Raw genomic sequence first — 72,089 nt, forward strand, 5'->3', positions numbered from 1 at the left:
ACCCAGAATAGCAAAAAATATTCTATACAACCATAAATCTTATGGTGGAGCTGGTTCCCCAAATATTACAGCCTATTACATTGCAAATTTAGTCAAACAAAGCTCATACTGGTGGCCTCGTGATACGACACCAGCTTGGCATGAACTAGAATTGTTCTTTAATAATTATAAACCTCTTCACCTAATAATTCTGAAACAACTCCTTCATAAAAAATGAATTACAAATTCTCATCCGATTTTTCAAGCTATTTCTAAAGCTTGGAAAAAATTTTCTGCTCCAAAAAGAGGCTCTAACAAAGAAGTCACAATAAAAAATCTGGCTCTATCAGTCATCTTTCAAGCGTCTAATCAGACCATTGACCCCATTTGGTCTGAACTTGGACTTAAAAAAATTAAAGATTTATACAATGGCGTTACTTGTACACCTTACAATAAACTCAAGGAAAGATTTCAATCTACTACCCCTGCTTTCTTACAATATGTTATCCTCAAAGACATAATCCATGAGTTCCTTACTAACTACCCGAGAATCTCTGAACCAGCAGTTAACCTTATTTGTAATATAGATCATAATATTTTTTGGAGTTTTGAATACATGTACAAATGGTGTAGCAATAGCTTTGAAGCGGTAAAGAATCAAAATATTGTCAAATGGGAAACCGAATTGCACACGACAATTGACCCTTCTGACCTTGAACAGGCATGTACCCTCTCGTATGCCTCTTCCATTTCCTTATCACTACAAGAGACCCACTTCAAGCTTTTAACGAGATGGTATTATACCCCCATTAGACTTCATAGAAACAACCCTGACAATTCTCCACTCTGTTGGTGGGGTTGTGGAAGGCCAGGCATTTTTTCAAGCCTTGGGGTTGTTGTATGATGATGAACCTAATGCTGTTGATCAAGCTGAGAGAACCCTGTTGGCATTAAACCAGGGTCAGGATTCTGCAGCGTTATACTGTCAAAAATTCCAAAAGTGGGCGGTCCTTACTACATGGAATGATGGTGCCTTGACAGATCTCTTTCGCAAGGGTTTATCAGAAACCGTAAAAGATATTACGGTGGGATTTCCTGTTCCCTCTGGTCTTGACGATTCTATGTCATTAGCCATTCAAGTTGATCGGCGTTTACGTGAACGTAAAACTACACGAGAGGTGTTGCCACCTTTTCAACAAATGTCTGAACCTATGCAATGTGATGGAGTTTTGTCTAGGGTGCAACGTCAGGAGTATAGAAGGCGTAATAAGCTGTGTTTTTTCTGTGGAGATGCCTCTCATATTATTTCTGTCTGCCCTAAATGAGAGAAACGTTTTGCACACACATTTGCTGTGGGTGGCGTACAACCTAAGTTTCTTTTGGCAATTACACTGATCTGCTCCTTATCCACATTTTCCGCCAAGGCTTTTGTGGATTCAGGCGTGGCTTTGAATCTGATGGATTTGGATTTTGCTAAACTCTGTGGTTTTCCCATGATACCTCTGCGGACACCTATTCCTTTGAGGGGTATTGATGCTACTCCTTTGGCGGAGAATAAACCTGTTTTGGACCCAGGTGATAATGCGGGTCGCCCCAGACCTCCAAGAAAATTGTAGATTTTTGGTACTGCATAATTTGCATGATACTATTGTTCTGGGTTTTCCATGGTTGCAAATCCATAATCCAGTTTTGGATTGGAAATCTGTGTCTGTGGTGAGTTGGGGCTGTTGGTGTGCTCTTGGTGACACTCCTGTTTTCTCCACCTCTCCCCAGTCTCATGATGTTCCTGACTATTTGGCTGATTTTTATGATGTATTTAGTGAGAGTAAGTCTGTGTTCCTGCCTCCTCATAGGAGTTATGACTGTGCAATTGAGCTGAGGTCTGGGTGTAAATTTCTCAAGGGCCGGCTTTTCAACTTATTTGTACCTGAACACGAGGCTATGCGATCTTATATTAAGGAGTCGTTGGAGAAGGGTCATATTAGACCATCCTCTTCACCCTTAGGTGCTGTTTTTTTTTTCGTGGCTAAGAAAGATAGTTCATTAAGGCCTTGTATCGACTATCGTTCCCTTAACAAGATAATGGTTAAATATCAGTATCCGTTACCCCTGATTTCTGATTTATTCTCCAGAGTTAAAGGTGCCTGCTGGTTTACTAAGCTTGACCTCAGGGGGGCGTATAATCTTATTCGCATCAAGCATGGAGATGAGTGGAAGACGGTGTTTAATACTCCGGAGGGACATTTTGAGTACCTGGTGATGCCTTTTGGGCTCACTAATGCCCCTTCTGTCTTCCAATCCTTCATGAATGATATTTTCCGGGACTTTGTGGATAAGTTTTTGATCATCTATTTGGATGATATTCTGATCTTTTCCAGTGATTGGGATTCTTATGTGGAACATGTTCGGACTGTGTTCCGGATTTTGAGGGAGAATTCCCTGTATGTTAAGGGATCGAAATGCCTTTTTGGTGTACAGAGGATTTCTTTTTTGGGATTTATTTTGTCTCAGTCAACTATTGAAATGGACCCGGCCAAGGTACAGGCCATTTATGATTGGGTTCAGCCCACTTCTTTGAAGGCTCTCCAGAAGTTTTTGGGTTTTGCTAATTTTTATCGTAAATTTATAGCTAATTTTTCTGGTATTGCCAAACCACTGACTGATCTGACCAAGAAGGGCTCTGACGTGCTGAATTGGTCTCCAGAGGCTGTTTTGGCATTTCAGGAGCTGAAGCGGAGGTTCACTTCTGCTCCGGTTTTACGGCAACCTGATGTCTCACTTCCATTTCAGGTAGAGGTAGATGCTTCAGAGATTGGTGCAGGAGCTGTTTTGTCCCAAAAAGATCCAGTGACTTCTAAAATGAATCCCTGTGCCTTCTTTTCCTGAAAGTTCTCCCCATCTGAACGCAACTATGATGTGGGGAATCGGGAATTGTTGGCCATGAAGTGAGCATTTGAGGAGTGGAGACATTGGTTGGAGGGAGCTAGACATCAAGTTGTGGTCCTCAATGACCACAAGAATTTGATTTACCTGGAGTCGGCCAAATGCTTGAATCCTAGACAGGCTAGGTGGGCCTTGTTTTTCACGCGTTTTGATTTTGTGGTCTCCTTTCTTCCGGGCACTAAGAATGTTAAGGCAGACGCCCTTTCTAGGAGTTTCTTTGCTGATTCTCCTATTGTGACCAAACCTACTACCATCCTAGGTGAGGGGGTAGTTCTATCTGCCATCTCGCCCGATTTGAGACGTGCCCTGGAAGAATTTCAGGAGGACAAACTTGAGCCTTTTCCTATGGGAAAATTGTATGTTCCTGACCAGTGGAGGAAGAGAGTGATGTCTGAAGTTCATTGCTCCGCATTGGCTGGTCATCCAGGTATTTTTGGTACCAGAGATTTGGTGAGTCGGTCTTTTTGGTGGCCCGCCTTATCTCGTGATGTCAGGAATTTTGTGCAGTCTTGTGGGACTTGTTCCCGGTCTAAACCCTGTTCTCGTTCTAGTGGGTTGTTGATGCCCTTGCCGGTGCCCAAGAGGACCCATATCTCAATGGATTTTATTTCTGATCTTCCTGTCTCTCAGAGAATGACTGTTATCTGGGTGATTTGTGATAGATTTTCTAAGATGGTCCATCTTGTACCACTCCCAAAGCTGCCATCTTCCTCAGAGTTGGTGCCCTTGCTTTTACAACAGGTGGTTCGGTTGCATGGGATTCCGGAGAACATTGTGTCGGACAGAGGAGTCCAGTTTGCCTCCAGATTTTGGAAAGCCTTTTGTTCCAAGCTGGGAATTCAGTTATCCTTCTCCTCTGCGTTTCACCCACAGACTAATGGGCAGTGTTATGAATGAGTCACCGAAGGAGGAAAAAACAAAAATACAAGCTAAGTCCAGAAAACCGGAGAGGTTGGTAGCTATCGGATTGCAGACCCCTGATCCTATTCATACAACTATCAGTAGCCGTGGGGGGTTCCTACGATGCCCTAGACCCCTCGTTCACAGCCAGAGAACTAAATAAGCCTAAAGAAAGAAAGGGGAAATCTAAACTGCCCCAGAGCAGACACCAAAGCAATAGACAGCCCCCAACATGTATTGTCGGTGAAAAGCAGATGAAAACACAAACACAGACAGAAAGACAGGTTGAGCAAACGATGGGGCCCAACTAACTAAATAGGAAAGGACAGAAAAGATGCTGGCTGCAATCCGCAAAAATTCTGCCAAAATAATGTCCAACATGTCTGATAGAAAAAAGGCCCTGAAGTCACTAGACTTCAAAATAACTATATCAGCACTCAGGTATATTCTGAAGACTGAGCAAAAGATTAACTTGACCAGAGACAAAAAATGGAGCTCAGCCTGTACCAACAAGGGCAGGCAGAACACAAACACTAAGTAAACAGACAATATCTCATGGAAAAATAAGAGAGCAAATACTTAGCTTTCAGAAGACAGGTACTGAACTGGTTTGCAAGAGCTCAGAGCAGAAAGGATCACTAGCACCCCTGTAGGGCGTCGGCTGCCTTATATCCACTCAGTGATTCCGGGTGTCCAATCAGTCTCCACCTGTTCAGATGACAGGTTCTTCCCAACCCAATCAATTTCACTACCTCTCTTCACCAGCAGAGGGAGTTCATCAGACATCAACGGTGAAGGGGAAAATGAACTCACAACAGGGCAGACTGAGAGGACAGACCAGACTTTGGAGTCCTATTTGAGATGTTTTATATGTGCTGATCAGGATGATTGAGTCTCATTTTTGCCCTTGACCGAATGAGGGCAGGTTTTTAGTAGAGTAGGAGGAAACGACCAGTTCTCATTTCAATGCCAGAACACACCACACCTGGACGTTTTTCATAGAAGGGATCATATCTTGGAAATGCTGCAAACTGGCCACAGAAGGTAAATTACTTATTGTCAGCATTCTGCAGCCCAGATATGTACTGAGATTATGTGAAAAGCCCGGACAACCCCTTTAATGAACGTTCATTCCAGTAGGGTAACCAATATTCCTCTTACATTTGCTGAATTGGGCGTTTTCAAAAAATAGCTGACAAGAAATGTTTCTGTCGCCGATGCGGAGGCCGAATGTGTCAACTGTCCATCAACTAAACATGTAAGTATTCTTCAGAATATTTAGTCTCTAATTTTGTTTCTTTATAATTTAAAGTTCAGATACTTATGTATTTTTCACCAGTAATTAGCAGCAAATATTCAGAATCCGTCCTCATAGGTTACCAGATAAACCCTGGTTACATTTTCCATAACTTGCTGGATATGGAATGATTGACAATTCCCAGCAATTATCTACAAGGTTTTGGAAAACCTATGATTTTAAGCTTTGTTGGATGTAATTATTTTTCTTTATATTTTCAGGTTCATTATTTGAACATTAAGATTTATCTAAATATCGTCATCTCATCTACCTGTGATGGAGGTAAGAACGAATCCTCCACTATCGTCAGCAATCTATAATAAGTGATTTTTAAAATATTGAGAACCTTGAGTCTCTAATTCAGTGTCTTATTGAGTTTTATCATTTAAAGTTTAAATGTTTTTAGACATTTTTCCTTTTTTATCACCACATAGGGAGACAATCAGTTTACGTCTTCATCACAAACAGAAAATGTCCAGACTCCACCTATTCTGATGGACACAAAGCTTCCACCATGTATTTTCCAGGTAAACATTTCTCTGTTTTTCCTCCATTTATTATGTTCTTCATGTCAATACTAAATCATTGTAAGTAACAATCATTCTTGTTTTGAAGAAGTGCAACAGCGAGGCCGTGATAATGTAACAAGGTGTGATAATAGAAATAATGCAATATGGTTTTTATTACTGTATTTATTTCTAATAATTATTATTTTTTCTTGCTGTACAATTTTTTAATTCTGATTGAGAAAAGCAGGAACCGATGAAAGTTATCAGCCTACAGCTGCGGAAGAATCGCCAACACACAATCTGACGGGTGAGATGAGTCCCCCAGACATTACATGCCATACAGATCTATTGTGAGTGCTCTCACCACAGTCGTATGGCTCGTGTTGCATTTTTCTATCATTACAGTAATATTGGCAACTTCCTATTTTCAATTTCCAGATTGGCCTTTTTTGTAGACAATTTATAACGCAATATTTCATGTCTATTTCTACTTCTGCTGATGACCAAAAATATAACGGTGAAGTTGCCTTTGCTGAGTTTGCTTCTTGTGATAACCAGTGCATATTGCCAAGTTTTTTAAAATCATGTCTTTTAATTGTTTTCAGGTTAATGAGAGAAGTGGCTTATCGCGTCTATACAGGCATGACACATCATGGAAGAAAAAGGTGAATACCTGCACCGACCTGCGCTGAGAACATGAGCAGATGCAGTTTCCAAGACCTGGAGAATCTCTACATGGGTTTTTTTCAGAGCTGCCCAGCAATGTATATGGCATTGGACAATTGAATATTAATAGCCATAAATTGTTTGCTTCTAATGTTTCTGAGTTAGATATAAAAACCATAAAAAATAAATATATTAATTCTTTCTAGTTTTGGATTTTTGTTCTGAAGATCGATGGCTGCTGATAAACATATTACAATCAATGTCGTCTTGTGTTCAGCCATCATCTGCCTCGAACAGCAGAGAGGAGCGGAGCTCTGTCTGCGGCTGTTAAACTGTTAAATGCTGCTGTCAGCATTTAATGTGCACCGGCAGGGGGGCTCACCGTTCTATGTGTCCATTGGTGTCCCAGTGAAGAGGTCGTGGTCTGCTGATGACCGCCGTGCCTGTCATGATGATACTCCTGTGAAAACAATCCCGTGCCTGGTGTTCATAGGAGACCATGATTTTTGCTATAAGTAGCAATGCTCTGACATTCCTGTGCATAGCACAAGTGAGCAGATGATCGCAAGTTTGGTGATACACACATAATATGGTGGTCTGACCCCAAGGCTGGAATATTAATCACAGACTGCACACTGATGGCATCCATATGACCTCAGTGATTTTTACAGATCCATAATATTGTAGGGGTAATTTCATCTGAGACTTCGACCCAGAAAATGGACATGTCTGATTTTTGCAAGGAATCACAGACGTGTGACCTTAGATGATAATGGGCACGTGCTGTCTGTGAAATCCACCGATAACTCCTGTGCATGACTCCCGGTGGTGTGAATGAGGCCGGTGTGAAATCATGTAATCTTGGCACATACCCACAGGCTCTGCTGGATCCTCTGCAGTAATGAGTGATCCCACCACAGCCACCATCAGCGCACAGCAGGCACAGTAGCGTAGATAGCGGGGGGGGGGGGCAGAGGGGCCATCGCCCTGGACCGCGTGCTCTGAGGGGGCCCACCCGGAGCTACGCTGCTGTAACTGTATTGGCGTGCCCAGCACGCCGATACAGTTACATTCTTTGGAAGAGCAGAGAAAATTGATCTCCCTGCTCTGCCGCCGAGCCACTATGGGGCCCCTGAGCAGGCGGTGGGGGGTCCGGTGCCAGCAGTGGGCCCTCGCCCATCATCGCAGGGTCAAGTGTATCGGCTGCATGCCAATACAGCTGACCGTATTGATGAGAGAAAGAGCATTACACTCCCTCTTCCATCATCCCCCTCTCACCGTCTAACTCAGACAATGACAGCAGGCGCGATGACGTCACTACCTGGTGCCCACTGTCAGGAGATGAGCGGGATCTCAGAGCAGCGGAAGAACCAGGAGGAAGAGAAGTGAGTATTGGATTTTTTTTAAGGAGGTGCATCATACTATACAGGCTGCCTATGGGGGTGCACTATATTATACAGGTGGCCTATGGGGGTGCCCTATATTGTACAGGCTGCCTATGGGAATGCACTATATTATACAGGCTGCCTATGGGGAGTGCATTATACTCTCTGGAGGCCTATGGGATGGGCATTATACTATATGGAGGTCTATGGGATGTGCATTATACTATATGGAGGCCTATGGGGATTGCATTATACTATACAGGCTGCCTATGGGGAGTGCATTGTACTATATTTGGGGCCTATGGGGAGTGCATTATACTATATGGAGGCCTATGGGATGAGCATTATACTATATGGAGGCCTATGGGATGTGCATTATACTATATGGAAGCCTATGGGAAGTGCATTATACTATATTTGGGGCCTATGGGGAGTGCATTATACTATATTGAGGATTGTCTGGTGCATTATGCTATATGGAGGCTATTTAGGGAGCCATCATACAGTGTGGAGATTAGTGTTGGAGCTATAAGTTTGGGGAATACTGTCCAGTAAGGGAGCATTAGACTGTATAAGAGAGCATCATATTGTGTAGAGGAGAGCTTTAAAGGGGGGAGACTCGTGACATTATTAAATGTAAAATGGCAACTTATTGTTATAGGGGAACTCAGGTTACTGTGATTGTCAAAGGGACACACATAGGGCAATATTACATTCTAGGGGACAAAATGTGGGCACTGTTTTTAGGGCACTTGCACCAGGCATGACTGTATTCTAGAGGGTTGCTTTAAAATTTAGAGGGCACACAGAACCACACAGCAGGTGCAGTCATGGGGACACATATGGCAGAGGCTCAGTATTGGGGTGTCAGTAGGATGAGGGGTTTTTGCAGGTTGGTGATAAAAGGTGATGGGGCTGGAATATGAGATGTGAAATGTGTCTTTGTTATAATCTCTGTAGCCAAGTCCTGGGTGGAAGAAGTTGTCATGTCGGTCTGGGCCAGATAGAAAAGACGTGGAAAGTGAACAATTCCATCAGAAAGAACGTCAGCTGTAAGTCATTATCTATAACTGTACTGTAATCTATGTTCTGTAGGACTGGTATCCACCACCACTGACCATATGGCGGTAATATCCATGATGGTCTTTATATAGAGATTATTGTCAGTAACAGCGCAGTCATCTCCTGCATCCACTATTAGGGGGCGTCACCGAGTTGTAATCAGGGTTTCCTGGTTAGGGGCCCACTCAGAAGTTTCGTCCCCCCTGAACCAAATCCCTAGCTACACCTCTGAGCAGACACTATTGAGTTTACTAACAATAGATAAAAAAGACAGCGCCTCAGACAATGGTGAAAAAAAGACTTACACTTTATTCTGCCTCCTGTGGCGACGTTTCGGTCCGAATAAAGGAGGCAGAATAAAGTGTAAGCCTTTTTCTCACCATTGTCTGAGGCGCTGTCTTTTTTATCTATTGTTATGGAGCTTGCTCCAGGATGGGCTCCCTGGTTTTGACGTGCGCCTCTACAAATCTGTCTTGAACACTTTGACGCTTATAGGGTGCGGTTTAACGTTTTGTTTTTTACTATTGAGTTTACTGTCAGTTTTCCGCAATTATAATCAGAATATTCAGAGCAGCATTTTGCTTTTTTTTTTTCTAGAGACTCCACTACAGATATGAAAGAAGTGGAAATATGAATAAAACTAAAATTAACATTTGTGCTAAAAAAAAATCATGCACCATAAAATGAAGAAAAAAAAGAAACCTAAACCTTACTATAAAACATAAAGATAAAAGGGTGATGGATCTCAAAAAACACCCAAGAACAATAAGCTGCGGTTAAACGCCTATCCTGCAGAGGTCTGTGCAGACAGGTCACTGGCAAAACGCAAGCACCGCCCGTACACTGGACCGAAACCCAGTCCAGTCCGGCAGCGGCAGGGTTACGTTGCTCCGTGTGACTGTGCTGAGCTCTATGAACGATTCACTCGCCACAGCGCACAGGTCACATGACCGAGCTGTCCAGTCAGATCCGTCTCCAGGCTAACCAATCAGCACTCCTTTCCAGGCAAGATGGCGGCGCCGTTGTAGTAGGCCTCGGTTTTTTCCCCGTAATTATTGCATTAACGGACTGCTCCGAATTACCAGTGTCCCGGGGACATGGCGAGCCGGAGGATGCAGCTCAGGGATAGGTCCCGGCATATATGTGAGGAGGATGGAGACCTCGGAGAACGGAAAGTCGCTAAGGACCGGGGGAGCGACTGCGACAGGGAGACTCCTCAGAAAGCCGGCAAGAAGCTGCCCCGCACCACCAGGGCCGGAGCCGCCCGCCTGTCCACTCAGACCTCCGCGTCTGTGGCTGCTGGGAGCGAGAGAGAAGAGGGTAAACTCCGTGTGAGCAACTGTGGGGGAGAAAGGGGGCGACACCATCACGTGTGAACAAGCCAGTGTACCCAGTATACCGCCAGTATACGACCACTGTACCCAGTATACGACCACTGTACCCAGTATACGACCACTGTACCCAGTATACGACCACTGTACCCAGTATACGACCAGTGTACCCAATATAACACCAGTGTGCCCAATATAAAACCAGTGTACCCAATATAACACCAGTGTGTACCCAGTATACGACCAGTGTACCCAATATAAAACCAGTGTGCCCAATATACCACCAGTGTGTACCCAGTATACCGCCAGAGTGCCAATATAAAACCAGTGTGTACCCAGTATACCGCCAGAGTGCCCAATATAAAACCAGTGTGTACCCAGTATACGGCCAGTGTACCCAGTATACGACCAGTGTACCCAGTATACGACCAGTGTACCCAATATAACACCAGTGTGCCCAATATAAAACCAGTGTACCCAATATACCGCCAGTGTGCCCAATATAAAACCAGTGTACCCAATATAACACCAGTGTGTACCCAGTATACCGCCAGAGTGCCAATATAAAACCAGTGTGTACCCAGTATACTGCCAGTGTGTACCCAGTATACTGCCAGTGTGTACCTAGTATACCGCCAGTGTGTACCCAGTATACCGCCAGAGTGCCCAATATAAAACCAGTGTGTACCCAGTATACCGCCAGTGTACCCAGTATACGACCGGTGTACCCAATATAACACCAGTGTACCCAGTATACCGCCAGTGTGCCCAATATAAAACCAGTGTGTACCCAGTATACCGCCAGTGTGCCCAATATAACACCAGTGTACCCAGTATACCATCAGTGTGCTCAATATAAAACCAGTGTGTACCCAGTATACCGCCAGTGTACCCAGTATACCACCAGTGTGCTCAATATAAAACCAATGTGTACCAGTATACCACCAGTGTGCTCAATATAAAACCAGTGTCTACCCAGTATGCGACCAGTGTACCCAGTATACCACCAGTGTGCACCCAGTATATCGCCAGTGTGCCCAATATAAAACCAGTGTGTACCCAGTATACCGCCAGTGTACCCAGTATACCACTAGTGTACCCAGTATACCACCAGTGTGCTCAATATAAAACCAGTGTGTACCCAGTATACCACCAGTGTACCCAATATACCACCAGTGTGTGCCCAATATAAAACCTGTGTGTACCCAGTATACCACCATTGTACCCAATATAACACCAGTGTACCCAGTATACCATCGGTGTGTACCCAGTATATCGCCAGTGTGCCCAATATAACACCAGTGTAACCCAGTATACCACCAGTGTGCTCAATATAAAACCAGTGTGTACCCAGTATACCGCCAGTGTACCCAATATACCACCAGTGTGTACCCAGTATACCGCCAGAGTGCCCAATATAAAACCAGTGTGTACCCAGTATACCGCCAGTGTGTACCCAGTATACCGCCAGTGTGTACCCAGTATACCGCCAGTGTGTACCCAGTATACCGCCAGTGTGTACCCAGTATACCACCAGTGTGTACCCAGTATAAAACCAGTGTGTACCCAGTATATCGCCAGTGTGTACCCAGTATACCGCCAGTGTGTACCCAGTATACCGCCAGAGTGCCCAATATAAAACCAGTGTGTACCCAGTATACCGCCAGTGTACCCAGTATACGACCAGTGTACCCAATATAACACCAGTGTGCCCAATATAAAACCAGTGTACCCAGTATACCGCCAGTGTGCCCAATATAAAACCAGTGTGTACCCAGTATACCGCCAGTGTGCCCAATATAACACCAGTGTACCCAGTATACCATCAGTGTGCTCAATATAAAACCAGTGTGTACCCAGTATACCGCCAGTGTACCCAGTATACCACCAGTGTGCTCAATATAAAACCAGTGTGTACCAGTATACCACCAGTGTGCTCAATATAAAACCAGTGTCTACCCAGTATGCGACCAGTGTACCCAATACAACACCAGTGTACCCAGTATATCGCCAGTGTGCCCAATATAAAACCAGTGTGTACCCAGTATACCGCCAGTGTACCCAGTATACCACTAGTGTACCCAGCATACCACCAGTGTGCTCAATATAAAACCAGTGTGTACCCAGTATACCACCAGTGTACCCAATATACCACCAGTGTGTGCCCAATATAAAACCTGTGTGTACCCAGTATACCACCATTGTACCCAATATAACACCAGTGTACCCAGTATACCATCAGTGTGTACCCAGTATATCGCCAGTGTGCCCAATATAACACCAGTGTACCCAGTATACCACCAGTGTGCTCAATATAAAACCAGTGTACCCAATATACCACCAGTGTGTACCCAGTATACCGCCAGAGTGCCCAATATAAAACCAGTGTGTACCCAGTATACCGCCAGTGTACCCAGTATACCGCCAGTGTACCCAGTATACCGCCAGTGTACCCAGTATACCGCCAGTGTGTACCCAGTATACCACCAGTGTGTACCCAGTATAAAACCAGTGTGTACCCAGTATATCGCCAGTGTGTACCCAGTATACCGCCAGTGTGTACCCAGTATACCACCAGAGTGCCCAATATAAAACCAGTGTGTACCCAGTATACCGCCAGTGTACCCAGTATACGACCAGTGTACCCAATATAACACCAGTGTGCCCAATATAAAACCAGTGTACCCAGTATACCGCCAGTGTGCCCAATATAACACCAGTGTACCCAGTATACCATCAGTGTGCTCAATATAAAACCAGTGTGTACCCAGTATACCGCCAGTGTACCCAGTATACCACCAGTGTGCTCAATATAAAACCAGTGTGTACCAGTATACCACCAGTGTGCTCAATATAAAACCAGTGTCTACCCAGTATGCGACCAGTGTACCCAATATAACACCAGTGTACCCAGTATACCACCAGTGTGTACCCAGTATATCGCCAGTGTGCCCAATATAAAACCAGTGTGTACCCAGTATACCGCCAGTGTACCCAGTATACCACTAGTGTACCCAGTATACCACCAGTGTGCTCAATATAAAACCAGTGTGTACCCAGTATACCACCAGTGTACCCAATATACCACCAGTGTGTGCCCAATATAAAACCTGTGTGTACCCAGTATACCACCATTGTACCCAATATAACACCAGTGTACCCAGTATACCATCAGTGTGTACCCAGTATATCGCCAGTGTGCCCAATATAACACCAGTGTACCCAGTATACCACCAGTGTGCTCAATATAAAACCAGTGTGTACCCAGTATACCACCAGTGTACCCAGTATACCACCAGTGTACCCAATATACCACCAGTGTGTACCCAGTATACCACCAGTGTGCCCAATATAAAACCAGTGTGTACCCAGTATGCCGCCATTGTGCCCAATATACCACCAGTGTACCCAGTATACCACCAGTGTACCCAATATAACACCAGTGTACCCAGTATACCACCAGTGTGTACCCAATATAACACCAGTGTGTACCCAGTATACCACCAGTGTGTACCCAGTATACCACCAGTGTGTACCCAATATAACACCAGTGTGTACCCAGTATACCACCAGTGTGTACCCAGTATACCGCCAGTGTACCCAGTATACCACCAGTGTACCCAGTATACCACCAGTGTACCCAGTATACCACCAGTGTGCTCAATATAAAACCAGTGGGTACCCAGTATACCACCAGTATACCGCCAGTGTGTACCTCCAGTGTACCCAGTGTAACACCAGTGTGCTCAATATAAAACCAGTGTGTACCCAGTATACCACCAGTGTGCCAATATAAAACCAGTGTGTACCCAGTATAACACCAGTGTGTACCCAGTATAACACCAGTGTGTACCCAGTATAACACCAGTGTGTACCCAGTATACCGCCAGTGTGTACCCAGTATATCGCCAGTGTGAACCCAGTATACCACCAGTGTGCCCAATATAAAACCAGTGTGTACCCAGTATACTGCCAGTGTGCCCAATATAGAACCAGTGTGTACCCAGTATACCACCAGTGTGCCCAATATAAAACCAGTGTGTACCCAGTATACCACCAGTGTGCCCAATATAAAACCAGTGTGTATCCAGTATACCACCAGTGTGTACCACCAGTGTGTACCCAGTATACCACCAGTGTGTACCCAGTGCAACACCAGTGTAACACAAGTGTGTACCCAGTATACCGCCAGTGTACCCAATATATCACCAGTGTGTACCCAATATATCACCAGTGTGTACCCAGTATAACACCAGTGTGTACCCAGTATACCACCAGTGCGTACACAGTGTAACACCAGTGTATACCCAGCATAACACCAGTATACCACCAGTGTGTACCATCAGTGTACCCAGTATACCACCAGTGTGTACCCAGTATAACACCAGTGTATCCAGTATATCATCAGTGTACCCAGCGTACCACCAGTGTACCCAGTATACCTGCAGTGTATACCCAGTATAACGCCAGAGTACTCAGAATACCATCAGTGTATACCCAGTATAACGCCATTGTCCCCAGCATAATACTAGTGTATAACATCAGTGTGTACCCAGTACATGACCATCTACCTAGAAATTGCAATAAACCTGCTGTGTATTCGACCCATGTGCAGATATTTGTGTCCATCAGGAGTCTGGGAAAGCTGGGGAGATAAACCTGACGACAACTGTAAAGGTCTCCGCATTAGCCGGCACCCAGGTTTCTCAGAAAGAAGAACTAGGAGGTAGGCTTACCACAGCCCAGATTTCACTGCCTAATGATGTTTCCGTTCAATGAAAACCTCCATTCTGACGGCTCTGCTCCTGCAGAACGTGTTTACCACAGACTTTCAGTGGACACAATCCGCAAATGCATAAATTGCCATCTTGTGGATCTCAGATCCCAGCTCTGGTTAATTTATGCTGCTTATACTCTTTGCACAATGTGAATGGGAGTTTTCAAAATATCATGCACTGTGCTGACACTTTAAAATGGATGATACACGTGAGAATGCACCCATAGGCTCTGTTCGCACCATGTTTGCGCCCTCCATCACAGCTGTATTTTGACATCTACCTCACACAGAACACTCGTGACGGTTGAAGGGGGTTGCCAGGCAGAAATTCTTTTGAGTAGTAGCTGTTCTACAGTACTCAGCAGCAACCGCTACACATTGAATGGAGCTGCTCCAACCGCTGCCGGAGCTCATAACAACTGATTGGTGGCAGTGCTGGGTATTGGAACTCCACTGATCTCACATTGATGACCCATCCAATGGATAGGTCATCAGTAATTTCTGCTTGGACGACCCCTTTAATAGGACTGTCATGTCTATCAGCTTAATTTAAAAATCTAAATATATGTTGTACCTTATCTATAGACTTCAGTAAAGCATCTACTTGTGCATCCTTTTATCATGTTTGGATACCTAAATTTATACCAGGTTTGTTGTGTTCAGTCATTCAATATACAGGGATTAGGGTCTGTCTGGTTTCCGTCTTTACCTGGTAAATATTGCCAGATGCTGCACTATATTGTCTGGCATTTTGTAAGGAATTAGCTACAGAGGTGCCAAAATGTGATCACGGCCTAAAACTTAAACTAAAGGCAAAATTAATGTAAACCCCAGACCTCACACAAAAAAACCTATTTAGTTGCCATTTCTTTTTACCGTTAGGCTCTTCTGTGTAAGAGTTCATGAGGAGATCGTGTATTGAGCCCCGACACTCATTCTGCTGGACACATTACAGGATATACCCGCCTCCTCCAGTGCATCTGTCAGCACATCTGCGGGATATGGGTAGCTGGAGCCCCCTGCATTAATCCAACACTTAAAGGGGTGGTCCAGGACTTACGTATTTTTCGGACTATAAGACGCACCGGACCATAAGACGCACCCCAAATTTTCAGAAGGAAAACAGGGAAAAAAAAATGTGTCAAATAGGGGTTCGTCTTACAGTCCGAATTCAGCTTTCCCGGGGGGAGGGGATCAGCAGTGCTGGTGGAGTGGGGTCACGGGGTGTTCGGTGGTCTGGCGATATGACTCCCATCCCAACCTGATGCGGTGTCCTCCGGGAAATCCCATCCCAGGCTGGTGCAGCAGGTTCGACGGTGGTGCCTTGTGCGGGGGGTTCCGTCGGCATCTTGTGAAAGCCCGGAGGCCCCGCATATCCATTGCTGCGATGCGGTGGCCTCCGGGAAAATAGCCGCTGGGGCGGCGCATACTCAGATTGAGCGGCGGTGGCTCAACAGCAGTGATAATTTCTGCAACATATGCGGAGAATATACAATGAAAGCACAAAAGACGGAAATGACTCCACTTGTTAAGAAAGCATATGAACTATACTTTGAATGTTCAATTGGAGATAAGGACAAACAGTGGGCACCTCATATATGCTGTGCATCTTGTTCTAGAAGCCTTAGAGCATGTCTGAATGGATCACAACCTTCAATGCCGTTCGCTGTCCCAACAATGATATGGAGAGAGCAGAGAGATCATGTAACAGATTGCTACTTCTGTCTTACTAATGTAACAGGATATTCAGCAAAGAACAAGAAATCAATAGAATATCCTAATCTTCCTTCAGCCATAAGACCAGTGCCACACGATGAAAGTATTCGTGTTCCAAAGCCGCCCAAAGTATGGACAATGGAGGACGACGAAGAGGAACTAACAATGTCAGTGGAAAATGAAACTGCTGCAGACCCAGACTTTAAGCCTTCTACATCTAATCCACATCTGTTCAGTCAAGCTGATCTGAGTGACTTGGTCAGAGATTTGAAATTGTCAAAGAGGCAGGCAGAATTATTGGGATCAAGGCTACAAGAACGGAATCTCTTATTACCAGGAACAAGAGTTTCTGTTTTTCGCAGTCGTCAAGAAGACCTTAATCAATTTTTCAACCATGTCGACAGTTTAACCTTTTGCAATGACGTCTTGGGGTTGTTTGGTGCTCTTGGATGTGAACATGGCGACTGTTCATTGACTTGTCAGTTTTAAGTCTGAAGGCTGTTTTACTACACACCGGAAATATCTATCCTTCTATACCTATTGGACTTGCCGTACACAAGAAACCTATGAGAATATGGAGTTACTGTTGACCCACATTAATTATAGAAATTATAACTGGAACATATGTGGTGATCTAAAAGTTGTTGCACTTCTTGGACTGCAGCTTGGATATAGCAAGTATTGTTGTTTTATTTGTGAGTGGGACAGTCGTGCACGAGAAATGCATTTCAGAAAGGACTGGCCACGCTGCGAAAACCTGGTTGCTGGACAGAAGAATGTTAAACATAATCCTCTCGTTGATCCAGCAAATATATTTCTCCCTCCTTTGCATGTTAAACTTGGGCTTATAATGAATTTTTGTCAAAGCAATGAACAAAGAATCGGAAGCGTTTTCTTACTTGCGACAGAAATTTCCAAGAATAAGTGATGCAAAGATTAAAGAAGGTATTTTTATTGGCCCACAGAATGACAGTAGCTTTGATGGTCTTTTCCAAGGTGATAAACATGTGGAATGGAGAGCCTTTAAAGATGTGACCTTCAACTTCCTTGGCAACAACAGGGAACCGATCTTTGAACAACTCCTGGACAACATGCTCACAGCATACCATTCGTTGCACAGTGTTATAGGGGAACTCCACGTCGTGTTTTTTTTGGGGGGTCCCCCTATTTTAATAGCCAGTAAAGGATAAAGATACAGCTGCGGCCTCATATTCATAGCCTGGGAAGATCCATGGGTATTAACTCCTTCCCAGGCTATAGACATCGGCCCCCAGTCACTGGCTTTCCCTCTCTGGATTGGAAAATAGCGTGGGAGCCCACACCATTTTTTCCAAAAAATAATCTTTTATTAATTAAATACATTAACATTAAGCTGCAAACATACTATACTAATTGTATTTGTCACACACATCTACATATCTAACTATTCTGTATGTAGTTACTGTCTAACCATCTATTCTATTCTTTTCTTCAATCTATGTAATATAAATGTGTGTGTGTGTGTGTATATATATATATATATATATATATATATATATATATATATTGTATACATGTATTCTATCTTTTCCATTATAACATGTCAGTGTGATTTTACTGTAGCCGGATATGAATTGCTGGCTTTTCAAAGGGCACTGGTGCGTAAAAATCGCACAGCACTCGCATGGTATGATTGCTGTGTGATTTTCTTTATCACACCTATTGACTTCTATTGCGGGATGCAATCCGAATTTTGATGACAATCGCAGCATGCTGCGATTTTTTTTTCTTTTTTCCAGTCCAATCGTGATCCGAGCTGGAAAAAAAAATACAAATGAACACACCATCATAGATTAACATTGGTCCAAATTCAATCCGATTTTTTTATCGGATTGAATTCGTCCGATTTCATCACAAGTGGGCATGAGCCCTTAGATGGAAGCTCCAAAGTAAGTGCTCAGCGTAAACCTCTCCATTACTAAGCCGGGCGTGATGTCACCTTACAGTACAAAGGTGACATCAACCCCCCAACTGTTACCCCATATGCCACCACTACAGGGCAGTGGGAAGAGAGAGACTAAGTGCCGGAATTGGTGCATCTTAGAGATGCGCCTTTTCTGGGGCGGCTGAGAGCTGGATTTTATAGCCGGGGGGGGCAATATCCATGGTCCCTTCCTAGTCTATTAATATCAGTCTGCAGCTGTCTGCATAGCCTTTTTTTTGGGGGGGGGGGTCCCCCTATTTTTGACTTTCCCTCTCTGGATTGGAAAATTGCTCTGGAGCCCACACTATTTTTTTTTTTTTCCAAAAATAATCTTTTATTAAATTTATACATTAACATTAAGCTGCACACATACTATACTAATTGTATTTGTCACACACATCTACAGTATATATCTACCTATTCTGTATGTATTTACTGTATGTAAACCATCTATTCAATCCTTTTCTTCGATCTAACTCTGTGTTTTAAAGAATATTTCCTTTGAAAATGATGTGTAAATGACTTGGAGCATTTCTCTATGTAAAACCTCATGTTAAAATCACGTTGCAGTCTGACAGCAATCGCACTGCATTCGTATGTAAATCGGATGCTAGGTGTGAAAAATCGGATTGTGCTCACACAAAAAACGCATGACACTTGCATTACACTCGTCCGACTCTCTCTCCTGCATCAAAATAGGTCCGATTTTAAAATCGCTAGTGTGTCTCCAGCCTAAATCTCTGAATAATGTGATTCAAAAGAAATCCTCGAGGGATCCATTCACTATAGTGAGCAGAGTTACTATGGACTCCATCTGGCCTCTGTTCAGTGGTGTCCTTCTTTTCAGAAGCGCACAGTACTGTGGTGGACTGCGCTTTTATGTATGCCTAAAAACATGGATACCGCCGAATCAGCAATTGTTTTTTTTATTATGCCGAGCCCCCTCCTCCCTGCCTTCTAAATTATGTGATCGATATCGATCGCAGAAATTAGGGGGTTAAATTGTCAAGAGCGATGCGGGTACCGCTCCTGACAGTGAGACCTGGGTGTCAGATGGAATATTAGTTGAGCACCCTGTGGCAATCGTGCGCTCACAACTTCTGTGCACGCAAAAACGCCATGACCTATCCATACGTCATAGATTGGGAACTCCTTCCCTTCCATTACATATGGATATGTCTTAGGTCATGAAGGGGTTAAAGAGTAATCAATCATTTTTTTTTGCATAATCCAATAGTATGTGTGAAAATAAGAAACTGTAATGTATTTTATCAGCGAAGTCTACCATATTTTTCCGACTATAAGACGCACCGGACCATAAGATGCACCTAGGTTTTAGAGGAGGATAATAGAAAAAAAAATTGAAGCAGTAAATGTGGTCCTGACGCACTGTTATGGGGAGGGGGGATCTGCAGCTAACACTGTTATAGGTGTAATGTCCCCCAATTCAGTACTAATATCCCCCATCCTGGTATATATATGCCCCATCCCCATACAGGTATATATGATCCCCACCCTGGTATATATGTCCCCATCTGGGTATGCATGTGTCAACCCCCCCCCCCCCATCCTGGTATACACTGGCCCCCATCCTGGTGTACTTGGCCTCCCCATGCCCATCCTGGTATATTTTGACTCCCATCATGCTGCACAGATGAAAAAAATAAACGATTCTACTCGCCTTCCCTCTGCTATCTTGCATCTCATGGCGTCCTGCTCTGATGCCAGTAGCTGATGTCAGTGTGTAAGCAACGCATAACGTCATTGTCGTGCGCCCCCACACTCCGAGGTCAGCTGCTGGAATATTCACTCCTCCCCATGCCCGGGACTATGGGAGTGGGGAGCAGTGAATATTCATTTTCTTTAATAGCGGACAAACTGTTAGCCGCAGCCGCCGACTCCTGCAGCTGACAGGGTGATCACGTGTGCCTGCTATTAAAGAGAAGGAATATTCACTGCTCTCCACTCCACAGTCTGGCCCACCTCGACGCCGGCTTCAGTACATAGAGGTGTAGAGACCAGTGAATATTCATTCTCTTAACAGCGGGCACACGTGTTGGCTGCAGCCGTCGGCTCCTGCCTCCTGTGACCTTCTCTACTGCTGCCGCTCCCCCCTTCTCACCCATCCACAGCTACAGTCATATGTTAAAGTTTGGGCACCCCTATTAATGTTAACCTTTTTTCTTTATAACAATTTTGTTTTTTGCAACAGCTATATCAGTTTCATATATCTAATAACTGATGGACTCAGTTATATTTCTGGATTCAAATGAGGTTTATTGTACTAACAGAAAATGTGCAATCTGCATTTTAACAAAATTTGACCGGTGCAAAAGTATAGGCACCTCAACATAAGTGACATTAACCCCTTCACTACCAAGGGTGGTTTGCACGTTAACTACCGGGCCAATTTTTACAATTCTGACCACTGTCCCTTTATGAGGTCATAACTCTGGAACGCTTCAACGGATCTAGGCGATTCTGACATTGTTTTCTCGTGACATATTGTACTTCATTTTAGTGATAAAATTTCTTCGCTATAACTTGCGTTTATTTATGAAAAAAACGGAAATATGGCAAAAATTTAGAATATTTTGCGATTTTCAAACTTTGAATTTTTATGACCTTAAACCAGAGAGTTACATGACAGAAAATAGTTAATAAATAACATTTCCCACATGTCTACTTTACATCAGCACAAGTTTGGAAACAAAATTTTTTTTTGTTAGGAAGTTATAAGGGTTAAAAGTTGACCAGCGATTTCTCATTTTTACAACAAAATTTACAAAACCATTTTTTTTTAGGGACCGCCTCACATTTGAAGTCACTTTGAGGGGTCTATATGGCAGAAAATACCCAAAAGTGACACCATTCTAAAAACTTCACCCCTCAAGCTACTCAAAACTACATTCTAGAAGATTATTAACCATTCAAGTGCTTCACAGGAGCAGAAGCAACATGGAAGGAAAAAAATAACATTTAACTTTTTAGTCACAAAAATGATCTGTTAGCAACAATTTTTTAATTTTCCCAAGGGTAACAGGAGAAATTGGACCCCAAAAGTTGTTGTCCAATTTGTCCTGAGTACGCTGATACCCTATATGTGGGGGGGGGACCACTGTTTGGGCGCACGGCAGGGCTCGGAAGAGAAGCAGCGCCGTTTGACTTTTTCAACCTAAAATTGGCTGGAATTGAGATTGGACACCATGTTGCATTTGACGAGCCCCCAATGTGCCCAAACAGTGGAAACCCCCAACAAGTGACCCCATTTTGGAAACTAGACCCCCTAAGGAACTTATCTAGATGTGTGGTGAGCACCTTGAACCCCCTAGGGCTTCACAGGAGTTTATAACGCCCAGGCGTGAAAATAAAAAATCATATTTTTTCCACAAACATGATCGTTTAGTCCCCAATTTTTTATTTTCCCAAAGGTAGCAGAAGAAATTGGACCCCAAAAGTTGTTGTCCAATTTGTCCTGAGTACGCTGATACTGTATATGTGGGGGGGGACCACTGTTTGGGCGCACGGCAGGGCTCGGAAGGGAAGCAGCACCGCTTGACTTTTTCTACCTAAAATTGGCTGGAATTGAGATTGGACGCCATGTTGCGTTTGACGAGCCCCCAATGTGCCCAAACAGTGGAAACCCCCCACAAGTGACCCCATTTTGGAAACTAGACCCCCTAAGGAACTTATCTAGATGTGTGGTGAGCACCTTGAACCCCCTAGGACTTCACAGGAGTTTATAACGCCCGGGCGTGAAAATAAAAAATCATATTTTTTCCACAAACATGATCGTTTAGTCCCCAATTTTTTATTTTCCCAAAGGTAGCAGGAGAAATTGGACCCTAAAAGTTGTTGTCCAATTTGTCCTGAGTACGCTAATACTCTATATGTGGGGGGGACCACTGTTTGGGCGCACGGCAGGGCTCGGAAGGGAATCAGCGCCGCTTGACTTTTTCAACCTAAAATTGGCTGGAATTGAGATTGGACGCCATGTTGCGTTTGACGAGCCCCCAATGTGCCCAAACAGTGGAAACCCCCCACAAGTGACCCCATTTTGGAAACTAGACCCCCTAAGGAACTTATCTAGATGTGTGGTGAGCACCTTGAACCCCCAAAGGTAGCAGGAGAAATTGGACCCCAAAAGTTGTTGTCCAATTTGTCCTGAGTAGGCTGATACTCTATATGTGGGGGGGACCACTGTTTGGGCGCACGGCAGGGCTCGGAAGGGAAGCAGCGCCGCTTGACTTTTTCAACCTAAAAATTGGCTGGAATTGAGATTGGACGCCATGTTGCGTTTGACGAGCCCCCAATGTGCCCAAACAGTGGAAACCCCCCACAAGTGACCCCATTTTGGAAACTAGACCCCCTAAGGAACTTATCTAGATATGTGGTGAGAACTTTGAACCCCCAAGTGTTTCACTAAAGTTTATACTGCCCAGGCGTGAAAATAATAAATCCTATTTTGTGCCCACAAAAATGATCGTTTAGTCCCCAATTTTTAATTTTCCCAAGCGTAACAGGAGAAATTGGATCCCAAAAGTTGTTTTTGTCCTGAGCACGCTGGTGCCCCATATGTGGGGGAAAACTACTGTTTGGGCACACGTCGGGGCTCAGAAGGGAAGAAGTGACGCTTTGGAATGCAGACTTTGGGAGGGTCGGAAGGGAGAGACGTTTTGAAATGCAGACTTAGATGGAATGGTCTGCGAGCATCATTTTCCATTTGCAGAGCCCCTGATGTGCCTAAACAGTAAAAAAACCCACAAGTGACATTGATTTGGAAACTAGACCCCCAAGGAACTTATCTAGATGTGCCCCAACTAATCTAATGTTTCCGGTAACGAAATTTAGTAGTGCATTGAGGTGTGGTACAATTTGAAGCAATCCTTCATACACAGGCCAGGTTTTTCGGGGCAGGTGTCGCATTGATAAATGGTGTCCTTGCATATTCCGTTTTTGTAACACACTCGGCACCTTTTTTGCGATTTACCTCTTTTTCCAGTTTGCGGGACCTCCCCCGGGAAATGCTGACCTGGTACAATACGAGCACCTTCAGTTCCGGATGTTCTGGGGCCCGCTCCTTCCAGAGTGCCAAACATCAGGGCCTTAACCACTACCTCCTGAAACTGAAGGTACGACGTATCGCTGGGGCATGCACATTGTGACAATAGGAATGCATTGAGCATTGCCAATTGGACGATGTGCACGACCAGCTTTTTGTACCACGCCTTGGCCTTTCTCAAAGCATTGTACGGTTGGAGGTATTGATCGGAGCGATCAACGCCCCCCATGTTTTTATTGTACCCCAGCACACATTCAGGTTTGCTGACTTGTGCCGAGGTACCCCGTACACTGCTGAGGGCGCTGCCATCACCGTGTATGGTGGTCAAGAGAAAGACATCCCTCTTGTCCTTGTACTTGACCACCAGAAGGTGGTCGCTACATTGGGCCCTGCTCTCACCTTTTCGGAGCATCTGCCCAAGTAGCGTCTTCGGGAGGCCTCTCTGATTTTTGCGGACAGTACCGCAAGCTGCGGTACCTCGCGCAAAGAGGGCTTTGTAGAGTGGGACACTGGTATAAAAGTTATCAGTGTAGAGGTGATAACCTTTATCCAGCAGTGGGTGCACCAAATCCCACACAATTTTCCCACTCACTCCCAGGTCAGGAGGACACTCAGGGGGTTCAATCCTGGTGTCCTTTCCTTCGTACACTCTAAACCTGTGGGTGTACCCTGAGGTACTCTCACACAGCTTATAGAGTTTGATTCCGTACCTGGCCCTCTTACTGGGAAGGTATTGACGGAATCCGAGCCTGCCCTTAAAATGGACCAAGGACTCGTCCACGCAGATGTTCCTTTGGAGCACGTACACTTCAGCAAACTTTTTGTTGAAGTGTTCGATGACCGGCCGAACTTTGAACAGACGGTCAAAGTTGGGGTCATCTCGTGCGAGACACTGTGCATTATCGTTATAATGCAGAAACTTGAGGATGGCCTGAAAACGCGCCCGGACCATGACCATTCGGAACACTGGAGTGTTGTATAAAATATCAACACTCCAATATTGCGAAATTTCAGGCTTCTTCAGGATACCCATGTGGAGGACCAGGCCCCAAAACTTCGTCATTTCAACTGCGTCCACAGGAGACCAGTTAGTATAGGATGAAAGCGGGTTTTGCTCCAAAAATTGCCGAGCGTACAAATTAGTTTGCTCCACCATGTGGTTAACAAAATCCTCAGAGAAAAAGACTTTGAAAAAGTCAATTTCTGTGAGGCCGGTGGTGTCAAACTTGATTCCTGATTCTGCCACAAAATCAGGAATCAGTGGCTCGTAATTTTCGGGGGGCGAGGTCCACACAGGGTTTGCTGAATCAGCTGCGGGCATGGTTGGCGCTGCCTCATCTTCTGTCCTGGAGCGTCTGCGTGGCGGTTCCGCAGGACCCGAGGAGGAAGATGAGGAGGGGGAAGAGGAAGAAGAAGAGGATGAAGAATCCGAAAAATAAAGAAAAGTCGGATCGTCATCCTCGCTATCAGTGTCGGAGGCAAGGTAAGAATATGCCTCCTCCATTGAATAGCGCTGTTGGGAGGAACGTGATGGGCGGGACATTTTTTTGTGAAATATGGTGCTTGGGTGTACTTTATTTATAACTGTGTATGTGGTGGGGGGCTAGTGATTGGTGCACACTATCCTGTAAGAAAAAGCTAAAAGGAAATGTGGAAAAAAAAGTCTAAAACAGCAGGACCTAGATATGGTAAGTGAACGGCGTCACTTACCAAAATTTAGTGGCTGCTGGATGTGTGCACAGGGGTGGCTCAAAGGGGGGGGAGGTGAAAAAGAAAAATGGAAAACAGCCGGCACGAACTTTGATAAGTGAATTGCGTCACTTATCAAAATTCAGCGGCTGCTAAATGTGCACACGGAAACGGCACAAAGGGGGGTAAAAAGAGGGGGCTGGGGGGATTGGGGTGGATGAATAGAGATCGGACAGGGATCAACAGTTAGGGTTGTAGTTAGGTGGCACAAAAAGGGGAGAAAAAAATTTAAAACGGCAGGCAGGTGGCGCAAAAGTGGGGTGGAGGGGGGTGGGGGATGGGGGGATTGGGGTGGATGAAGAGAGATTGGGCAGGGGTCAGTTAGGGTTGTAGTTAGGTGGAACAAGGGGGGGAGAAAAAAATGAAAAACGGGATGTGTGTGCGGAGGAAAAAAAAGCGAGCACGAGTGTTGATCGGTGAACTGCGTCACCAATCAACGCTCGGCTGCTGCGCACGGAGGTGGCGCAAAAGTGGGGTGGAGGGGGGTAAAAATAGGGGGAAGGGGGATGGGGGTGGATGAAGAAAGATTGGGCAGGGGTCAGTTAGGGTTGTAGTTAGGTGGCACAAGGGGGGGAGAAAAAAATGAAAAACGGGATGTGTGTGCGGAGGAAAAAAAAGCGAGCACGAGTGTTAATCGGTGAACTGCGTCACCAATCAACGCTCGGCGGCTGCGCACGGAGGTGGCGCAAAAGTGGGGTGGAGGGGGGTAAAAATAGGGGGATGGGGGGATTGGGGTGGATGAAGAAAGATTGGGCAGGGGTCAGTTAGGGTTGTAGTTAGGTGGCACAAGGGGGGGAGAAAAAAATGAAAAACGGGATGTGTGTGCGAAGTAAAAAAAAGCGAGCACAAGTGTTGATCGGTGAACTGCGTCACCGATCAACGCTTGGCGGCTGCACACGGAGGCGGCGCAAAAGGGGGGATGGAGGGGGTAAAAGGGGGGTGAGGGGGGTAAAAGGGGGGGTGGACGGGGGGGATGAAGATAGGTGGGGGGGTGAAGATAGATTGGGCAGGGGATCAGGGATCAATTAACACTTACAGCTGTAGTTTTCTTTCTTCTTTCTTCTGCAGGGATTGTGATGCTACAAGCTGTGGCACCACAATACCCAGCACAGGAGCTCTTGCTGCATCCGACCTCTCTGCAGGAATCCTCAGCTAGAGTGAGGACCCCTGCAGACAGGTTAGACAGGTCAGAGGCAGGTCAGGGGCAGGTCACAGAGCGGTCACATCGCTGCTGTGACCTGTCATTGGTGGGATCGAATGATTACATCGATCCCACCAATCCCTGATCTGCCTGGTGACCATGGTAACTGCCTAGGATCGGCGCTCACAGCTCCGATTCCTAGGCAGGTCATGGCCAGGTCATCAGCAGGGCACAGAGCGGTCAATCGATCGCGCCAACCACTTCCTGCAGGCCCTGCTGGGCCTGTCCTAGGCTCCGGCCTAGGATCGGTGCTATTACAGCACCGATCCGGGCCGGTACCGGCAGGGCACAGCGGCGATATTGCGCCGCTGTGCGCTGCGATTGGCGCGATCGATTATATCGGCGATCGCGCCAATCTGGGGGCTTTTCTCCGGTGCCTGGCGTTGCCAGGCACCAGTCCTAGGATCGAGTACATCGGTACTCGATCCTAGCCTAGATTCCTGTTGTTTCAGCCAATCTGATTGGCTGAAACAAAGAGAATTGCTGTGATTGGCTGTTCAATTCAGAACAACCAATCACAGGTCAGAGAGGGGCGGGCCAGGGCGGAGACTGCCCGGGATGCCGAGGCCATCTATCCTGAGGTAAGATGGCGTCGGCATTTTAATGCGATCACCGCGACTTAAGTCGCGATGTCGCATTAAAGGGCATGACGTAATATTCCGTCCATGGTAATTAGGTCCATGGTCACATGGACGGAATATTACGTCAATTGTAGGTAAGGGGTTAATATTTCGTAGATTCTCCTTTTGCAAAAATAACAGACTCTAGTCGCTTCCTGTAGCTATTAATGAGTTCCTGGATCCTGAATGAAGGTATTTGTGACCATTCCTGTTTTCAAAACAATTCCAGTTCAGTTAAGTTTGATGGTCGCTGAGCATGGACAGCCCGCTTCAAATCATCCCACAGATGTTCAATAATATTCAGGTCTGGGGACTGGGATGGCCATTCCAGAACATTGTAATTGTTCCTCTGCATGAATGCCTGAGTAGATTTGGAGCAGTGTTTTGGATCATTGTCTTGCTGAAATATCCATCCCCTGCGTAACTTCAACTTCGTCACTGATTCTTGCACATTATTGTCAAGAATCTACTGATACTGAGTTGAATCCATGCGACCCTCAACTTTAACAAGATTCCCGATGCCGGCATTGGCCACACAGCCCCAAAGCATGATGGAACCTCCACCGATTTTTACTGTGGGTAGCAAGTGTTTTTCTTGGAATGCTGTGTTTTTTAGCCTCCATGCATAACACCTTTTTGTATGACCAGACAACTCAATCTTTGTTTCATCAGTCCACAGGACCTTCTTCCAAAATGTAACTGGCTTGTCCAAATGTGCTTTTGCATACCTCAGGTGACTCTGTTTGTGGCGTGCTTGCAGAAACGGCTTCTTTCGCATCACTCTCCCATACAGCTTCTCCTTGTGCAAAGTGCGCTGTATTGTTGACCGATGCACAGTGACACCATCTGCAGCAAGATGATGCTGCAGGTCTTTGGAGGTGGTCTGTGGATTGTCCTTGACTGTTCTCACCATTCTTCTCTGCCTTTCTGATATTTTTCTTGGCCTGCCACTTCTGGGCTTAACAAGAACTGTACCTGTGTTCTTCCATTTCCTTACTATGTTCCTCACAGTGGAAACTTACAGGTTAAATCTCTGAGACAACTTTTTGTATCCTTCCCCTGAAAAGCTATGTTGAATAATCTTTGCTTTCAGATCATTTGAGAGTTGTTTTGAGGAGCCCATGATGCCACTCTTCATAGGAGAATCAAATAGGAGAACTACTTGCAAGTGGCCACCTTAAATACCTTTTCTCATGATTTGATACACCTGGCTATGAAGTTCAAAGCTCAATGAGGTTACAAAACCAATTTAGTGCTTCAGGAAGTCAGTAAAAAGTAGTTAGGAGTGTTAAAATCAAGAAAATGATAAGGGTGCCCATACTTTTGCACCGGTCAGATTTTGTTTAAATGCAGATTGCACATTTTCTGTTAGTACAATAAGCCTCATTTGAATCCAGAAATATAACTGAGTCCATCAGTTATTAGATATATGAAACTGAAATAGCTGTTGCAAAAACCAAAATTGTTATAAAGAAAAAAGGTTAACATTAATAGGGGTGCCCAAACTTTAACATATGACTGTACATAAGGTACAACCGGACTATAAGATGCAACCCCCCCCCCCCCCACTTTCCTCCAAAAGTTTGTCGAAATAAAGTGCGTCTTATAGTCTGAAATATATGGTACTTCTTTCTCCTGGAAAGATCATTTAGTTTCAAAATTCTCTATTTCTGGGTTAAAATATTGTATAGAGGAATAGCACTCTAAGGCCGGGGTCACACTAACCGACGCAAAATACGGTCAGTATTTTACATGCGTAATACGGATGAATGACCCCTAAATAGTGCTCCGTATGTCATCCGTAATCAAGGTGTGGACGCATATTTTGCGCATGTAAGCATCCGTATGGCGAGATTTTCTCGCAGGCTTGCAAAGTGGACATATAATGGAGCCCTATGACAGGGTTTCTAACAGAAACCAAAGAATAGATATAGACACATAGAATACATGTGTATATATATATATATATATGTATTCTATGTGTCTATATCTATTCTTTTGTTTCTTTATTAAAACTGTCAGTGTGAGTTTGCTGTATAGCGCACTGAATTGCCGGCTTTGGTAAAAGACACCGGGTGCGTATTTCTCGCAAGTCACATGTGTGGTCCGTGTGTAATCTGTATTTTTTGCGCACCCATAGACTTGCATTGGCGTACTACGGGCGTAGTACGCTGACAATCGCAGCATGCTGCGATTGGCACGGACCGTAGAATACGGATGAGAAATATACGCCTGGTGCGAGGGACCCCATAGAAAATCATTGGTCCGTGTGTAATGCGTGCTTTTAGCGCCTATCACTCGGCCGTATTCCTCGCCAGTGTGACCCCGGCCTAAGAATAGGCCCAAAACTGAATGTTTCTGAATGCTTTTCATTTCTGTCCTCATATCTAAAATAAAAAAAATGTTATTACACTGCAGAGTGAAGTATAGCAATGTTTCGGGCAATGTACCCTTTGTCAGGGTCGAAGAGGATATGTGTGATCAACTCACCTTTTGTCTATTGCGAATTTCTGGATAAAATCCCGTATTGAGTGAAGAAAGATTTTTAAATTACTGAGACACTCAGTAGCAAGTAGTAGTGTCAGCTTCTTTGTAGAGGGGTGAGGAAGGAGTATCTGGAAGCAGAGATCCCGTCCCTTCAGCCTCCCTCCATCATCTGTATAGAATCTCATCAGTAGCAGCTGTCATCTCCTACCTTAGTAATGTAATAATCTGTCTTCACTGAATACAGATTTTACCTATGAATTGTGAATTTTGAAAATAAAAAAAATCAGTTCTGGCAGAGATAGAAGCAGATTTCTCTGATAAGATATATTACAAGGTTTCTTGTTTTCACTTCTACTATTGATTTATCAAATAACAATTAAAATGATGGTTACTCTTTAAGCATTGACATGCTTGGATTGCAATCCCTATCTTGACCGCTGGTCTCCTGATCTGTGAACAATCGGCCTCATTGATATTTTATGTGACTGTTCGTTGAGACCAGGAGACCTGATGTTGGGCTAGGAAGTGTGATCGGAGCACGGACTGTGTAATATGGATGTTTGAACGTGACCTTATGCATCAATCCACTATGAAAGGTTACAGTGTATATCATTGTAGTCACGGCCTGTAATTGGCAGAAAATACTTATCACGTAAAAGCACATCCTGACTGATGCACGTCAAGTGCCTTGCACTGTCTGTTATTATGGGATCAGCCACTAAACCAGCACACGCCTTTCATAGAAATATTGGGGTCCATTCAGCAAACAGATTTAACCAGGATTCTGGTGTAAAACTGTTTAAAATATTATTTTTTTTGTTTGTTTTTTTTCAGCGCACTCAGTTACGCAAAAGTTTGGGAACTTTTTTCATTCTTACACTAGCTTCGGGCAGCTTTTTGAAAAGTGGCCAACAAATTCATCATAAATTACATCGCAAAAGTGGCATAAATTGCCACAAAATGGTGCTCCAGTCCATGAAATGTGCTCCAGTCCATGAAATGTGCTCCAGTGGCACTGAGTGATGCGAAGGTCTGTTAATATATTTGGCACATCTTGGGGCTCATTCACACGTCAGTTTTTCAGATACCGAGTTCTAGCTGTGTTTTTTACAGATAGAACCTCAAGCTTAATGTAGTCTATGGGGCCGTTCACATGTCTCTGCGATTTTGAGCTGACCAATCGGACATGTCCAATATTGATCTGAGCGTAATATCAGAATTGACAATTCTAGTCTATGGATGTGTAAAATAATTGGGCAGCACTCGAATGCCACCCAAGTGCTGACCGTTTGTCATGATTTGCTAGATAGGAGAAAGTACAGAAACCTTTTTTTTTTTCCCTCATACTGGAAAAAACATGAAACTCCAACCAAACTCTGATGACACTGAACAAAATCACTGACGGAACAGGACCATTTTTTTTCTACGTGAAAATAAAAAAGTCATCCTTACTCTGACTGATTCTTCATCAAGACTGGTGTACAAAAATGCTTGATGTATCGGGGCCATTATATTATAGTTGTATAATAGGCAGCACGGTGGCTCAGTGGTTAGCACTGCAGCCTTGCAACCCTGGGGTCCTGGGTTCGAATCCCACCAAGGACAACATCTGCAAGGAGTTTGTATGTTCTCCCCGTGTTTTCTCCCACACTCCAAAGACATACTGATAGGGAATTTAGATTGTGAGCCCCATTGTGGAAAGTGATGATAATGTCTGTAGTACATCCCTGCTGAATATGATGGCGCTATATAAGGAAGTATAATAAATAACAGCCTATGGATACTAGATTTCTGAAAATGCAATTTGTTCTGATTGGTATAACTGAACTTGGGAGGGTATTTACCCTCTATTTAGCATCTGCCTTATAAAAAAAGAATTTGTAACCAACCTGTGTCTTTTTTTCACCCTTATTCATTCATCTACTCTTAATCCTTCAGAACCAGGTACAAACAAGAAGACTCCCCAGCGATTCCCCAAATGTAAGCAGTGGAGTTCCGCCATTAATTCTCCATCCAATGATACTGATCAGCAGCAGGACATTTTCTGGGACCCTCATTCACCGACAACTTTTAAATTAGGTAACAGGAGTTGTAACATAACTACTACACCCTGCGTAAAAATGCATGCAGGAAATTGACCCGCGGAGCAGATTTTTTTATTCACGCTTTGGATATTCTCTGCAGATTTCACCTTAAAATTCATAAAAAAGTCTGCAACAAATCCACATGTCGCTCATGCATCTTTTAGACTTTGTTCTTCATGCATTGTAGGCAGTTTAAAGCTGTAGCAAAGCGGTCTATAGGAGCGCTAAAGGAGAGGCAGAAACCATTAAAAAGGTTTTAAAAATCAGCTTTATTTCTTCCTCCAATACCCACAACGCGTTTCTACGGTCACAGGTGGAATGAAGGAAGCATCCATTGTTACAGCCTTTAAAGGTAGCCCCAATTAAAACAACCCACAATCCTATGCAACTTCCCCTTAATGTTACGCGTTAACCCTTACATACCCAACAAAACATTCTGAGAAAAAAAAACTTGTTCACAATTCATTATACATATTACAAAATTACAACATTCAACCTCATATATATTTCATAAAATGATACCCCTTTCTTACTCTCTCTTAAAAAAAAAAAAATCCCTTTCCACAAAAACTCCTTTTTAAAAAGTTCCTTCTCTTTTTTTTTTTTTTCCCCTTCCTTCTCCTCTAAAAAAACATAAAAAGGGAAATTAATCATAATCGCTGAACTCTTAGCCCTACCTGGATACTTTTTCTATAGTGAGATTAAGTCCCTCTGGATATAATGTGCCCAACTTGAACATCCAGTAACTTTCTCTTCTAATAAGGTTACTCAGCCTCTCTTCACCAAGCTCCTTAATATGATCAATAATAGTCAATCTTATCTTTCCTGGATCCTTATTGTGACTCCCTGCAAAATGTCGGGACACACTATGCAATTGGTAACCCGAGCGGATGTTCTGTCTGTGCTTGTCCAATCTTGCATGTGCTGTTTGAATAGTCCTTCCCACATATTGGAGCCCACAAGGGCATTCCAACAAATAAATTATATATGTGGACTGACAAGTAACCCTGTGCTTGATCTGGAATGTCTCATTGGTGGTGCCAGAACAAAAACTCCTTGCACCATCCTGAATCACCCCACAACACAAGCACTTGGGTACTTTGCATGCAAAACAGCCCCAGCTGCCATTATCATTTTCATATGACGTTTTATACTTCCGCGCAATGTTACTTAGTGCTAACAAATTTTTTAGACTTCTGTTTTTTCTATAAATAATACTTGGTTTGCCGGGAATCATTGGGGCCAAAAGGGGATCTCATTGTAAGGTGAAACAATATTTCTCCAACAATTTACGCACAACTGATCTAGAATGACAGAAGGTGGTTATCAAACTCCATTTATTCCTCTCCATATTAACCCCAGGTGTCCTGTTTTTCTCCTCCATCTTTTTTATACATATACCGTATTTTCCGCTTTGTAAGACGCACTTTTTTTCCCCAAAATTTGGGGGGAAAACGGGTGCGTCTTACAAAGCGGACATGCCTTACCTAGGCTGTGATCGGGGGCGTCCGGCGGTTGCTGGCCGCTGCTGCGGGTGTGTCCGGTGCCGCGTTGTGTGCCCGTCGATGCCTGGGGCTCTGCCAACATTGTGCGACAGGCCAGAGCCCCGGCATTTCCTCAGTTCCCTGTGTGCCGGTAAAAAGATGGCCGCCGGCGCGTGCGCAGATGGGATCTCGGGACCCAGTTCTCGAGAGATGAGATTTGAAATCTCATCTCTCGAGAGGTGGGTCCCGAGATCCCATCAGCGCACGCGCCGGCGGCCATTTTCCCTGGGTTCCCTGTGTGCGCGCGGTGGTGCCTGCAAAAAAATGGCCGCCGCGAGTGCACAGATGGGATCTCGGGACCCAGCTCTCGAGAGATGAGATTTCAGATCTCATCTCTTGAGAACTGGTCCCGAGATCCCATCTGCGCACGCGCCGGCGGCCATTTTTTTTTTACCGGCACTTCAGCGCACATATACAGGGAACCAAGGAAATGCTGGGGCTCTGGTCTGTCAAACAATGTCGGCAGAGCCCCGGGCATCGATGGACACACAACGCCGCACCGGAGCACCTGCAGCACCGGCCTCCAACCGCCGGACAAGTGGAGAAACCTGACAACAGCACACATCGGAGCCCCCCCTCATCCCTGAATGCGGCCTGCAGCATCACTCCACGCCTGCCTCCTCCAGCAGCGAGCCTGGGACCCCTCTACACCGCAGCCACCAACCCCGGTAAGCAATAAGATGCAAGGATTATAAGAGGCACCACCATTTTATTAAAAAATATTTTTTTCTTATTTTTCTCCTCAAAAATTGTGGTGCGTCTTATAATCCGGAGCGTCTTATAAAGCGAAAAATACGGTATCTTATGTAAAATTGCACGTCCTCTTATAAGCATCTTTCAAAAGATTTTTTGGATATCCTTTCTCCACAAACCTTTTTCTTGTAGGCAGTTTAGTCAGACAGGATTTGGTCAGATTTGTTACAATGTGAACAAGAGCCTTACAAGAGGAAAGCTCCTTAGTTTTCTCTGCCATACACTGCAGTCAGCATTGATTCTAGTAGACAAGAGTTGCAACAGAGAGCAGAGTTTCCACTGATTTCCATCCATAGTAGTAGAAATGCAACCAAGACAGCAAGGTCATAAAAGCATATATTTACTTTTATTAGTTAGAAGACCCTTCTGATTGTGACGTAATTGTCCTTATATTGGTGTACAATACAAAATAATATTGTGGTACCGTGTTAGCCAGAAAAATAGATGCAAATACTTATGTCCCCCCCCCGAAAAAAATTGAAAAAAGTTTTCAAGGTGTGATACCTTTATTGGCTAACAAGAGAAATTATATTTGCAAGCAAACTTTCAGGAATATAGCCTGATGAAGGGGCTTTCTGAGCCCTGAAAGCTTGCAAATATAATTTCTCTGGTTAGCCAATAAAGGTATCACTGCTTGAATACTTTTCTCAATTTTTGGGGGGACATAAGTATTTACATCCTTATATTGGAAAAGGATACGAGCGTCATAATTTGTACAGTTTTAATTCTTTTATTTTTTTGCAGAAAATGGAAGGAAGAAACTGGCTGCAAATAAATGTAACGTCGACATATCTGATATAGTTAATAGAATTGCCCCAAAGGTAACTGATTGTTTAGTTTTAAAGTTTTTAAAGTCAAAGGTAGACTTAAAGGGGTATTCCCATCTCCAAGATCCTGTCCCAATATATGTGGTAGGTGTAGAAATCATAATAATATTAGGAAATACCTCCAATTAGAAATGTCTAGTTTTCCTGATTCGCCATATCACTTCTCATGTGCAGGCATTGCAGGACATTAGGTATCTATAGTTACGACCACTAGCAACTAGCTAAGTAACGGTCACTATGTCAATGGTCGTAACTATGAACACCCAAGGTCCTGCAATGCCTGCACATGAGGAAAGAGAAATAGTGAATGTGAAAAACTAGGCTACATTTCTAGTTGGTGGTATTTGCGAATAATATTATTAATATTATTACACCTACTACATATTGAGCTAGGATCTTGGAGATGGGAATACCACTTTAAGTCCATCAAGTTCAACCTATAACCTAACATGTTGATCCAGAGAAAGGCAAAAATGTAGTGACGCAAATGCTGATTGCACCGTAATAGTGGAAAAATTCCCTCCAATCTCCACATACGGCAATCGGACTAGTTCCGTGGGTCAACTTCCCATCACAGAATCTAGTGCCCATAACCTGTAATAGTATGCTCTTCAAGACAGACATCCAGACCATTGTACTTTAGTAGTGAATAGTCTCAGTGCTCTTACAGTAAAGAGTCTACATCTGTGATTATGATTAAATCTTCATTCCCTTAAGCGGTAGTCACACATAGCAATCTCGCTAGCGAGATCGCTGCTGAGTCACAACTTTTGTGACACAACAGCGATCCCACCAGCGAGATCGCTGTGTGTGACAGCGATCAGCGACCGGCCCCCCTGCCGGTATCGCTGATCGCTGCAAGAAAACCTCTGGACATATTTTTTGTTGCTGGTCTCCCGCTGGCCAGCACGCATCGCTGCGTGTGACAGGCGGGAGACCAGCGATCAGCTGTAAAAAATAAAAAAAATTAAAAATATTGTTATTCTCACCTTCCGACGTCCCGCGCAGCCATCCTACCTCTCTCCACGCTCCCGGTCCCAGTGATCCTTTGCACGAATGACCGCGAGACCGTGACATTCTCGCGGTCATTCTCGCAAAGGATTACCGGGACCGGAGCGTGGAGAGAGGCAGGATGGCTGCGCGGGACGTCGGAAGGTGAGAATAACAATATTTTTTATTTTAATTCTTTTTTTTTTTTACAGGGATATGGCATCAGTGCTAACGAACACAGCGATGCCGGACGCTCAGTATCGCTGTGCTGATCGATTGTGAAGCTGTCTGACAGCTCACCAGCGATCACATAGCGACTTACCAGCAATCCTGACACGATGATATCTTTGTCGGGATCGCGGGTAAGTCACTTTGTGTGACTCCAGCTTTAGATGTAGAGGATGCCCCCCCGTCACTGTTGCAGGCAGGGCCGTAGAGGCAGTAAGTCAAACCTGCAACTCCTCAATTTCCCTGACTCCGCACTCCACAGTACAGGTCACTACTGAGCATGGACATAAAGTGCAGCACAGATTCATCTCAGCTACGACCCCACAGCACTGGTCACTACTGAGCATGTGCATAAAGCGCAGCACATATTCATCTCAACTGAAAACTGAGATCCTCAGATCAAGAACAGAACAGACATTTATAGGACATTTCATAACTTTCCCAAATTCTTATGAAAAATCTTACAGCACATCCTGCATTGTACTACTGTACCCAATTTATCGTATTTTTTCAGAGTCAATCCATTTTATACTGGCTCCTAAAAAACACCGACCTGGATGGAGGAGTAGGTGTAAAAAGATCCCTGTACTTTCTCTTCAAATACTGTATTTGTACAGTGTAATAAGATCGCCCCTAAGCCTTTGTTTTTCCAAACTGAATAACCCCAAGTTTGATAACTTGTCTTTTTCTCAGTTTCTGATAGCAAATGTGTAAGGCAGATTTACCATCACTGTTGTACGAGAATTTCATCACTAGCTCTGGCACAATGATTTTAGACACATTTCTTAATAAGCTGTGCCAAAAAGAACAGATGTTGCCACCTTGCTAAATATTTTGCAGAAGTGTCTCGATTAGGGACCTCGACTTTGATAAGCTGTAATGTGTGGTAAATTAATGATGTGGCCACTTTTCAGGCACAAATTCTGGTATAGGAGGCTAAAGTGCTTCAAATCTTAATTGTGAACCAATGTGATAGATTTGGGTACATCATTTGACTGATCTATAAGCTGGGAAATGTCCTCATCTTTATTAGATAGGCAATACATAAAAATTTGGAAATCACTGAAGGATAGCTGTATGAGATAGTTGTTAAAGGGCCAGAACTATTATCACTAAATTATACAGTTCATATTCATTATCTTAATTCTGTATATTTAAAATAGGTGTTTTTGGTCTCCTTCCACTTCATACAGTTTACTCTAACTTTTTTTTTTAAGTTCGAGTAAATGAGTGTGAACTTGATGTATCGGTGATAAACCAGCGGCTTCGGATGTATACTGGGCAATTAGGGGCAGAAACATTCAATTTGTTTGTGTCCATCTGCTAAGCCCAACATAACATTTAATTTCCCTGTTGTATGAACATGTGACTTGAGTGAATATGTAAAAATCTCTTTTGAACCTTGTTGTTTTCCGCTAGTGTCTTGCAAATAATCTAATTTTTTTTTAGATATTCAACGATTAAAGATTGTTATTCTCTTTTAGAATGAAAAACCTTCATGCTCTGAATCACCATACCTTGGTATTTGGATTGGAGAGGATGCTATACCATGTACCCCAGTAGTAGCCCGAAGTAGAACTAGAATGCCCAGGTATATATAAAAAAAAAGATTTTCATTCACGTGAGAGCCATCATATATAATAGAGCAGATATTGGTCTTTTTTTTCCATAGAGAAGAATAAGGGTATGTTTCCACGGTTGGTAAACGCTGTGGAGTGGATGCTGTGTACAGCCACAGCATCCAACCCGCAGCGTCCAGATGTTACAGCATAGTGGAGGGGATTTTATGAAATCCCATGTCCACTATGCATGCAGGAACCCCTCCGGCTTCCATGCATAACTGGACATGCGGCGCGTCTTTCCAGACCGCAGCATGTCTATTTATCTTGCGGAGACGCTCCATCTCTGCAAGCTAAAGTCACCCATACAATGTATAGGATGCGGTGATTCCACATGGTTCAATGAACACATGCGGAATCCCCACACATACAAAAGCCTGAAGCGCTTTGGCCGGAGCTGCGTTCAAAGCACTGCCAATACTCACCGTGGAAACATACCCTTAAGGCTTGTCCACACATTCAGGATGTAGACTTGAATTCAGCCTCATCTGATCTGCTGATTAGTGCATTAGTGTATATATCATCCACATGTCTGGAAAAAAAAAATCTGCTCAGATTTTTGTTTGAGCTGAAAGAAAATCATCTGTGAGAAGATTGATAATGTGCATTCTTCTCATGGATTCTACACAAAATGATTTCTATTCCTCTTGTGGATCTGTGTCAGAAATCCCACCGTATCCCTAAAAAATGACTACCGTAATAATTTTTTCTTTCCATGATGACCTCCTTTTTCCTCTGCTTCTGGTAAGCTCTTTAACCCCTTCACAAACTTTGACATATAGGTCATGTCCATGCCTTTCCCCTGCAACTGATGGCTGATTTAATTAGCCATCAAGTGCCTCGAACAGCCATATGTGTAGCAGTTAAATGCCGCTGGCAATCACTGACAGCAGCATTTAACACGTGCCAGTTGGAAACGTGTCACAAGTCCCGCCCATCGGCGCTCCTGTGACTTGATCGCAGGGCGCCAGTGGGTTGTCATGACAGCTGGGGTTCTTCAGAAGACCCCCATGTCTGTCATTCATTGGAGATTGTGATTTTTCGAATGCTATGTGTACCAATAGGAAAATCGCTGCTTCAAGTCTCCTAAGGCTGCGTTCACACGTTCATGTTTTTTTGCGTTTTCGCAGCTGTCGCGCGATTTTGCCGCGAAAATGAGAAAAAACAGCATCCCATGCAATCCTATGGGATTCCACAATGCTTTACTAATGCTGCGGATTTTCCCGCGGCAGAATCGTGTCACGGTAAAATCCGCAGCATGCTCATTAATTTGCGGAATCGCGGCAATTCCACCCACGTAGGAATGAATTGTTCTGCTTACTTTCCGCATATGGCTGTGCCCACCATGCGAAAAGTAAGCAGAACATTTGCGGATGGTACCCACGGTCCAGAGGAGAGGAGACTGTCCTCCGGGCTCTGGGTACCATATCCCTGTAAAAATAGAATTAGGCTAAGTTCACACGTTGCAGAAAATTTCTGCTCAAAAACCTGAATCCCTTCCCAGAAACCGCACCTATTTTTCCGCTGCGGTTTTTGCGTGTTTTTTGCGCGGTTTTGATGCGTTTTTTTCCGCAGCGGTTTCAAACCGCATGGAAGAAGCCAAAACCCGCCGAAAAATCCGCAAAATTAATTAGCATGCTGCGGTTTTTACCGCGATGCGGTTTTTTCGCGTTAAAAAGGCATCAATGTGCACAAAAAGTGCAAAATGCATAGAAATCACTGGGAAGCTTATTTTTAGCGGTTTTATAGTGAAAACCGCGGTAAAAGCCGCTAAAAAAACGGTGTGTGTGAACACAGCCTTAAAGTAAAAAAAATCGGGTTATAGTCACCTTCCGACGTCCCGCGCAGCGTCCCCAGGCTTCAGCGATACACGCTGCAGCTCCCGTTCCCAGTAAGGCCTCTTTCAGACTTCAGTTTTTTGTTTCAGTTAAAATCCGCCAAAAAGGCGTAAAAGCGGATCCGTTCCTAACTGAAGTGAAGGAATGGCACAGGATCCTTATTTTGACGGATGCCCAGAATGAAGAATTTTAAAGGAACCGCTGGCCGAGAGAGAGAGAATTTTTTTCGTCCGGGCATGCGCAATGGAAAATGCGGATCTAACAACAAAAAAAACGTTGCAAGGTCTGTCCTGGCATGCCGGCGGATGAAAAAAATTTGGCGGATCCTCAAAAAAAACGGATCCAACGGATGGCCATCCGTCAAGATCCGCCAATAATGCAACTCAATGGGTAAAAAAACGGATCCGCAAAAAAAAATGGCGGATCGGTTTTTTTCAAAACCTGGCGGATTTTGACTGATGGTCAAAAACGGAAGTGTGAAAGAGGCCTAATGCATTGCGATGACCTTTGCTGACGTCGTGTCTCACGATGCTGTAGCGGTCTAGCGAGACTGCGACGTCATCAAAGGTCATTGCCGCAATGCATCACTGGAAACGGGACCTATCGGCAGCATCGTGGAGGCCTGGGGACGCTGCACGGGACGTCGGAAAGAGAATATAATCCGATTTTTTATTATTTTTAACATTAGATCTTTTTACTACTGATGCTGCATAGGCAGCCTCAATAGTAAAAAGTTGGTCACACTCGTCAAACACTGTTTGACGAGTGTGACCAACCTGTCAATCAGTTCTCCAAGCGATGCTACAGATCGCTTGGAAAATGCTAGCATTCTCCAAGCTAATTACGCTTGCAAATCGATAGTTTCTCCGCGGGAATTTAAAATGCGATTTTCCCGCAGAATGGAATTCCGGAAATCTCGTGGTAACTTCTGCGGGAGTTCTGCAACGTGTGAACTTAGTCTAAGGGGACCATTGAAGTAAGTAAAAAGTAAAAAAAAAATATTAAAAACATAAATAAAACACAAGTTCAAATCACCCCTTTGTAAATAAAATAAAGAAAAAATACACATATTTGGTATCGCTGCTTTCAGAAATGTCTGAGCTATCAAAATAAACAGTAAATTAATCCGCTCTACCCCAAAATAGTATAAATAAAAACGTCAGCTCACAGCAGAAAAAAAAAGCCCTCATCCAGATCCCGAAAAATAGAGACACTACTGGTCTCAGAAAATTGCGATTTTTCTATTTTCACCACTTAAATAAAAAGAACCTATACATATTTGTTATCTGCATACTTGCACTGACCTGGGGAATCATATTGTAAGGTCATTTTTTAGCATTTAGTGAACACGGTAAATTAAAAAACACAAAAAACAATTGTAGAATTCCACTTTTTTTTTTTACAATTGCACTGCACTTGCTTTTTTTTTTTTGCGATTTGTGGTATAATCAATGGTGTCATTCACAAGTACAACTTGTCTTAAAAAAAAACAAGCCTTTATACTGCCATATTGATGGAAAAATAAAAAGGTATGGCTTTGCAAGAAGCAAAGGAAAAACTGAAAGTGCAAAAACGGAAAAAAATTGCAAGGTTGTGAAAAGGTTAATGCAACATGGATGGCGCAGTGGTATAGGAAGCAGAGAGGTGTGTCTAAATCACCTCAGCCTTTCATGTGTTGGGGGATGGACAGAGTGCATATTACGTCACCACTCTGTCCATCCCTCAGCACACAGGACAGGGGAGGCCCTCCCCATGCCACCGCACCAGCCATGTTGGACTGAAGAGCACTAGAACACCAGGAGCAGAGGACGAGACAGCAGAAGAACAACAGAGGTGTTCAGGAAAAGTGACCAGACATGCACAATCAGGATAGGATGGACTGTAGCTTTAAGAGTGTCCAATTGTGAGGACAGTCCCCTTTCTGTCCTTCCAACTCTCCACATAGTGAATTTGTAAACACGGGTCGTCCTCTTCTGTTTAGCAGGAGGATCTAGTCCTTTTTTACCCACCAATTGGACATCTGTAGCAGGCTTGTGCCAGCATATAATGTTTCATAATATGTACATATTAATTTTTAAACTTTTTGGTCTCCTTGCTCTAGGTCAAAGATTTTACAAACGGAAGAAAAACTCATGAGATTGGCAAAGCAATTGGACAGTAATCTGGTGAGGCAAAAAGATCAAAATGAGTTACATTCGGCAATTTCAGAGGATGAAATGGTCAGTGAATGCAACGCTGTAACTGAAGACAACTCCTTCCTGGAGGACTTCCCTGGAGAAGATGATGTTACCGCGGGGCTGAAATCTGTTAGTCAGAGTTCCGCAGCGCCACAGAGGAGCAGTCAGAAGTCTGTGGACCAGGAGGCAGAAGCTGCTTTTATTGATCTGTTTGATTCATCGACGCAGAAATATAGCGGCTGCTTAAGCCAAGGTTTATCAGATGTTTCTTCTCTCAGTGGGAAGGACACTGCAGTAAATGTGAGAAGAAATATCGGTGAAGAGATCAAGCACAGCAAGATGGAACCATGTTCTGAAAAATCTAAAAGTTCAGAGCCGTCTAATATAGCATCAGAAATCTCCGCAAACGCAAATCAAGGTGTAAGAAAATGTCCTGAGCTGAACAAAGGTAAAGAGAAAGAAACCTTCCAGTCAGTGCCAGGAAGCCAAGATGACTTTGAGGATGACTGGGGCAACGATCTCCTTGAAGATGATTCTTTTATCATGCAGGTTACTCAAAATCCTGAACTAATTGCTACCCCTAAAAGCAATATGCCACCTAATATACCTACCAGTGCACATCGTGCTGGAGAAGGGGTTATAGTCACAGCTATTTCAACTTGTTCCAGTAAGACAAATAATTTTAAGTTTGTACCAAAGAAAGCAAATGGCGGATCTGAAGGAAAACCCAGTAAGTTATGTAGCACAAAAACAGCAGGTGTCAATGCATTTGATGATAAAGCAAATAATTCAAAAACCTTTTCTACTTCTCGAACTCAGATGCCTTCCCGACCTCAGACAAATACAGGAGGTCAAATGTCAAAAAGTAATGTTCACAGCATGGCACCTAGTACAAATAGCACTTTGATGAAATCCTCACAGAAATCATGTATCCAAGCTGTGGGACAGACCAGGGCAACGAACATTAAAGAGTCCGTCCTGCATGATGAGTGGGAGGATCTAAGGTTCTCCGATGAAGTCCTTAATATGTTTTGTGAGTCTGATAGTCCTTGGGAAGAGAAGGAAGATGATGATGATCTACTGTATCAAGTTTGTGATGATGTTGAAAGGTTAACTCAAGCTCAGGAATTCAATGAAGAAAACCGTAAGAAGGAAACTCCTCAGTTGCTAAGTTTTACGCGCCAAATGCTTGCCAAACAACCAACCAGTCATCAAAGCAAGAATGGAAATCCTATGATTGCAAGTTCCTCCTTTGGGTCAAATAACAGAGGGGTCTCTCCTACATCTTTCAGTGGAAATTGCTCAAATCCTTATCAGAACGGTTCTTTACAAATGGCCAACCAGACTTCTAGCAGGTGCAAATCTGTACCCTCAGGAGGGGAGTGTAAAAATGTGATTCTTACCAACACTCAGAATCCAGGAAAGTCTCTGGCTCTGACAGGTAGTGGAACAAACCAAGCAGCACCTTCTAAGTATTCATTTACCAGAATAAAACCATCGCAGGCCTCCTCTATCCACATAGCTCAGTCAGCTGGAAACTGGAGCATTTGTAATAATCTGCAGAGTTTTGGTGACATATTGCACAAGAGTGGTCCTGTTTCTCCTACTAACTCAGTCAGTGGAAGCAAACTTCAGCCATCCTCAATAAAAAGGCATATTTCCGAGTCGACCATACAGTCCTCAAAAGGTATGTGGAAGAAAAAGGAGTCTAAGAGGGGCCAATATCTTATATTTTGAGAATGCATATATGAAAAGTGCAGCTTATGATTTCTAAAGTTACCATATTTCAGAAATGATTACATATACAATAGTATGCAAAAGTTTTAGACTTTTGGGGAAAAATACTGCAGAATAAGCATGTTTTAAAAAATAGAATTTTTAATTGATTTAACTAATTAACAAAATGCAAACTAAATAAACAAAGGAGAAAACTAAATCAAGTCAATATTTGGTGTGTCCACCCTTTTGCCCCCAAAACAGCATAATTTCTTGTAGGTGCTCTTGCAAAAAGTCAGGGATTTTGTAGGATTATAGTCAGGTGTATTATACCAAATAGATGATAGTGGTCATTTTCATATGTAGATTGAAAAAAAAGTTGTTAATTAAAACAGAGTAAGCCCATTTTTCTTCAAGTGCCTCCTTATTATGCATCTTGAAAAATCCACACCGCTAGTTTTCAGAGAGTCCTGTATTTCAGCTGATGTTATTTGTGGGTTTTTCTTTGCATCCCGCAAAAATTTCCTGGCATTTGTCACAGGTCACAGGTGAGGATGTTACCTTTAGTAGCCATTCAAATCCATTTGTGTCAACTTCTGTGCATGTTACCAGGCCAAAATCACCAGGGTATGTGACCTTTTGATCAGGGTCATTTGGATGTTTTGGGTTGTCATTATGATTTAAAAAGAGAAAACACAATAGTTTGACAATAAATGGCTTCACCCAACCACTAACCATGAGTGGAGAAAAAGTTTTGGTGTTATCATTCATATTCTCCGAAAAAAGGCCAAGAAAGAAAAAAATTCTGCCGGGGTATGTAAACTTTTGAGCACAACTGTATATATAGATAGATATTTCATTGAAACATTTTCAAAGTAATACATTTAGAAAAAATTAGGCCTAATGATGAAGAAATTAAGAAATGTAATTAAAGTTTTTTTTTTTTTCTTTATATTTAATTTCAGTGCTTATATCTGAAGATCAACACAAGAAATGTTCAATGGAAGAGATTGAGAGGAAAAAGCAGGAAGCTTTGGCCAGGAGGAAAATGAAAGCGCGAGCGTGTTCCAGTGATATTGCACCAACCTAGTCTTATCTCACTGTTGTATTAGATATCTTCTTTAGAGCGGTCATATAATTTCTCTGTGAGAAATTCCATGTAGAATTCACAGCAAACACTATTTTATTATAGTATGTTCTGTAATGTTTACAGTGGTAAACTTTATCTTTCCATTAATGTATAATAAAGTCGCCTGTTAATGTTCAGGAATAAACCGTGCGGATTTGTGTTTATCATCTACCGTACTCCTCAATCACTCCTATAAGACACGTTCTGTTTTCGAAACCTATGTGTTAATTAGAACTTTTTGTGTAAATAAATACATTTTCAAGTTCCTGAGTTTACATTCATCAAATATATTTACTGACCTTGCTGTGCGGATATTCTCTTAATCTTTTAAAAAATGATTTCCAAGGGAAGTTCAGACGATTCCTCATTATAGAGCTCCGGTGGAGACAATGGGTTTCCATATAAAGTGCAAAATAGGTGAAAGGCAGAGCTGTTCATAGCAACTCTGTTGTGATTCTAGAGAGGAGTCATAAGTCAGGCACTGCTTTTTAAAGAGTCGTATGGAAAGGGTTCTTTGTTAAAGGGAACCTGTCAGTGAATTGATGCAGCCCTAATCACAGGCTAAATCTACAAAATTTAGTCCATACAAAAAATATGTGATATCCTAATCACAGGCTGACTGGCTCACTCCTTAATTTGAAGTAGATTTCAGAGGAAACAAATGGAGTAGGTTCCCTTTGCCAGTTTTTCAAAAAGTCGCAATATTTGGCGCAGACGATATTTGTACAAAAAGGTTGGGACTTCCTTAAAAATAGGTAGACCTTACTAAAAGAAAAACCCCCACAGTGCAATACATTTACTGTAATATATCACAGAGCTGGCATAATTTCATTTTTTTTGCTCACAAATGGCCCAAAAGATTTACCAAATCTACTAAGGAGTGTGTACCTCTTAAAAGACTTTACCGAACTTCATCGGGCTTAGGGTGCATATAAAATAGGTCTAAGAAGAGCCAGACATAGGGAGAAGGTTCTGCAGTGTCTTCTCCCAGCTCTTCTTTGTTGAAGTTCTTGGTTATACATAGTTCTCCATTTTCAAGGTGATTTGTCACCAGATTTTATAAAACAAAGTTCATATATTATTATATAGATTTTTTTTTTAAACTGATGTATTTACATACGGGTTCTTGTCTGTAAAGTGGACAGTTCCTTTTAAGTTGTCCTTGCTTTAACTCCTATTGGTTTGGTGTGGCCACCTTCATTGAGGCTTATATACTGTGCTCGTGGAATATACAATTTAGGAAACTTAACAAAATGTCATAATGAAAACTTTGGGAGCCAATAAGTACTAGCTAAAGCTCAACTCAACTATGATGAGCAATTGGAATCATTCAAAATACTGACTGGAAATGTTGGTAGTTTTAGGTTGATGATAGCCATTGACCGAATCATCAGGCCAAGAAAATGCCCAATATTGGCCAATGTAGCCTGTGATCTCTTTGGAGACATTGATGAATGATCGTTCGTTGGTTCAAGTTCAGCTAATATGTATGAAGACCTTTACAAATGGAAACACCCAAAGTCTCTGACCAATGCCAGTCTTAATGGACCAGCGCCAATGTATACCACTGCATGCTTTTACAATGGCAAGTGTTAGAATGAAAAAAAGTGGAGTCCTAGCAGTTGTGTATAGTTTTTCCAGACATTATAGGGTACTGAAGAGTTTGCAGCAGTTTATGAATGTAGTTAATTCAGTCTCTTTTACTAAGAAGTATATATATTGTTGATAAACCATGACGAAGTAGCGCAGTGTTGCCTTTAGGAAATGTCCTATTCAGACAAAGATTATGATGAATAGGTTAGTAATCCTTTAAAGAATGCGTAAATTTGATTTGCCAAGGACGATCCTTTAAGAGGTGTCTTTATTCAGCCACCTTCAACAGGAACGAACAGTCTAGAGCGCCGCGTGACTCTCTAATCTGTTTCGGCGCAGTGTATTTCTTGTAATTACTAGTCATGCATATTACATTTTGTAAAGTAATGGTTTTGAATTTTATCTACAAAGCTGGCATAATTTCGCTAACATCAAAAGCCCTGGCTGTAATAATATAGGACAGTATATCACAGAGAATACGAATTAAGAGGAATTTTTAGGCCTCTTTGTTCTTTCATTGTAGGTTGTTCTCTAATATACCGCAACTTGAGCACAAATGATCTATCACCGTTTGAAAGATTAAAAATTATGTAGAGCAAAATACTCACAAGTCATTCAAAGCCCGGCTGGGGAAAAAAAGTCTGCTAATTGCATGGCTTTTCACCTACAAACGCTGCCTTTCTTTCTTTCGACTGTACTGAAGAAAAAAGTCTCTGCACTGTGAGATAACTTTTGAGATTATGTTCTGCTTTATAAATGGTGATGCTAGGGTCACAGTGGTGCAGTTGGGGGCCTCATTATTATAAGGTCTCATGGCACAGTTTTATTACCAATCCATATCACAGCACATTGGAATGCACAAAAGGAAGGGTAAAGGGCGATGTACTTATAGGAAGAGTTGTGGACTGCCCTTGTTTTTGGAACGCTAGGGTCTTAACAGCCATAGGGATTAATAGGGCTTGTGTTGGGATGCTTTTTGTAGATCTGAAGGACTATAGTTCGGTTGAGAACCCAAACCTCTCTGAACCCTGCTCCAATAAATGGATTAGTTTTCATTTTTCCACTTTTGTGTTCTACTTTAATGTTAAATGTGGTCAAGGGCGTTGATACAGTCATATGTAAAAGTTTGGGCACCCCTATTAATGTTAACCTTTTTTCTTTATAACAATTTTGTTTTTTGCAACAGCTATTTCAGTTTTATATATCTAATAACTGATGGACTCAGTTATATTTCTGGATTCAAATGAGGTTTATTGTACTAACAGAAAATGTGCAATCTGCATTTAAACAAAATTTGACCGGTGCAAAAGTATGGGCACCCTTATCATTTTCTTGATTTGAACACTCCTAACTACTTTTTACTGACTTCCTGAAGCACTAAATTGGTTTTGTAACCTCATTGAGCTTTGAACTTCATAGCCAGGTGTATCAAATCTTGAGAAAAGGTATTTAAAGTGGCCACTTGCAAGTAGTTCTCCTATTTGATTCTCCTATCAAGAAAATGATAAGGGTGCCCATACTTTTGCACCGGTCAAATTTTGTTTAAATGCAGATTGCACATTTTCTGTTAGTACAATAAACCTCATTTGAATCCAGAAATATAACTGAGTCCATCAGTTATTAGATATATGAAACTGAAATACCTGTTGCAAAAACCAAAATTGTTATAAAGAAAAAAGGTTAACATTAATAGGGGTGCCCAAACTTTTACATATGACTGTATGATTTGGTGAGGTATGACCACTGTCAATACCACCTTACCGCACGGTTCAATTAACACTTGTGGAATCACCGGCGTTTAAAAGCCGGCAGCGCTTTGGATGGAGCGGACATGTGCTGCATCCAAAATGCCAAATACTGTTTAAACATACCCTTAAAGGTTGCTAAAATCCAATTTAAGAGATGAGATGGACTTTTAACTCACTGAGGAATTTTGTCACATACAGCTCAATGACATCTATGAGGATGGAAGTTATATAGTTGGCCATGTTATATCATTTGGCATACTGTATATTAACCAAGAAAATTAACCCCTTTCCAATTTCTCACGTACAGCTACATTTATGGGAGAAAGTGTTGGCAACCTTGCAATCGTTCCAGAAAATGAAGCATTTCTCCCATAAAATTATTACAGTTACCGTATTTTTTGGACTATAAGATGCACCGAACCATAAGACGCACCCAGGTTTTAGAGGAGGAAATTTTAAAAAAAACTGAAGCAAAAAACTGGTCAATTCTGTACTAATACCCCAAATCCAGGTATACGTTGTCCCCCCCATCTCTATCCTGGTAGGCATGACCTCCTGATCCCTATCTTGATAGGCTGACCTACTCATCCCTATCCTGATAGGCATTAGGCATAGCCTACTCATCCCTATCCTGGTAAGCATTGCCCCCTCATCCCTATCCTGGTAGGCATGATCCCCCTCATCCCTATCCTGGAAGGCATGGTCCCCTCATCTCTATCCTTGTATGCAGGACCCCATCTCTGTCCTGTTATGTATGGCCCCATTCTGGTATGAATGCCCCCCTCATCCCCATCCTGGTATGCATGGCCCCATCAGAAAACAAACCATTATACTTACCTTTCCTACGCAGCATCCTGTTCCGATGCCAACAGCTGATTTAGGCCGGAATCACATGCGAGAAACGCAGATGAGTCTCGCAGCTTAGTACCCGACACTGCCGCTGGCACTCGGGAGCGGAGTGTGTGGCTGCATAGAAATACATGCAGCTGCATCCTCCTCTCCTGAGTGTCGGCAGCAGTGCGAGGTATTAAGATGCGAGACTCATCTGCGTTTCTGGCATGTGTGATCCCGGCCTGATGCTTGTAAGCAGTGCATAGCAGTGAAGTCATGCGCTGTTTGCAGGCAGAGTGCTGCCAGAATACTCACTGCTCCCCACGTTGATGCACCATGAGCCTGCAGGACAGGTTGAATTTCTTTGGAAATTGATTGTAGCTTTCAACTTTTCATCAATTTTTCTCTGCAGTCCACTTCCAGGGATGTTAGCTACAGTGCCATTGGTTGTAAACCTCTTGATTATGTTTTGCACCGTGGACAAAGGGACATGAAGATCTCTGGAGATGGATTTGTAACCTTGTTGATATTTTTCAACAATTTAGGTTTTCAAGTTTTCCGACAGTTCTCTTTTCTCCTCTTTCTGTTCTCTATGTTTAGTGTGGCACATACACACAATGCAAAGATTTTGTCAAACGTTCCCCTTTTTACCTGATTTCAGGTGTGATTTTCATATTGCCCACACCTGTTACTTGCCACAGGTGAGTGTGAAACAAAGTTATTTACCCACAATTTTTGAAAGATGTCAACAATTTTTTCCGACCCATTTTTGGGGTTTTGTGTGAAATTATGCCCAATTTGCGTTTTTTTTTCTTTTTTTTTGTATTGTATACAAAAAATGTGTATAACAAAACGTGTTTAATTGCAATAATTTTCTGGTAGAAATGCTTCATTTTCTGGAACATTTTCAAGGGTCCCAACACTTTCAGCCAAGACTGTATGTCATGTCCAATACGAGTATCTGGAGCAGAGTCCACTACAGAGACCGTGGCAGCTGGCTGTATTACATACCTTGCACCTGCCTCTAACCGTAACAGAAAGTTCTGATCACTGCTGTTTTACCACTAAAATACTGCGGTCGTTAATGAACAATGGTATAAGTGATTAAATTCTGGGGAAGGGTCTTTTAAATCACCATTCGTCCTTCCCTCCTATCATCCAATTCTGGGATACCAATGGGTTTGTAAAATTAATAATTATCGTAGATGGTTAATTTTGCTGTATACTGCAATACTAACGATTACAGACTCAAGTCTCCTAGGAGGTGGAGAAAAAATATGTTGAAAAATGTTTCATAATCATATAAAATAACTTTAACCGCTTCCCGACCGCCCACAGTAGATAAACGTTGGCGCTTGCTGGGCTTTGTGCAGCGCCGTTTACTGTCAGTGGTTTTGTGCCCCCCAGGACCCCCACATACCTTATAACGCGGGGATCCGGTGCACAATCATGCTGGGACCCCCGACGCCATCGAGACCTGATTGGTTCAGGTCCTGATGACGTCAGCGTCACAGCAGCCAATGAGAGCGCTCGCTGGGAAAGCTGCTTGTCTCCCGGCGATCTCACTCATTGTAACGCGACTTCTCTGATCTCACACTGACAGATGATCAGAGGTGAAGCAGCATTACTGTGTGACTAGATCGCTGCCTGGCATGGCTGGTCGCTGCCTGGCACAGCTGTGCCAGGCAGCGATCTTGTCACACAGTAACGCTGCTTCTCTGATCATCTGTCAGTGTGAGATCAGAGGAGAAGTCGCGTTACTATGTGCCAGGCAGCGATCTTGTCACATAGTAACGCTGCTTCTCCTCTGATCATCTGTCAGTGTGAGATCAGAGGAGAAGTGGCGTTACTATGAGTCAGATCGCAGGGCAGCGATCTTGTCACAAAAAGAAAAAAAAGTAAAAAAAAAAGCAGGTACGCAGGTTAGGGCTAGGGCTGGGATTAGGGTTATGGGTGTCTTAGTGTTAGGTTTGTGGTTAGGGTTGGGATTAGGGTTAGGGGTGTGTTGGGGTTAGGGTTGGAATTAGAATTGGGTGGTTTCCACTGTTTAGGTACATCAGGGGCTCTGTAACCGCAACATGACGCTCGCAGACCATTCCATCAAAGTCTGCATTTCAGAATGTCTCTACTTCCCTTCCGAGCCCCACCGTGTGCCCAAACAGTAGTTTTCTCGAACATATGGGGTACCAGCGTACTCAGGACAAATTGGACAACTCTTAGGGTCCATTTTTCCTGTTACCCTTGTGAAAATAAAAATTGGGGGCTAAAAGATCATTTTTGTGGAAAAAAAAATGATTTTTTTATTTTCACGGCTCTACATTATAAACTTTAGTGAAACACTTGGTTCAAACTGCTCACCACACATCAAGATAAGTTCCTTGGGGGGTTTAGTTTCCAAAATGAGGTTACTTGAGGGGGGTTTCCACTGTTTAGGTACATCAGGGGCTCTGCAAACGCAACATGACACCCGCAGACCATTCCATCAAAGTCTGCATTCCAGAACATCACTACTTCCCTTCCGAGCCCCACCGTGTGCCCAAAGAGTAGTTTTCTTCCACATATAGGATACCACTGTACTCAGGACAAATTGGACAACAACTTTTGTGGTCCAATTTCTCCTGTTACCCTTGTGAAAATAAAAATTTGGGGGCTAAAAGATCATTTTGTGGAAAAAAAATGATTTTTTATTTTCATGGCTCTACGTTATAAACTTCTGTGAAGCACTTGGGGGTTCAAAGTGTTCACAACACATCTAAATAAGTTCTTTAAGGGGTCTAGTTTCCAAAATGGAGTCACTTGTGGGGGGGTTTCCACTGTTTAGGCACATCAGGGGCTCTCCAAATGCGACATGGCATCTAATCTCAATTCCAGCCAATTCTGCATTGAAAAAGTCAAATGGCACTCCTTCCGTTCTGAGCTCTGCCGTGTGCTCAAACAGTGGTTTAGCCCCACATACGGGGTATCGGCGTATTCGAGAGAAATTGCACAAAAATTTTTGTGGTTCATTTTCTCTTTTTACACGTGTGAAAATAAAAAAAAAATGGTTCTGAAGTAAAATGTTTGTGAAAAAAAGTTAAATGTTTATTTTTTCCTTCCATATTCCATTCATTCATGTGAAGCACCTGAAGGGTTAATAAACTTCTTGAATGTGGTTTTGAGTACATTGAGAGGTGCAGTTTTTAGAATGGTATCACTTTTGGGTATTTTCTGTCATATTGACCCCCCAAACTCACTTCAAATGTGAGGTGGTCCCTAAAAAAAATGGTGTTATAAATTTTGTTGTAAAAATGAGAAATCTGCTGGTCAACTTTTAACCCTTATAACGTCCTAAAAAAAAAAATTATGTTTCCAAAATTGTGCAGATGTAAAGTAGACATGTGGGAAATGTTATTTATTAACTAATTTGTGCGATATCACTCTCTGATTTAAGGGCATAAAAATTAAAAGTTTGAAAATTGCAAAATTTTCTAAATTTTCACCAAATTTTGATTTTTTTTTAGCAAATAAGCGCAGTTCATATCTAAGAAATTTTACCACCATCATGAAGTACAATATGTCACGAGAAAACAATGTCAGAATCAGCAGAATCTGTTGAAGCGTTCTAGAGTTATGACCTCATAAAGTGACTGGTCAGAATTGAAAAAATTGGCCCGGTCACGAAGGCAAAAACAGACTCGGGTGCGAAGGGGTTAAATAAAAACATGTGAGAAATAAAAAGTCCATATCGATGTTTTTCGATCACCTCCCCATCATCAAAACAAAGTAATGAAAAGTGAGCAAAAAGTTATAGCACCCAAAAACAGTACCAGTAAATACTACAGCTCACCCTGAAAAAAAAATTCTCCATCAACAGAATAAATAAAATAATTAGGTCTCAGAAAATGTTTACACAAGCCAAAATTATTTTAATTTTTTTACAAAGCACAAATTTTTTTTTCTTAAACCAGTAAAGAATAAAAATATACTGACTTGGATGAATCACTTTACCAAATGGCGCTCAAAATGCAATGTTTTTTTTTTTTTACCATTTACCACACATTTTTTTTCCAGCTTTTTTGTGCCTTATATGGTACTAGATTAAGGCCCGATGCTATCGCATCGAGAGGATAGTGACACACCTCTTGCCATGTTAACCCTCAATACACACACACCTCAACACACACTCCTCTCACCTTTCACCATCTCCACTCACATCCACTCACTCTTTCACTCCACATACGACCCTTTCTCTCACTCCGTCTCTCATACTCACACTGTCATCGTCGTTGCTCCATGATCCCAGACATCTTCCGCCGGCGCCATCCTGGATCCCGACGTTGTCCACGCCGGCGACATGTTCTTGCGGCCATGCCATCTTGAGTATTCTGAAATCCTGCGAGTGGACATTAGTGGAGATAGTGAAAGGTGAGAGGAGTGTATGTTGAGGAGTGGTGTGTTGAGGGTTAACATGGCAAGAGGTGTGCTGTGACGTCACCAGTTACAAATGGACGGAAGTTGTTACAACCCGGAAGCTGCTTAGCGCATTTATTATAGTAGATTAAGGCCCGATGCTATCGCATCGAGAGGATAGTGACACACCTCTTGCCATGTTAACCCTCAATACACACACACCGCCTCAACACACACTCCTCTCACCTTTCACCATCTCCACTCACGTCCATTCACTCTTTCACTCCACATACGACCCTTTCTCTCACTCCGTCTCTCATACTCACACCGTCATCGTCGCTGCTCCACGATCCCCGACATCTTCCGCCGGCGCCATCCTGGATCCCGACATTGTCCACGCCGGCGACATGTTCTTGCGGCCATGCCATCTTGAGCATTCTGAAATCCTGCGAGTGGACATTAGTGGCTCACCATTGTCATTTTGAAACACGACTGCTACTTCATTGACAGTGGGATTATTGTAGCGTCGAGGGTCTTGAGTACGATCTTGTTTAATAGCCATAGTGATGTTTGGCATGACAGTTCCGTTTTGTAGAGATTTAATTTTTTCTTGTTCTTCCACATCACGTAACATTTGATAAGCTTCCACAAAAGGATTAATAGTTTGGATTTGAAGGGCAATAATGTTCATCAATATAGGATGACATTTTTGATTTTCTTTACATCGTAAGCGTTGTTCGTTTGCGGTAGTGGTATCGAGAATGTAAAGTTGGGCAAATGCGCGTTGCTGGTCATCTGAGGGATGTAGTGTTTCAGTTCTATGATAGATCTGGCCATGTATGCGGAAACAGTATGGGCCATATCCAGGAGGTGGTGAAATGTTTGCACCCATGGAGGCAAAAGCAAAGGAACTGTTAATACTTCGAATATTATCCATGAAATTTTTGCTAAATTCACTTTGCCCTTTCAGCAAACGTGTAAAGACATCAGGATATTGTAGTATGGGTACATGGACTTTACCCTTCTGACAGCAGAGCGTAAAGTTGTTATCAGAAGGTATCTCTGCTACAAAATACAAAGCTTCGCAATGCTCACATACATGGGTCATGTCACCACAGCTGTGTTCGGTAATACTATTTTCATCATTAGTGAAAATGTGAGGTTGTAGTAGAAGTGCATGTCCAACCGATGGTGTGCGCCTAGTTTTGAGACCAACGTATATTTGTCTTGGTTGCACTTTCTGCGGGCTAACTGCAGCTTGTATGTGAAGAAACTGTGCGTTGGTATTGACTAATGGTGGTATTGATAGGGAAGAAACAGATTGCTGATTAGTTATGTCAGTGAACGGCATATAGGATGAAGTGTGGTAGTAACTTGTTCCACATGCTGATGTGGAAGCATCCTGTGGTGAGTCTACTAATAATGATGAGGAAGAAGCCGTCTGTTGTTGGCGGTGATGGCGTGTAGAGGCTTCTTCAGCCAATGTAATAGATTTAGAGTTAGGGGATTCGTGTGTGAGACGACGGCGTTTATAAGCCTTAATCTTGTCAAGTCGATGCTGTTTTTCCTCAGGAGTCTCATTAGCACGGCGTTGTTTTTGTCGTAGTGCTAAAGCTGCTTTCCTTTCACTGGCATTGGCATACTGTGCATCGGTATTGAATGGTGGTATTGATAGGGCAGAAACAGATTGCTGATTAGTTATGTCAGTGAACGGCATATGGGATGAAGTGTAGCAGTAAATTGTTCCACATGCTGATGTGGAAGCATCCTGTTGTGAGTCTAATAATAATGATGAGGAAGAGGCCGTCTGTTGTCGGCGGTGACGGCGTGCAGAGGCTTCTTCAGCCAGTCTTATGGATTTAGAGTTAGGGGATTCGTGTGTGAGGCGACGGCGTTTATAAGCCTTAATCTTCTCAAGGCGATGGTGTTTTTCCTCAGGAGTCTCATTAGCACGGCGTTGTTTTTGTCGTAGTGCTAAAGCTGCTTTCCTTTCACTGGCATTGGCATACTTTTTGTTATGACTCATGTTGGCACAGGTAAAGGAGTCTATTTGGCAGTTATCTGGCAGTGAAGAAGGCGTCCTGGAGTATTGTAGAGTAAACAGATACTAATTGACCCTGTAATTGCCCAGCAGTAGTTATGAAGTGGTAGTGGCAAATTGGCCCTGTAGTTAGACACCGGCAGAGGAGCAAGGCAGCAGTAGTTATGGCAGTAGAGGCAAATTGGCCCTGTAATTAGACACCGGCAGAGGAGCAAGGCAGCAGTAGTTATGGCGGTAGAGGCAAATTGGCCCTGTAATTAGACACCGGCAGAGGAGCAAGGAAGCAGTAGTTATGGCGGTAGAGGCAAATTGGCCCTGTAATTAGACACCGGCAGAGGAGCAAGGCAGCAGTAGTTATGGCGGTAGAGGCAAATTGGCCCTGTAATTAGACACAGGCAGTGAACAGTCAGAGGAGCAAGGCAGCAGTACTTATGGCGGTAGAGGCAAATTGGCCCTGTAATTAGACACCGGCAGAGGAGCAAGGCAGCAGTAGTTATGGCGGTATTGGCAAATTGGCCCTATAATTAGACAACAGCAGAGGAGCAATGCAGCAGTAGTTATGGCGGTAGAGGCAAATTGGCCCTGTAATTAGACACCGGCAGAGGAGCAAGGCAGCAGTAGTTATGGCGGTAGAGGCAAATTGGCCCTGTAATTAGACACCGGCAGAGGAGCAAGGTAGCAGTAGTTATGGCGGTAGAGGCAAATTAGCCCTGTAATTAGACACCGGCAGAGGAGCAAGGCAGCAGTAGTTATGGCGGTAGAGGCAAATTAGCCCTGTAATTAGACACCGGCAGAGGAGCAAGGCAGCAGTAGTTATGGCGGTAGAGGCAAATTGGCCTTGTAATTAGACACCGGCAGAGGAGCAAGGCAGCAGTAGTTATGGCGGTAGAGGCAAATTGGCCTTGTAATTAGACACCGGCAGTAAACAGGCAGATGACCAAAGCAGCAGTAGTTATGGCGATAGAGGCAAATTGGCCCTGTAATTAGACACTGACAGAGGACAAAGGCAGCAGTAGTTATGGCAGTATAGGCAAATTGGCCCTGTAATTAGACACCGGCAGAGGAGCAAGGCAGCAGTAGTTATGGCGGTAGAGGCAAATTGGCCCTGTAATTAGACACCGGCAGAGGAGCAAGGTAGCAGTAGTTATGGCGGTAGAGGCAAATTAGCCCTGTAATTAGACACCGGCAGAGGAGCAAGGCAGCAGTAGTTATGGCGGTAGAGGCAAATTAGCCCTGTAATTAGACACCGGCAGAGGAGCAAGGCAGCAGTAGTTATGGCGGTAGAGGCAAATTGGCCTTGTAATTATACACCGGCAGAGGAGCAAGGCAGCAGTAGTTATGGCGGTAGAGGCAAATTGGCCTTGTAATTAGACACCGGCAGTAAACAGGCAGATGACCAAAGCAGCAGTAGTTATGGCGATAGAGGCAAATTGGCCCTGTAATTAGACACTGGCAGAGGACAAAGGCAGCAGTAGTTATGGCAGTATAGGCAAATTGGCCCTGTAATTAGACACCGGCAGAGGACAAAGGCAGTAGTTATGGCGGTATAGGCAAATTGGCCCTGTAATTAGACACCGGCAGAGGAGCAAGGCAGCAGTAGTTATGGCGGTACAGGCAAATTGGTCCAGTAATTAGACACCGGCAGTAAACAGGCATAGGACCAAGGCAGTAGTAGTTATTGTGGTACAGGCAATGCCAAGCGTCCGCACAGCAAGTCGGCGTGAGGTAAATGACGCAATTTCACGAATGCAAGATGGCGTCGGCGAAATCTCGCGAGATTTCGCCGACGTCGTTATCACCTCTTGCCATGTTAACCCTCAACACACCACACCGCCTCAACACACACTCCTCTCACCTTTCACCTCCACTCATGTCCACTCACTCTTTCACTCCACATACGTTCCTTTCTCTCACTCCGTTTCTCATACACAGTCATCGTCGCTGCCCCGACATCTTCCTCCGCCGCCGCGATCCAGGATCCAGACGTTCTCCAGGCCGCCGACATGTTCTTGCGGGACGCCATCTTGGATTTCGTGAAATCCCGCGATATTCAAGATTGCGTCTCCGCAACAACATGTCGCTGGCGTGGACGACATCGGGATCCAAAAAGATGGCGTCGGCGAAATCTCGCGAGATTACGCAGACGCCATTTTGGATCCCGATGTCGCCCACGCCAGCGACATATTCTTGCGGGACGCCATCTTGGATGTCGTGAAGTCCCGCGATATTCAAGATGGCGTCGCCGCAACAACATGTCACTGGCATGGGCAACATCGGGATCCAAAATGGCGTCGGCGAAATCTCGCGAGATTTCGCCGACGCCATCTTTTTGGATCCCGATGTCGTCCACGCCAGCGACATATTGTTGCGGCGACGCCATCTTGAATCTCGCGGGATTTCACGACATCCAAGATGGCGTCCCGCAAGAACATGTCGGCGGCCTGGAGAACGTCTGGATCCTGGATCGCAGCGGCGGAGGAAGATGTCGGGGCAGCGATGACGGTGTGAGTATGAGAAACGGAGTGAGAGAAAGGAACGTATGTGGAGTGAAAGAGTGAGTGGACATGAGTGGAGGTGAAAGGTGAGAGGAGTGTGTGTTGAGGCGGTGTGGTGTGTTGAGGGTTAACATGTGCGTGTGTGTGTGGTGACGTCACCGGTTACAACTGGACGGAAGTTGTTACAACCGGAAGCTGGTTAGGGCATTTATTATTATAGATAGTAAATAATGTATTTCATCTCGCCCAATGGAAAATAAGCCCTAATTCGCCTACATTGATGAAGAAATGAAAAATTGTGCTATTAGAGAAAGAAGAGGGAAAAGTATAATTTGGCTCCAAATGGAAGGGGTTGAAAACATGACCTACTCGAATCGAATTATTGAAATTGGTCACTGGAAATACATCAGAACTGTGAAAGCTGATTTTAGACGTCATGTGGAATCACAGGCCCAACGTCTAGGGCTGCACTACTGAGAAACTCTGATGACAACACTATATTCTGATTTCTGCTTTGGAGCTTAACTGCCAACATGTACAATGAATTTGTTCACCTTACTGCGTGCGCCGTAATACAGTAAGCTACAAAGCTCCCTCTGGCCTGAAGGAAGCCAATATGTTTACTTTTACAGTGTATCTGTCCTTCCACACAGAACATGTAAAGCATGACCTTTCTTATTTCATCCCAGTCTGATTTGCCAAGGACTGTCCAAATTCTCAGGCTCTGTAACTTGCCATCCACTTTTTTTTTGGGTGAGCTGTTCCTCTTGATCATTCTGCCAGCTCTATATGTTCAGGAATTTCCATCAATGGATTCTCGAGCTGTGGAAACATGTTCTGTGGAGTCATAGATCATAATTTAATAATTTGTTGTCATAATGTCTACAAATATCTGAAGGGATGACACAGTGTAGAGGGATCATCCTTATTCTCATTTGCACATGGAAACATGAGAAGCGATGGAATGAAACTGAAAGGGAGAAGATACAGAGTAGATATTAGAAAAAACTTTTTGACAGTGAAGGGTGATCAATGAGTGGAACAGGCTTCCACGTGAGGTGGTGATTTCTCCTTCAATGGAAGTCTTCTAACAGAGGCTGGACAGACATCTCAGGATGGTTAGTGAATCCTGCTTTGAGCAGGGGGTTGGACACGATGACCCTGGAGGTCCCTTCCAACTCTACCATTCTATGATTCTATGATAAATCAAACTTTCCTATCTAACCTGATTAATTAGTCTTGGTTTATCAAATGGCTTATTAAATGGCAGAAGAACATTACCTGCCTGACTACATTGCGCTAAAGATTGGTCTAGGAGGAATAATACCTAGGAAGGTTTTATTGATCAGTCAAAGCTCCTTAGTTTTAATGCTTTTGCATTTCAATACATTTTGGAAGGCCCTGTTTGTTCCTTATGACTATGCCCAGTGCATAAGGACCATAAAGATATGTATGGGCAAGTTTGATATGAAAAAACATGACTTCACACACAGCCCTGACCTTATCCCCATTGAAGACATTTTGGATGAATTAGAAGAGAGATTGTGAGCCTGTCTGTTACGTCTGTCAGATGCCACAGGATGAAAAGGACTACCTCAGACAGGCTTGGAGAAAGCCGCTCAGTTTGGCAGCTTCCAGAGGAACCCTAGCCTTCAGCCTTTAACACCAGTACAGGGATCTGGTCTTACCACTGGGCCCAATGGATTTCTTCCGCTGAAGAGCTGTGGTTCAGAGGAGCGAACCAGAAGCAAGAGAATGGTCTGGAAGCCGGGTCAGAATCAGGAGGCCGGTATAGGTACAAAATCGTAAAGAAGAAGAATAGTCAAAAACAAGCCAAGGTCAAAATTAAATATGTCCACTGGGAATATAATAAAGCATAAAAAACACAAGAGCAAGTCATTTTATAACTGGCAGGAATTCAGGAGTTTCAATAGCTTGCAACTCCACCCTGCAGGAAACAACACTGACAAACGTTAACCCTAAATCTCCCATTCTGGACAAACTACAAGTACTCAGAGGACACAGAGCTAGAACGATCATCCTCTCTCTCCTGCATTAAGAGCTTGGCGACAGAAGCAGAGACAGGAAGGGCAGGCACTAATACAGATGTCACACAAGCTCTTTCTTTCAATATTAATGTCTGACCTCACAAATGCACTTCTGGATGACAGAGTTAAAATTCCCAAAGAGAAAGCCTTCGCAGGAGAATAAAAGTTGTGCAAGCAACAAAAGGGGAGCCAACTCCATACTAATTCCTACAGTCATAGAAGCTTCTGTAGGTGTCACTATGAATTTGACAATATATTAAGAAACTAATCAACACAGAATTTGTGACTTCAAAATCCCATAATGATACAAGGTAGAGATTCACTTTAAGACTTTCAAAGTCCCTTACATTTACATATTGTGAATGTGGCTGGACCTGTTAAGAAGACAGGATTGCTCCTTCCACAAATGTCTGTAGATAACAGTTAAAGCACTTTGAGTGTTCATTTTTTAAAAGCTGTTTAACAATCGCTATTTCTCCCTTTGCATACAGTAGACATTAAATGAGGAAAAGAAACCTTGAAACGCCATCAAAGCAAATGGCCTGTGAATGTTGTTTCAAAGCTTATCATTAGTTGCCTGGATATTGTGCCGCTGAGCTTGTTAAAAAAAAAAATCTGAAAGGGAAGGTACGACAAAATGCAGTTCTTGGCACATTGAAATATGATGAAATTGAAAGGCACATTAATTCTTGCTTGATACATAGAATTAATTACAGGATTAACATCCGCTATGAAATTTTGCCAAACATTTTTTTTCCTTTACCAGGAATAGACCCCGGGCCTTTTTCCTTTTTTTTTTCTTTTTCTTTTTTTTTGTACACTAATGAAATTGCAAATTGAGTTCTGTTCAAATGATGCTTGACTAAAATGAACAATTAAAAATGTATTGGTCTCAATGAGATAGATCAACTGATCATTTCAAGGATTAATTAGTCTCAAGAATCATCTTCATTATGTGGCATCCATGAAACAAAACACTTACCAGCGCCTTGTTTTTCTAATTATCTGTTTTTACATTAAAGTGGAACAAAGCAGAAAAGATTAAAGAATGTAAATCAAACCTCCGGATTGGAATATTAAATTAGCCGTTTAAAGGAATTTTCCACCTTCAAATGACTTTTAAGAGAACTGCAATTTGGGTTTTTAGGGACTAACTGAGGAACATAAATTCTGTATAATTTTTTTTTCATTTGTGAGTATAACTTTTAGGCCGGGATCACACATGTGAGAAAGACAGTCGAGTCTCGCATGTTAATACCTGGCACTGCCGCCGCCACTCGGATCGGAGCGTGCGGCCGCATAGCAAAACATGGAGCTAATGTCAGGAACACCGCACTGAACTTGCTCACTGAGCCAGTGCGCGTGTCCTGAGTAAAGCGAACAGTGCTCAAAGATACCTGTGGAGTGGGCAGCAGCCGAGTAGATGCGTACTTCAGAGCCGCAGGACCTGAAGCACGTGACTGCTAGGGGCGTGGCCTGAACTCCACAGAGCTAGGAGCTGCAAGATAACTCCTAGCAGGGTAACTGCGAGACAAAGTTACCAGGGGGCATAGACAGGGAGAATAGTCAAGACGTAGCCAGTGAGTCACACACAGAGATAGCTGCAAAGGTACAAGAGGGGCGAGCAGAGAGTAGTCAGGTCACAGGCAATGAGTCATACACAGAGATAATAATGCAATACAAAATCAACAGGCAAACTCACAACGGGTAACAGAACCGGGTCAGAACCATATAAACAAGCTATAGCAACAAACAGACACACAGGGGTCAGCACACTAGGCCAAAGGAAAAAGTATAACTAGCAGGGATTGAAGCTTCCCAGGGGTTTAAGAAGCTCTCCCAGAACCAAAGAAAGAGGCCACAATCATTAACCCCAGGTGTGCAGGTCAAAACCTGCACAGAGCTCCAGACATTAACCCCAGGTGTGCAGCTCAAAAACCTGCACTGGGATCATGACAGTACCCCCCTCTCAACGGGGGGCCTCTGGACCCCCAGGCTTCCCCGGGTACTTGGCATGGAAAGCCCGAACCAGGCGATCTGCATGTACTGAGCGAGCAAGGACCCATGAGCGCTCCTCTGGTCCATATCCCTTCCAGTGGACCAGGTACTGCAAAGAGCGGTGCACCCGCCGAGAGTCCACAATATGTCCGATCTCCAATTGACCCTCCACCAGCAATACACCAAAATATCATCCAAATAAATAATAACAAAACGGCCTATCAGATCAGAAAACACAACATTGATGAAATTTTGGAAAATAGCGGGTGCATTAGTTAACCCAAACGGCATTACCAGGTTCTCAAAGAGTCCTTCTGATGTGAGGAATGCCGTTTTCCACTCGTCCCCTTCCCGAACCCTTATCAGATTGTAGGCCTCCCGCAGATCTAACTTGGAGAACCATTGGGCCCCAGCTAACTGGTTACATAAGTCTGGGATGAGGGGAAGCAGGTAAGAGTTCTTTACCGTTATCTTGTTCAGTTCCCGAAAGTTGAGGCACGGCCGCAAACCACCATCTTTTTTCTTCACAAAGAAGAACCCTGCTGCCACAGGTGACACAGAAGGCCTGATATGCCCTTTGCGGAGGCTCTCAGCTATGTACTCCTTCATGGCTTGGCGCTCAGGCCCAGACAAATTGAACAATCGAGCCTTAGGTAACTTGGCTCCGGGTACTAAATCAATGGCACAATCAAAGGGTCTATGTGGTGGCAGCGCCTCAGCCTCACTTTCGGAAAAAACGTCTTCAAAATCCTTCAGGTACTCCGGAATACCTTCCAGACCGACAGACGACACAGACACGGATTTAACAGCGTTAACAAGATATCCCAGGTTACCACATTTATTATTGCATCCCCATTGAGTGATTTCCCCTGTAACCCAATCAATGGTAGGATTATGGCGTTGAAGCCAAGGCATCCCCAGTACCAGTCCTGCAGGCAAGTTATCTAGCACAAGACAACTTAGTTTTTCCACATGAGTGGAACCCACTTTTAGAGAAAAAAGTTCAGACCTGCAACAGATACCGTCTTGGGTAAGAGGAGACGAGTCAATTGCCACAAGTTTAACAGGATCGTGAAGCCTAACTGTCCCTATCTTATTAAGAGTCATAACCTTGGTATCAATCAGGTTCACAGCAGAACCGCAGTCAATAAAAGCAGTAGTCTGAACAGGACCATAACCAAGTTCCAGTTCCACCTGCAGCACCATTTTTGCACATGAGGAAAATTGTACCTGAAGGTCTGGGTAGCCTCCTCGACTACTACCCAGACCTAGTCGTTTCCCACCATCTTGAAGGATGATGGACAGGAGGGGCAGTCCTTCTTCCAATGTCCAGATTTCCCACAATAGAAGCACAACTCTTTTCCTGGCGGTGTCTTCTTTCCTTTCCCTCACAGGTGACAGTGCTCACCTCCAGAGCCATAGGAAGAGTCCGGGTCTCATCTCCACTGAAGAATAATGGTGTTTCCCATTGCATAATGCCTCTAGCCCGCAGCCTGCGATCCATGCGAACCGCTTGGATCATGGCATCCTCCAGGGAGTCAGGCGGAGGATAAAGTGCCAAAGCATCCTTCAGACAATCACACAGGCCTCTGTGGAACAGCCCCCGAAGGGCGGCATTACTCCAGGAAATCTCGGCTGCCCAACATCTGAATTCAGTACAGAACCATTCGGCCGAGTGCTCCCCCTGACAGACACTCATCACCTTGTCCTCAGCCAACTACACTCTATCAAGCTCATCATAAATAAGCCTTAAGGCTTCAAAAAACGCCTCCACAGACATTCTCTTGGGCAGAAGAGGAAAGCGAAAATGCCCAGGCTTGTGGGGACCCCCTAAGCAGGGACATCACCACCCCCACCCTCTGTTTCTCATCCCCAGAGGAGCGGGGTCTCAAAGAGAAAAAGAGCTTACAGCCCTCCTTAAATGCCCTGAAATCATCCTTGTTACCAGAAAATGTATGGCAATTTAACTGGGGATTCGGGTGGGACTAAAATGACATCTCTATTCCCCTCCTGCTGGAAGCCTGCGGAAAGCACCCCTTGAACTGAGTCCTCCATCCGCCGTTGGGACTGGGCCAGAGCTTGGTGTTCCAAACTAAGCTTCTGCAGTGACTGAGTCAAGCATTTCACCTGCTCAGATAAAGCACACATTGGGTCCATGCTGCAGAAGTGAGGAGAGAAAAAAAAATTGTAGGCCAGTTATAATGTCAGGAACACCGCACTGAACTTGCTCACTGAGCCAGTGCGCGTGTCCTGAGTAAAGCGAACAGTGCTCAAAGATACCTGTGGAGCGGGCAGCAGCCGAGTAGATGCGTACTTCAGAGCCGCAGGACCTGAAGCACGTGACTGCTAGGGGCGTGGCCTAAACTCCACAGAGCTAGGAGCTGCAAGATAACTCCTAGCAGGGTAACTGCGAGACAAAGTTACCAGGGGGCATAGACAGGGAGAATAGTCAAGACGTAGCCAGTGAGTCACACACAGAGATAGCTGCAAAAGTACAAGAGGGGTGAGCAGAGAGTAGTCAGGTCACAGGCAATGAGTCATACACAGAGATAATAACGCAATACAAAATCAACAGGCAAACTCACAATGGGAAACAGAACCGGGTCAGAACCATATAAACAAGCTGTAGCAACAAACAGGCACACAGGGGTCAGCACACTAGGCCAAAGGCAAAAGTATAACTGGCAGGGATTGAAGCTTCCCAGAGGTTTAAGAAGCTCTCCCAGAACCAGAAAGAGACCACAATCATTAACCCCAGGTGTGCAGGTCAAAACCTGCACTGAGCTCCAGACATTAACCCCAGGTGTGCAGCTCAAAAACCTGCACTGGGATCATGACAGCTCCGCTCCCGAGTGCCGGCTGCAGTGCCAGGTATTACTATGCGATACTCGGCCGTGTTTCTCGCATGTGTGATCCTGGCCTTAGGATGAGATCACATGAAACGTATCCATTGCTGAATTTCTGTTCAGTGAAATCCAAATCAAATGTTTTTTTTATTACTTTGGAGATTTTGTTGCACATATTACTGCAAAAATACTGTAGATTTTCCACAGCCATCACCTTGCTTTAGAAAAATCTATTTTCTATGCACAAACTTCCCTGTTAGCTTGGAATAACCAGTTAGCTTGTTTATTCCCAGCAGCCAATCACACAATGCAGAGCTGTAAATCGAATCAGCCTTATCCAATGATGAGATAGGAGGTGTGTCTTTGGCCAAATCAGACTCCCTATAGGCACTGCTGCGAAACTGTAGTCAAAGGTCATAGCTCTGCATTTAAGCAATTGAGATTAAAAACAGACATTAAATGGTTTGTCCTGCAAGCAAAGCATATTTAATTAATAGATCTTCAAATAATAGTAAGTTCCACAATTGGATATATTAGAAAAATATTCCTGAGATAATGTTATAAATGTTACTCTGCTATGTATTGCCTTGCTGTGTCCAGCCATGCAAAGCTGCTCCATCTCATGACCAGTGCATACCAGAGCTCCTGGCCAAAAGAGGAAGCATAGGAGAGGTTAGAGATAATACAGCAGGGACTAGCAGATGCTTCTTTCTGTGAGGTAACAGATTTCACTGCCTTCAGCTCTCTGAGCTCATCATAAATCAAGTCATTGACATAGGATCTCTGGTGTGCTTCTAGGTTAGTGACTTGATACATGATGGGCTCGCAAGACAGGTGACATGATAAGACAGGCAGGGAATTGCGCTACCTCACAGGAAGAAGGAGCAGTAAGTAAGCACCTGCTATGTTATCTGTATACTCTCTTATGCTTCCTTCCCTAGCCAGTAGCTGTGGAATGCTTCGACCGTGAACTGGAGCAGCTCTGCATGGTCGAGCACAGCCATTACACCGTACATAGCTAAGTCACATTTATAAGATTATCTCAAAACATGAACATTTTTTAACACATTCAATTGTGGGACATATTATTATTCCAAGATCTGTTAAATAACATGCACTTTGTTCGTGGGACTAACCATTAAGAATGGAAGTCATAATACTAGTGTGAGCAAAACCTTACTTTGTCATTTTCGCGAATACACTAGCATGAATAAGGCATCAGTAACTGCATTTTAACATGATGGAACAATTATAGGCTATGTAAGAAGCCAAGAAAAGACACTGAGAATTTTCGGAAGGGAATTCTACATTTATTATGATAATCTCCTATGAAGGGAATGTCTGTAATTATTTTTCTTTACTTTCCTTCATTAATATGGCTTACACTTATTGTTTGACTACCTTATAAATTCCACCTGCCCTCTAGGACACAATGAGAATTAACTACATAATTGCTAATTCCATGGTCATGTCTCTGGCCGTCCATATTTTCCTACACCTCTGGATTAGTTTGGAATTTTTCCTCCAGCAAAACCCTGCTGGGATATTATGAGAAATTCAAAGAGAAAATGTATACAGCGACACGTAAGCAGATCTGAGATCACCTCTCATTGATCTTGTGTAGTCTTTGGAGTATAACCAGTAAATCAATAAGAAAATATTAAAGAAAACAACAAAACCCTCTGCTGCTATATTACAAGTTCTATATGGATTCTCTGCTGATTTTTGGTATTTTTTTTTTTTTGCTATATTGATCCTAGTGTGTGTTTCCAAATAGTGCATGTAATATATCATAGAAATTGTTGAGAAATACACTTACAGTAGTAGGTTTTTATTACCTTAACACTAGTGAACTTTTTATTTTATTCAGTACAACTGTGAAGAGTATAGAACATGCGCAGTAAAACTACAAGGAATACAAATAACATGCATAAGTATTGGGCAGATGATCACAGCTAACACAATTACAGGAAGTGTACATTATGATGCAAACATTAGGAATACATTAGTTTATGATTACATTTACTGAGAACTGGCAACTAAAGGGTTAATGACATCTCTTGGCTGCTAGACAGTAAATAACACCTCTCTGAATCACTGCTTTGCAAGAAAACACTGACTCTTACCAGATATGCTTTAGCCGGGTAGTGACTCAAGTAGAGAAGTTGCAGGAAAAACAAAGGTTACACAGGAAGACAAAATAACATGTGCATCCTATGAGATCCACAAAAGGAAAATGGAGTCCCCTCCTCCCAGAATTCACTGCTTCGTTCCCACAAAGCATTGCTTCAATCCCACTGCATTGCTTCTCTTAAAGTCACAGGCTTTAAATGCTACTTAGGACGTAGCTATAAACTCAGCCACCACTAGATGGTGCTATAATTAACCGAGCAATAATACAAACATATTGCTTTATTCAGAGCACATAACAAAAACTGACTGCCCTATATCACAGGGCAGAACACGCCCCGCTTGGCATCAACTGATGCCACTTACAGGCTCTTTAGGCAAAAGCAATAGAATTAGCTCCGCCACTGGTCTGAGGAATAGTTTACTCTCCCCAGCCTTCCACACTTTGACCTCAACCTTGCGCACCTTCTCATCTTTGCTTGTTAACACCTTGGTGATGAGGCCTAGTGGCCACTCATTTCGGTGTGACTGGCTGTCTTTCATGAGCACAATATCACCGGGTTTGATGTTCGACCTATCGATCTGCCACTTTTTTCTAGGCTGTAAGGTGGAAAGATATTGCTTTCTCCATCTGTCCCCGAAAGTATTGTAGAGGCTTCAAACTTGTCTCCATTGACGTCTGTAGAGGCCCGTGTTGCTGAATTCTTCCAATGGAGCGCTAGGAGTGTCGGTTTTCTGAGTGAGTAACATGGCAGGAGAGAGAATGGTTGGATCTTCAGCATCACTGGAGAGTGCAGTCAATCGTCTGGCATTTATGATGGCTGAAACTTCTGCCAAGAATGTAGTCAAACCTTCGTGTGTGAGTCTTGTGCTACCTTCTTGTAAAAAGATAGAGTCTAAGATTCTGCATGCTATTCCTATCATCCTCTCCCAAGCACCTCCCATGTGAGAAGAGTGTGGTAAATTGAAGGTCCAGGTACATCCCTGTTCACTCAGGTATCTTTCCACACTGGTAATGTCTAGGTTGGAAGGAATTTGGAGTTCTCTCACTGCTCCTACGAAATTTGTGCCTCTGTCGGAGCGAATGTGTTTCACGGTGCTTCTGATGGCAATGAAACGTCAGAGTGCATTTATGAAACTTGATGTGTCCATGGATTCAATCACTTCGATGTGGACAGCATGCAGGTAATCATAACTGCCCAGCATTTTGCGTTGGCTTGGGCTCTTCTGTGGTGCCGTGCAACCACAGACCACGGCCCAAAAACATCCAGACCGACATTGGTAAAGGGAGGATACATACTAAGTCTGTCTGATGGGAGATTGGCTATCTTTGGGCTTTGAGTCGCGCCGCGGAGTTTGTGACAAGTCACACAGTTGAAGATGAATTTACTCACACATCTCTTTGCTCCGACTATCCATAGTCCAGCAGTTCAACAATCGGCCCTGATGTTTCACCAAAACATGATGATGCTGTACGAGCAGAGTAGTCACATGGTGATGACCAGGAATTATTACAGGGTATTTTTCCTTGAATTCCACCTTGGCTTCCTGAAGACGACCTCCAATCCTTATCAGCTCGTTTTGGTCAATTATTGGATCAAGCTTTTTCAAGACACTGTCTCTAGAAATGGGTTGACCTTTGTTGAGGTTGTCTATTTCTTTGGCGTAACACTCGCGTTGTATGGTACGAATTATCGTGTTTTTGGCATTTTCCAAGTTCGGAGCGGTTAAATGCGTGTTTGCAATGGTGCCAACCTTTACAAGACTTCTGACTGGTGGGTAAGCGTTGCCTCTGGGGTTAAAATGGTAGAGGGGCCATCCAACTCTTTGACTCATCTCTTACCATCTCTCGATCCATGATGTCCAAGAACAGTCTGTCTTCTATGGACATTTCTACCTTGTTGTCCTCTCTTGTTCTGTGGAAAACTGTGCACCCTATGTGCTCTTGGTCGCCATCACATGAGTGGTCTTCACAGGAAGGATCAGCTAAAGGTAGATGAGCATTGTGTGGCAACTCTTTTACCAGGAAGCTACTCTTACATGGCTGGCTTGTGTGCTCCACCTAGGCAGATGTCTCCTATGATGACACATCCAAGGTCGAGCCTCTGTGTGTACGGAGCGTTCCTGGAGCCGTTTATACATTCTCTAGCCCTGTGGACTTGTAGAATATCTCACCCCAGAAGTAGAGCTATTGGGGTTCCTGGATCTAGTTCAGGTATCAGGTGGGCTATACGCTTTTGATGGGGGTGATATGTCGCCACCTCCCGTGAAGGTATTTCTGACCTGTTGTCAGGAATCTGGTTTCACTCCAGGATGGTCGGTAATGATAGGCAGGTCTGGCCATCTATGGACTCCACTTTGTATCCGGTTGCTTTTCTCCCCGCCATCTCAACGGTACCTGAACACATCCTCAGGGTGTAGGGAGAACCAGGGCCTACGATGCTGAAGTTGTCAAAGAAGATGGACCTGGCTAGAGACCTGTTACTTTGGTCATCCAGGATTGCATAAATCTTGAAGGCATTGTCCTTGTGGCCTGCAGGATAGACTCGGACAAGGCAGATTTTTCAACAAGACCTTCCTCCTGTGAGTCCTCTACAGCTCTCAGTACATTTAGAGCTGACCTCAGGGGTGTCTTCGTCAGTGTCCTTCTGCTTCCCATCATGCTCATCTGCTTGCGACAACACTCGTGGAGGTGATCCAGGGTGCAAGGCTGTATTGTGAACCATGCTGCTGTATTCTGTACATTTCACGCTAGCTTCACAGTTCCTGGCAAAGTGAGAGGTTGCGGCACAACATTTGAAGCAGATGTTGTTCTCCTTGAGGAAACCTTTGCGATCCTCTAAAGACTTCTCCCTGAAGGCTCTGCATTTTAGTAGAGGATGTGGTTTCTTGTGTAGAGGACAATATTTACTGACATCCTGAGGTTTGTTCTCATCTGGAGTGGGTTTATTCACCTTGTGAGGAGGGCCTGTGGAATCAATGTTAGTTTTGTGGTCTGCCACAGGTGTCTTACCAGATTTGACACCAGTGGCAGTGGAACACGACTGAGTAAAATCAAAACTAGGGTAATTTCTAATCCTAGATTGTTTGGTGGCAAAATCAACAAATACACTGAAAGGAGGAAATGATACATTATGATTGTGTTTATACTCTGAACCACATGTAATCCACTTTTCTTGTAGGTTGTAAGGAAGTTTCTGTACTATCAGATTGATACCCCTAGCGGTATCTAAGAATGCCAATCCGGGCAAGTCTCCTTCCTGCTGAGCAACCTGCAACTCATTCAATAAATCTCTCAGTTCTCTAAGCTTTAGATAACCTTTAGGTCCTATCTTAGGAAAATCCTCAATTCTTTTATATAAAGCATTCTCTATGACTTCTACTGACCCATAGCATTCATCAAGTCTTTCCCACACTTTATGTAGGGCTGTGCAAGGATGTTTTACATTAATGTCTCTCAGTCTTTTGGCATGCTCAACTGACTCGCTTCTGAGCCACTTTACCAGGAGATCTAACTCCTCACCACAAGAAAGGTCCAGACCATGAATGGCGTTCCGGAACGAGGCTCGCCATGACCAATAGTTCTTGGGTTTGTCAGTGAACTTTGCAAGTCCCTTTGTAACCAGTTCTTGGCGGGCAAGGAACTTTGCAAGGTCTTTGATGGCTCCATCAGTGCTGGCACGAGCCGGTGTGTAATAGTCATGTCTAGTGTGTGGTGCATCACCATACCTGTAAGACGCTTGTGACTCCGAATAGCCTGTGCGGTACCTTGTTGGTGAAGAAGGTTTCTCTTTAAGGCGGGATGGGAGCTGTACCTTCCTTTCAGTGGAACAGTAGCTGTAGTCGACATCTCTGTGCTGGATGTCTCCTCGCCTATGGTAGTGAAGCTCGGGGTTGGATCGTTAGTAATCGGCATAGGCTGATTGATATGTTATGCCAGGGCTGTCATCTACACTGGAATGTTGACGGACGTACTCTGCGACATGTTGCGCTGGATCTTGCTGCTCTAGATCTGGTCCGAGAATGCTGCTGTGTCTCTCAGAATCAGGATCTTTCATACCTTCCAAATACTCTGCTTTAGCTATTGCTGCGGCTGTCTCTTTGTCTGCTGCAAGTTTCTCTAGCTATGCTTGCAAACGCGCAGTTTCCACTCTCTCTCTTTGCCTGCAAATGTGCAGTTTCCGATTCTCTCTCTGCCCGCAAACATACGGTTTCAGCCTCTCTCTCTGCCTCGTGCTCTGCTTGTCTCAGCTTTAGATGCATCTCTCTGTAAGGACTGGGATTGCATATCTGTTTTGTCTGCTCTTGCCCTTACTTCTGATGGATTCTGCCCTTAACCAAGATAGAGTTGCTGGCTTCACGGGGGCCATCTTGTTTCCTGTCTGAGACTCCTTGTTTGCTGTATACATAAGGGAACTCTGCACGCTATGCATTGCTTGTGTATCTTGTTCTTTACTTGCTGCCAAGCTGGAAGGACTAGCAACCTGTTTGCCCCTTCTACTCTTCGGGATACCCCGCTTGTTCCCATATCTACATACCACGGAAGGACTCTGCTGCTATACCTGCTCTGCACCCACCTCTGCTATGGTCTGCTCTCCATTAGGCCCAGGCTCTGGGTCCTGGATTCCGCATTGCTGTACTGGTATTCACACCCTCGGTCTGTACTATTACTTGTGCATACTACTGAGACTGTCTTATTGTTTGCTTTGCATCTGTCAGCTGAAGTGCATATTTTTGCAATAAGATATATACATCTTGAACTGTGATACACCGTGTCTGTCTTAATTTCTGACCCACGTCATCGGGCTCCATGGCATTCTAGTAAAAACTTATAACAAAATACACAGGCCACAAAAGATGGAGCTCACTGGGTCAGATACGGTGGAGACACGAATGAAAAAGCTGTGCTCATTTGTCACAGGACTGCACAGGGAGCTGCAAGCAATTAAGACTAAGCTGGGGCATTAGAGGCTCAAACTAATCATAATGCAAATGTGGCTGATAATTCTATCCAGGCTATAACCTCTCGCCTCTCAAATGTGGAGACTACAGCTGCAGCTGCGGTTCCAGTCCCAGCTCCAACTCCAGATCCGGTTTTCCCCAAACTCCCACCTTTCAGGTTTGGTGGAGAAAGAGAGAAATTTCGTGGCTTTCTGAATCAATGTCAGCTGTCTTTTTCTGCATGTGCGACTCAGTTCACAACTGAGGGGGATAAAGTATTAACCATGATAATGCTGCTGACAAACAAAGCTTTAGCCTGGGCATATCCTCTAATTGAAACCAATGATGCATGTTTGAATTCTCTGAATGACTTTATTGCTGCTATGTGTCAGATGTTCGATGATCCTAACCGAAATGTCACGGCAGAAACTGCATTATTAGCACTTTGCCAAGGAAAGCGTCCTGTTGTGGAATATG

At 43.7% G+C, this 72,089-nt stretch overlaps 1 protein-coding gene and 1 long non-coding RNA gene across 2 annotated transcripts; both read left to right on the forward strand.

Annotated features, from left to right (window-relative positions):
• The first annotated feature begins 4,876 nt into the window (after nt 1–4,876).
• On the forward strand, nt 4,877–5,937 carry LOC141057204 (uncharacterized). Its single transcript, XR_012222001.1, has 3 exons — nt 4,877–5,401; nt 5,554–5,646; nt 5,876–5,937. It is a non-coding gene; the product is annotated as an uncharacterized lncRNA (long non-coding RNA).
• Nucleotides 5,938–9,685: 3,748 nt separating this feature from the next.
• Nucleotides 9,686–44,817, forward strand: ETAA1 (ETAA1 activator of ATR kinase). The gene is made up of 6 exons (XM_073553783.1): nt 9,686–10,061; nt 31,586–31,726; nt 34,773–34,849; nt 37,558–37,664; nt 41,632–43,394; nt 44,389–44,817. The coding sequence occupies exons 1-6, from the start codon at nt 9,839–9,841 to the stop codon at nt 44,511–44,513; spliced, it is 2,436 nt and encodes an 811-aa protein (XP_073409884.1). The 5' UTR covers nt 9,686–9,838; the 3' UTR covers nt 44,514–44,817.
• Nucleotides 44,818–72,089: the final 27,272 nt, after the last annotated feature.

This window comes from Dendrobates tinctorius, unplaced genomic scaffold (assembly GCF_039654945.1).
Source record: "Dendrobates tinctorius isolate UK_male_01 unplaced genomic scaffold, ASM3965494v1 ptg000203l, whole genome shotgun sequence".
In the NCBI taxonomy this organism is placed as follows: Eukaryota; Metazoa; Chordata; class Amphibia; order Anura; family Dendrobatidae; genus Dendrobates; species Dendrobates tinctorius.

Bases quoted from the DNA above. Each gene is read 5' to 3' on its own strand.
- ETAA1 (XM_073553783.1), top strand. From the start codon at position 9,839: ATGGCGAGCCGGAGGATGCAGCTCAGGGATAGGTCCCGGCATATATGT. The intron at 31,727-34,772 runs GTAACAGGAGTT...ATTTTTTTGCAG, and splicing joins ACCGACAACTTTTAAATTAG to AAAATGGAAGGAAGAAACTG. The intron at 43,395-44,388 runs GTATGTGGAAGA...ATTTAATTTCAG, and splicing joins GACCATACAGTCCTCAAAAG to TGCTTATATCTGAAGATCAA.